Source organism: Telopea speciosissima, chromosome 4 (assembly GCF_018873765.1).
Source record: "Telopea speciosissima isolate NSW1024214 ecotype Mountain lineage chromosome 4, Tspe_v1, whole genome shotgun sequence".
Classification (NCBI taxonomy): domain Eukaryota; kingdom Viridiplantae; phylum Streptophyta; class Magnoliopsida; order Proteales; family Proteaceae; genus Telopea; species Telopea speciosissima.
In genome coordinates, this window is record NC_057919.1 from 21,005,757 (window position 1) to 21,077,344 (window position 71,588).

The 71,588-nt window shown below is 41.1% G+C and overlaps 5 protein-coding genes, 1 long non-coding RNA gene and 1 other non-coding gene across 7 annotated transcripts; 3 read left to right on the forward strand and 4 right to left on the reverse strand.

The window, feature by feature from the left end:
* The first annotated feature begins 4,052 nt into the window (after positions 1-4,052).
* LOC122660305 (lecithin-cholesterol acyltransferase-like 1) lies at positions 4,053-7,573 on the forward strand. Its single transcript, XM_043855550.1, has 2 exons — positions 4,053-4,426; positions 6,634-7,573. Exons 1-2 carry the CDS (start codon positions 4,053-4,055, stop codon positions 7,544-7,546), a joined length of 1,287 nt encoding a protein of 428 aa, XP_043711485.1. The 3' UTR covers positions 7,547-7,573.
* An 11,104-nt stretch (positions 7,574-18,677) lies between these two features.
* LOC122658264 (aspartyl protease AED3) lies at positions 18,678-20,071 on the forward strand. The gene has a single exon (XM_043853184.1). The coding sequence runs from the start codon at positions 18,744-18,746 to the stop codon at positions 20,067-20,069; it is 1,326 nt and encodes a 441-aa protein (XP_043709119.1). The 5' UTR covers positions 18,678-18,743; the 3' UTR covers positions 20,070-20,071.
* Positions 20,072-20,134: 63 nt separating this feature from the next.
* TRNAE-UUC lies at positions 20,135-20,206 on the reverse strand. The gene has a single exon. It is a non-coding gene; the product is annotated as a tRNA-Glu (tRNA).
* Positions 20,207-24,957: 4,751 nt separating this feature from the next.
* Positions 24,958-26,286, reverse strand: LOC122658266. Its single transcript, XM_043853185.1, has one exon. The coding sequence runs from the start codon at positions 26,245-26,247 to the stop codon at positions 25,024-25,026; it is 1,224 nt and encodes a 407-aa protein (XP_043709120.1). The 5' UTR covers positions 26,248-26,286; the 3' UTR covers positions 24,958-25,023.
* A 5,418-nt stretch (positions 26,287-31,704) lies between these two features.
* On the forward strand, positions 31,705-46,439 carry LOC122658267 (peptidyl-prolyl cis-trans isomerase FKBP12-like). The gene is made up of 5 exons (XM_043853186.1): positions 31,705-31,883; positions 32,398-32,431; positions 32,534-32,595; positions 36,530-36,582; positions 46,174-46,439. Exons 1-5 carry the CDS (start codon positions 31,796-31,798, stop codon positions 46,273-46,275), a joined length of 339 nt encoding a protein of 112 aa, XP_043709121.1. The 5' UTR covers positions 31,705-31,795; the 3' UTR covers positions 46,276-46,439.
* A 2,205-nt stretch (positions 46,440-48,644) lies between these two features.
* Positions 48,645-49,454, reverse strand: LOC122657869 (protein PELPK1-like). Its single transcript, XM_043852662.1, has one exon. The coding sequence runs from the start codon at positions 49,392-49,394 to the stop codon at positions 48,933-48,935; it is 462 nt and encodes a 153-aa protein (XP_043708597.1). The 5' UTR covers positions 49,395-49,454; the 3' UTR covers positions 48,645-48,932.
* A 78-nt stretch (positions 49,455-49,532) lies between these two features.
* On the reverse strand, positions 49,533-58,215 carry LOC122657870. Its single transcript, XR_006332380.1, has 3 exons — positions 58,110-58,215; positions 57,832-57,998; positions 49,533-49,544 (listed from the first exon to the last, which is right to left on the reverse strand). It is a non-coding gene; the product is annotated as an uncharacterized LOC122657870 (long non-coding RNA).
* Between the last annotated feature and the right edge of the window lie 13,373 nt (positions 58,216-71,588).

Here is a 71,588-nt window from a genome sequence, read left to right on the forward strand (position 1 = left end):
AAATTAAATATACTAAAAAATAAGCAGCCACCTAGAAGTAGAACCCCTTTAAAACAAGCTTAAAGAGGGAAATGGGAGGCCCCGCATCAACAAAAGTGCCAAAAATAAGAAAGTTACAACTGATAGTAGATACAAAAATCAGGATCCCCTTTAACCAAATTACAAAGTTCCTTTGAAAAGTCAACCGGTTGGAGAATAGTCTCCACATCACATGTAGGTAAGAAGGTAATATAATTTACTGGTTGATTCACCTCCCTCCACACATGCTTATATTCCACCGAAGAAAGAGAGGCACTCAAATGGTGGATTTTGCTCTTCAACCATTGTAATGCCCAATGACCTTTAATCTTTCCATTTAACATGTCCATAGCTAATTTGGAATCTGACCGAATGTACACTTCCTAGAAATCTTTTTCAATACATAAAGTCATACCCCAAAAAATAGCGTACAACTCCATAGAAAAACTGATCTATCTACACCCACACCTGCAAAAGCAATAATGGGGGAACCCATAGCATCATGAATCAAACCATCATAAGTTGCCTTTTCTTGGGAAAGAAAACCATCGCAGTACAAAGCAAACATAGACTGAGGAGATCGAAACCATGAACATGCCTTTGGAACAATAGAAATCTCTAATATACATTAATTCTCCAAATGTCAACAAAAAACTAATTCTCCATACTCTTATACTAGTGCGTCAGGTAGGCAGCCGGCACTATATTCTATACAGCCAATCCCTTTTGCATGGATCCCATTATCTTTTAATTATCCCTTATCTTGTTTTATATCATGTCTTCAAGTACTAATCATGTTCATAAGCGTAGGATTAGATTTGCATCCTGGAACATCAGATCTTTGACGGGTAAGAGTATGGAGTTGATTGATGCTATGCGAAGAAGAAGAATTAATGTGGCATGCATTCAAGAAACTAGATGGAAGGGTCACAAAGCGAAGGCATTAGATGATTTCAAACTATGGTACTTAGGAGATGAAAGTGGGAGAGGTAGAGTGGGCATAGTTGTGGACAAAGACCTTAAGAACGAAGTAGTGGATGTTAAAAGATTAGGGGATAGGATCATATCTATCAAGCTGGTGCTAGACAACGAGGTTATCAACATTGCTAGCGCATACGCACCCCAAGCAGGTTTGGATGAGAGTGTTAAAATACAATTCTGGGAGCACATGGATGGATTAGTACAGGGTTTTGGTTCGGGAGAGAAAATTATTATTGGAGGGGATCTTAACGGACATGTGGGCAGGGATCGTAGAGGCTTTGAAGAGGTTCACGGAGGATACGGAGTTGGAAAGAGGAATGAAGAGGGGATATCAGTGTTAGACTTTGCGATAGCGTTTGACCTGTGCATTGCAAATACCTTTTTTAAAAAGAGAGATGAACATTTAATTACCTACAAGAGTGGGCACCATGCAAGCCAAATAGATTTTTTCCTAACAAGAAGGTCTGACAGACCTTGATGTAGGGACTGTAAAATTATACCAGGAGAGAGCTTAACCGCCCAACATAGACTGATGGTCTTAGATATGTACCTCAGTACGGGACAACGTAAGAAGGCAAAACAAGTTTGCCCTAAGATAAGATGGGGGCGACTCCAAGGAGTTCTCTTAGAGTTATTTTTCGATAAAGTAGCTCTACAAGGAAAGTGGGATTCTGAAGGAAATACCAATGAGATGTGGACTGAGATGAAGACTTGTATTAAGAAGGTGGCTAAAGAACTCCTAAGGATTTCAAAAGGTATGTGTGTGGCCCCTAAAGAGACTTGGTGGTGGGATGACGAAGTTCAAGTAGCCATTAAGACTAAGAAAGCTCATTTTAAGACTTGGCAAAGGACTAACGAGGCAGATGATAAGATGAGATATTATGCAGCCAAAAAAGAAGCTCGAAAACTGTGGGGGAAGCAAGAGCGAAAAAACATGATGACCTCTATAAAAAACTTAATACAAAGGAAGGGAAAAATATAAGTTATCGGATAGCCAAAGTAAGAGAAAGGAAGAGCAGAGATTTGGATCATGTTAGATGGATTAAGAGTGAGGAAGGTCGAGTATTAATACGAGATGAGGACATTATGGAGAGATGGGGTGAATATTTTTACAACCTACTTAATGGAGCTATCTTGACCTATAGGATGGATTTAGAAGTGGAGAGGAATAGTCTTGAAGCCAACACACATCATGAACATTTACAACGAGTTGGTGAGGCTGAAGTTAAAGAGGCCCTGCGGAAGATAAAGGTTGAAAAATCACCGGGACCGGATGAGATCCCAATTGAAGTGTGGAAGAGCTTAGGAGCACGGGGGATATCTTGGCTAACCAAGTTGTTTAACAAGATTTTGAGTACAAAGAAAATGCCAGATGAGTGGAGGAGAAGCATTGTAGTCCCAATTTATAAAAATAAAGGTGATATCCATAACTGCAATAACTATAGGGGCATAAAACTAATGAGTCATACCATGAAACTTTGGGAAAAAATCATTAAAGTTCACTTAAGAAGAGAAACTGTTATATCGGAGAACCAATTTGGTTTTATGCCAGGGAGATCCACGACAGAAGCTATTTACCTTTTAAGGAGACTTATGGAAATATTTAGAGCTTACAAAAGGAACCTCCATATGATCTTTATTGACTTAGAAAAGGCCTATGATAGAGTCCCTAGAGAGCTCATTTGGCATGTCCTAGAGAAGAGAAGGAGCTCAAGTAACTATGTGGACATAATCAAGGACATGTATGAGGGCGTGGTGACGAGTGTCAAAACTGCAGAGGGCCAAAGTAGTGAATTCCGTATAACAATTGGGTTACATCAAGGATCAGCTCTAAGCCCCTATTTGTTTGCACTCATAATGGATGATTTAACCAAGCACATTCAAGATGAGGTCCCTAGGTGTATGATTTTTGCTGATGATATTGTTTTGATGGATAAGACAGTGGAAGGGATTAATGTAAAGCTAGAGTTATGGAGATCAAACTTGGAATCGCGAGGCTTTAAGTTAAGCAGAACAAAGACAGAGTATTTGATGTGTAACTTCAGTCAAATCAGGAGAGGTGATGAAGTGGTGAAACTTGAGGAGCAAGCGCTACCACAAAGTGAATGCTTTAGATACTTGGGGTCAACCATTAACAAAGAGGGTGATATAGAAGATGATGTTTCCCACAGAATTAAAGTAAGATGGATGAAGTGGAGAGGTGCATCGGGAGTGTTATGTGACAAACGTATGCCTATTAAGCTTAAAGGAAAATTCTATAGGACAGTTATAAGACCAGCCATGACTTATGGAGCGGAATGTTGGGCAGTTAGGAAGAGTAATATAGATAAGATGAGTGTAGCAGAGATGAGGATGTTGAGGAGGATGTGTAGCAAGAACAGGAGAGATAGAGTAATGAATGATTGTATTAGAAACAAATTGGGAGTTGCACCAATCCAGGACAAGCTTCTTGAGAGCTGCTTGAGGTGGTATGGTCATGTCCAACGGAGACCTATGGATGCACCCGGTAAGGAAGAGTGACCAGATTCAGTTTGACGGAGCTAAAAGAGGTAGGGGCAGGCCTAAGATGACTATTGGAGAAGTGGTAAGAAAGGATATGCATGCGGTAGGGCTCAATCCTAGTATGACCGTAGATAGAGTTGTTTGGAGGACTAGGACCCGTGTGGCCGACCCCTAGTAGGGGAATGTTCCTGGGATGTTGTTTTGACCTTTTTTTTTTTTTTTTTTTTCTTGTACTTCTGTTTACTTCTCTTATTTCTTTTACTATCATAGCCTCTTCGGATCCATGTAGCCAACCCCATTTAGTTGGGATAAGGTTATTGTCGTTGTTTAGGTGTAAGTCCAGTAAAAGAAATGGAGAGATAGACACATCGGAGTTCTTAAGTTTATTGACACGTGTGAAAACACTGGTTTGGAGTTTGGACTATTCAAGGCCAAAGCCCAGCCCACAGCCCACACAGTCCACAAGTTGTTATCCAAAGGAAAGTTGAAAACCTATCACAAATGTCAATTGGTGGAAGAGAAGAAGCTCAAGGAAAACAAAGGAAGTGGAAATGAAAGGAATGGTGGTGGTGGGGTTTGTTTTGATGGCTTTGGTTATGTTCTCTTCTTGTAGTAAACTCCATCCAATAATTCTGGTTCCTGGGAGCGGAGGGAACCAGCTAGAAGCAAGGTTAAACGAGGCTTACAAACCCTCGAGCTTGGTCTGCAACCGTTGGTTACCGATTCCAAAAGAAGAAGGAGGATGGTTTAGACTATGGTTCGACCCTTCCGTCCTCTTATCTCCCTTCACCAAATGCTTCGCTCAACGAATGATTCTCTATTACGATCTCCACAAAGATGACTACTTTAACTGTCCCGGTGTTGAAACCAGAGTCCCTGACTTCGGCTCTACTCAGTCGCTTCTCTGCCTCGATCCCAAACTCAAGTATTCTCTCTCTCTCTCTCTCTCTATATATATAGATATATCTGCTAAACCTAATTTCCGTATGAAATTTTGGGAATTTGTTCAAAATTTTATGATCTTTTTTGTATTGTTGTGAAATTTCTTGCTTCCTGAATCTCGATAAAATGCAAACCTAGAAAACCCAAAACGAAAATCAAATTTGCAATCTCTCTCTCACACACACACACACACATATGGAGAAGACTCCTAAGAGTGGTTTGTATGTTGCCACGTGAGCAAAGTTTTAGTAATCGATAATCGGGAATCGGATTGGGATTAGTATCGGCGATACCATGGATCGGATGGATTTGCCTCTGCTTTTTAATAAAAAAACGATTTTTTAAAAAAAATTATTTTTTACCCTTGGGTTGCACCAGTGGATCGGTATCAGATTGGCCAAGAATTGGGATCGCTCTCAGCCGATACGGATACAATCCGGGCGATTCGGATTGTGGTGGTTGTTGTTAAAGAGAGGTGTCTCTTACTTATGCTATTGCTTGAATTAATTAGGGCATTTTTGTAATATTAAGTCACTTGGTTTATCCATTTTGGGCTAAAGTTTTACCAAGGAGATGGGCATGGTCCTTTTGCACATGGACATACCAATAAACATCATGAATTAAAGCAAATGAAGTTTTGTTTTTCCTACTTGCCAGCCCAAGAGGCCAAGACCAGTTATTTTTATGGGCCTGAATTTCCTAACCCAACTAGATCTAACTGTGCCATTACGATTCTTACATTACAACTTTTGGATTTATATGTATGCCAAACCCAATTTAAAGTGTTTAAATGGTTTTTTTTTACATTTTATTTTATAGGTGATAGAATGTCCTAAGGTTAGACCTTAAATTGTTCGCAAATAAGCATTGAATTGGATTTTTTGCTCATAAGGTTGTAACATTGTATGTTTTAGGAATGTGATTCCAAAATATAAACGTGAGTATTCATATTGTTTTTTTTTTTTTTTTCTGGTGCAATTCAAGGGCCCACCGGCCATCAACCTCAACAGGACCCCACATGGAGGCAATGAGGGGACCCACAAGGGGTCAAATATGGTACCCAAAGGCTCCACTTCTTGGAAAGCAATTAAATGTGGACTAGGTGTCGCTAAGGAGACTTGAACCACCGATCAAGCACCTGACGTAGTTCTCCCAAGGGAGTAGCGAACCACCAGGGCAAGCCCTGGAGCGACAGTATTCATATTGTGAGTGTATTGAATTAGATCATTTGAGAGCCTAGTATGGATTGTCGTTAGTTGTTTAAGAAACAAGACTACTTGTTATAGTTATTTTGTTCCCCAGACATGAGAGTCTTTACCTTTGCAGTTGGACTTTGTGCATTTTCATATGCTAAAGTTTGATGTTTCCACTGGCTATATATTAGTGCAATGGATTCACAATGTGAAATTGTGAATGGAAAAGATGTTCAACGTGAAATCTACTTTTCGAATATGAATATTTTGAGAGAAATATCCAATTGTGAATAGATGAAATTTCGAGCTCGGTGGTAGTAACATTTAAAATATAATTATTAATTTAATAATTATATTTTAGAAGTGTTTTCCAAAAATTTTATGTCTAATCAGTGGTTGAAATTCTCTAATTAAACTGTTTAGACGGAGTAGTATTGTGATGGTAACGTATTCTATGCCTACAAACTCGTTATGTGATATTGTCAAGTAAAGAGACTAAAATGTAATTAATTACATCACTTTAGGGGTTAATTAGTTATATTCAACCTAGAGTGCACTTACGAGTTAATAGTTTTGTTTACTATTAGACTCATTTGTAAATAATTCTATTTCCAGTAGGATCCCACCACTTGGCTTGTAGAATGCTATAAGGAGAGAGAGTCCAATGATTTGGACTGTCTCCTTCTCTCCTCTACTGATTGTGTGTTGGAGATTTTGAACCTTAGAAGAGCATAAAGGGATAGTTCTCTGCTATTCTTCTCATGCAATCGTTGTTCGAGGAATACTCGTGTCTTCCCTGTGTACATCTCAAGTTTAAGCGATGTATTCCTTTAGAGGTACCGCGCTTATAGTACAAAGAGTTAACACTGATATGTTACCCAGAGTCAGTCTTGCTCAATTAATATGTTTTTACTGTTTTTCTTTTCCATCTGTATTTATTTATGTTACTTAGATGATCATGAACTCATGAATCTTGCTCCATTTCTAATTTCCTTAGGCACATCACAACATATATGGCAGACTTGGTGGACTCTCTTGAACAAGAAGGCTACAAGGAAGGAGAAACACTCTTTGGAGCACCATATGACTTCCGATATGGTCTAGCAGCTGCTGGTCACCCATCTTCTACAGGTTCCAAATTCCTTGAAGACCTTAAAGGATTGATAGAGATGGCAAGCACATCCAATGAAGGAAACCCAGTAATAATCCTTTCCCACAGCTTAGGCGGTCTCTTCGCCCTTCACCTTCTCAATAGAAATCACTTATCTTGGCGTCGCAAGTATGTTAAACACTTCATCTCCTTATCAGCTCCATGGGGTGGTACTGTTCAAGAGATGATCACATTTGCTTCTGGTTACTCCTTAGGTGTTCCCTTAGTTGATCCATTACTTGTAAGAGAAGAGCAAAGGAGCTCAGAAAGCAACCTTTGGCTATTACCCTCTCCTAAACTATTCCCGTCAAACAAACCTCTTGTAATTACAGAAAACAGAAACTACTCTGCCAGTGAAATCCCACAGTTTCTTGAGGACATAGGCTTTTCCCAAGGTGTACATCCTTATAGAACAAGAATTTTGCCACTAATTAACAAGTTTACTGCACCAGAGGTTCCTGTGACTTGCATTGTTGGGAGTGAGGTTAAGACACCTGAGACTTTGTTTTATGGGAGAGATGGAGGGTTTGATGAACAGCCTGAGGTTCTGTATGGGGATGGAGATGGGACTGTGAACATGATGAGTTTGTTAGCACTTGAATCAGAGTGGGCTGGGATGGAAGCCAAACAGACTCTTAAGGTAACAAGAATTCCTCATGTCTCTCATACTTCCATTCTAAAGGACAGTGTCTCTGTTGCAGAAATAGTAAGAGAAATTTCTACTATAAATTCAGTACAAGTTCTGAGATCAGTTGTGTAGGAAACTGAAATCTAAATTAGAGGTTTTAAATTTTAGTTCTTCAATTGTTGGATTTATATGTCCATCAAACCCAATTTAAACAGTTTAAAAATATATTAATTTGCTTTGATTTAATTGGACTATTGGTTATCTAATATTAGACTTTAAAATGCTCGTAACTAGGGATAGAACTGGGCATTGTGTTCATATGGTTATCACATTTATGTATTTTAGTGTTGTGATTCCAAAGTACAATGTAAGCATTCATATTGTGTGTATTGAACAAGATCAATTGAGAATCTTTAATGGATTACTGTCAAATGTCTGAAAAACAAGATCCTTTGTAGTGTTACGTTTTGCTCCTCAAACCGGAGAGGTTCTTACCATTGTAGTGAAATAGTGTGCATTTTGGTGTAACAATGGCTAATGTCTCCTTGGCTATGTATCAGTGCATTGGATTTATAATGTTTGTCAATGGATGAGATGCTCAATAAGGAATCCACGACTCGAATAGGAATAATTATTTGAGAGATGTCCGATTATGGCCAAACAGAAATTCTAAGCTCGGTAGTATGTTTAATGATATTTTAGAAGGTTTTTTTTTTTTTTTTTTAATTGGATATTTCTCCAATCACTAATCAAGATTCTCTAAATAAGCTGTTTTGATGGGCTAGGGTGGAGACAATAATTAATTACATACCCATAGGTTTGTTATGCGAGATTGTTGAGTGAAAGGGCTAAAACAAAATTATATTATTACTTTGAAGGTTTATATGTTATATCCAACTTAAGGTGTATTTATGAGTAAATATTTATATTTACTAGATAGAGTTTGACTCCCAGCAAAATGTCTTAGACGGTCACCCAGTAGAATCTTACCACTTGAGATGAAGATTGTTATAGAGATTAGGTTCACTAGTTCTATAAATATGCAATAAAAGACAAAGAGGTCTAGTCGTCGGTTTTTAGCACAAGAAGACCCCTCTCTTCCTTCATGCAGTTTCTTCTACCCCCATCATATCTCTCCTCCATTCAACAATATCTCTTTCTCCTGCTTCTTTCCTTGGTTTAAGTGCTAGGGTTTTGAATTCTAGAGAGAGAAAGAGTGTTCCTACTACAATAATCTTGTTCAAGCATTGATCCAGGGGATACCTTTTGAATCTTTCTGAGGAATCTCCTATTCAAGTGTATATTTCATTTCGAGGTACTACTCTTGTGGTATAAAAGGCAACCTAAATAACCTTCCCTAATGACTTTGAATCCCCTAACGTGCATGAGTAACGATCTAAATTTAAAATTTTGATTTTTGGCACCTTTCCCACCAACAAAATTGTACTCATAAAAGCTCCACTTTCATTCATGAAGGAATCAGCTCTGCAAAACTTCTTTTAAGCCAACAATCTAGAAAAATTCTAGAGTTATTTCTTGTGTTCGCCTTCAAGAGCTTATCACACCAACGGTTTTAGGAATCAATATCAGATCAGCTATATTGGCTGATTCATATTGGTCATATTGATACCTGACTGATACGGATCGGCTGTTACGGTATGGACATGTTTTTTTTTAGGAAAAAAAATGGTGTTTTGAACTGGACTGGGCTGATATGGCTGATATGTATCGGTATCAGCAGTGACTGATACCATCCCCAATACCATGAGCTAAATCCATGATCACAACCTCCCCAATACTTTTGAAGATTGGAAGAGCCCATTACTGTAGTAGGAGACTATACTTAACATATAAATGGTTTATATTTTGGTTTATTTTGCAAGACATTAATGGGATTTGGTTCTTCATGGGTTTAGACCTAAAAGTTGTTCACAACTAAGGACACATTGGATATTAAGTAACAAGGTTCTCTAGAATAGTTGATGGTCCCAATATATGAGAGGTCCTTACCGTTGCAGTTGCACATTGTGCATTTTGGTCTACCAAAGGTTGATGTCTATACTGACAATAAATCGATGCGTTGGATTCACAATGTTTATCTGTGAATGGAAGAGATACTCAACAGAGGATCCACTTCCCAAATATGGTGAATATCCTAAGAGAATTATATGATTGTGATTGGATTGAAATTCCGAGCTTGGTAGCAATTCTGTAAAGAGTTTACAAATGTATTTAAATTATTATTATTTATTTAATAATTATATTTTGAAAGTATTCCAATAGTTTTATGTCGAATCAATGGTTGCTAGGGTCAGTGTTTATATTCCATCTTGTAAACCCATTACATGATATTGTTAAATTGATGGACTTTAACGTAATTATTTCTATCACTTTAATGGGGTTTTGGTTATTACCATTTAAGGCTTTATTTATTGGTAAATAATTTCATAATTACTTAAAGGTGAGACTCTTAGGTAATTATTTTTACTTACATGTATTGAGTTTGACTCATATAAGGAAACCTTAATTAGGTAATTACGTTTATTTATATATATTGAGTTTGACTCATATAAGGAAATCTTAATTGTTCACCTTATAGGATCTTGCTATTTGGCATATGATCCCTCTATAAGATTAGGGTTCCCATTCTATAAATAGAGAGCTTGGGTAAGCGGAAAGTTATGCTTGTATTAGCCGCTCTCTCTATCTGTCTGTCTCCCATCCTAAACTTTGACTTCTTTATGAGATTAAGGTTTTGAACTCTACTATTTGAGGATCAATTCTACTACTTGAGTTCTCTCTCAATTGTTAAATGTGCTACAAAAAGGTAACCCTAAAACCCTAGTAGTTGTTTATGTTTGACTTCCCTAATGTTGTGAATAATAATGATAATGACTTACGAGAGAATAAAAACTTATCTGTTTTGCCTTCCAAATAATCACTCCAAAGCTTTGTCGTAAATACAAATTTGGTGGTGCTACAAGGATGTGAGTTGAGTCACGTTACTTGATGTTGTCCTAAAGACCACAGACACCCACATTGATGCAATCGGGAGAAATGCCAATTGAGCTTTCAAGATAAAACAGTCATTGGCTTCTGCGAGTAGAAGTGCACTTTCCTACTATGCTCTTTCAAGTTCTACAAGGTTGTGGTCAGACTCAAAGAAGACTTTCAAAGAATAGCCAGTAAAATAGAGGAAAAACAAAGGTGTGATCTATGAACAACACTTAGACTGATGCTGTAAAGTGTTAGGGACATCCTCTATTTATATGGGAGATGTCTATTGGAAATACATTTCCAAAAGAACCCAAAGGATGTGTCTCTTTAAGAGATAAGACAGAGAAAACTAGTTGCTGACGACATTCAAAGCATTTTGAACGACATGCAACGCAAGATCGTTGATGCGTCGGACAACGCTCATCCAACTTCAGGAAGACCTCGTTCAACGACGGACGAAGAATGCAATATATTGGTATGGTCTTGATAAATCCCGAATCAGAATGTATTCTGTCCAATATCCAACAAAAAAAATTTGACGTCGGAAAAATGACGATCAACATTGAAAAAACCTTTTCCAACACTGACAAAAGGAAATCTAGAAACAAATCCGGTCTGGTTGCTAACAAAAAAAACACACACACACAAAAGGTCTTAGCTTGGCTCACGTATGAAAATAACCCTACCCCAAACCCCCAAAGACAAGAGAGCAATTTACCACAAAAAAAAAAGGACAAGAGAGCATAGTAAACCTTTCTTTCATGGAACATTACCCTTCAGTTCCCATTTATCTCTTTCATTTCCAATGTGGGACTAAAGTTCTCCTACACAAATGTTTTGCTTAAAATCAACTTCGTATAAGTCATGGGTTCAAATCATATAGGAGACACGACGGCCAAAACCTTTTTTCAAAGAGGAAAAGAGAGGTATTTTTTTTTTGTTGCTAAAGAAATTGTTGGTTCACTTTGGATGAAGAAAACAGTGTCATGTATTTTAACCTCTCAAACTACAGATCATGGTTCGTAATCTCGGGATTGGATCAGTTGATTACCTTGGATCAGATTGGTATGGAGCATGACCGATCCTGAGATGAACATTCCTTGAATGAATCGCTGGATCTAACACTAGATCGGAGGATCAGTCGGATCGCTCAATCTGATCCAATAAGCGTACAAGGGTTAAACTTTTTTTTTTAAAGGTTTTTTTTTACTTATTTCTTTTTGAAAAACATTCTCATTTATATTCATGATTTGTGTTTCGATTTAGGGATCCCAAAGTTTCAGACAAAGATGTTGTTGAGTATGTGGCTTGATTGACTCCAAGGTGACTCAAGTCTCGATTGAGCAGTCATTTTTCATAATCAAGGTTCCGGCTAAAATATGTGTCTATTTTAACTTTAGACTAATTGTATAATAAATTCATTTTTTTTTTTACCACTTTTGACTGATATGATCGATTTTGACCAATCCGAATCAGTATTGGATCGATATCGGCCTCAATCGATCCCAAGATTACAAACCATGATTCAGATACACTGGATGGTCCTTAGATTATTTTTGTTTAGGGATTAAAAGAATATAGGATCCAACTCTCTATGAATTAGGAGAAATGTCTCTTTCCGAGTTTGTAGAAACATCTATATAATTGTTCTGATGGGAACTTGTTGATGGGAAAAGGATTATTCGTCCTTGGCTAGCTTGTCCAGTTCTCCAGTCAATAATTGCCAATGAAAGAATTGTATAATTTGTTGTTATCTCGATGATATTATCAATCAAAGGAACTGTTAATTGGAGGGTGGGGTCCATTACTTGTTAGCTACCTTTAGAATAGCCAGATATTCTTTATACACAGTTGAGAATCTAATAAATTAATGAAAGAGGTTTTTTTTCACATTTTTCTCTTTTCGAAGGTCACATGACTCGACTCCATGGGGGACCCCAATCAATGCCCCACCGAGTTCAGCAAGTGGAGTGAACAGTGTTCCCGTGACCCGAATGAGATGTCTTTGGCTACTTGTCCAACAAACTTTGGTTCCCTCCCACAAATCATATGCCCTGTCACGAGGCATACATCTGTGTGTGTGTGTGTGTGTGTGTGTGTGTGTGTGTGTGTGAGAGAGAGAGAGAGAGAGAGAGAGAGTGTGGATGCACAAAATTCGGTTCCCACCTACAAACCATCGGTGCTGTCACAAGTCATGGAACGCATCGTGGATGAAGTTTCTTCCACGGGTCGAGCTCTCAAGACCGCACTGCAGTGCACTGTCAAATGCCCACACTGTAGAGGATTTTAAATGTGAATGTGTGAGAAAGAGAGATACTACCATTCCAATTGGCAAACTTTGGATCCATCCATGTCATAGAGTATTCCAAACTCACTTCATAGTGAAGTTTCACCTCAAAATTTACTTAAAAATTGAATTTAGGAAAGAGAACACTATCTAGTCGCATCCAGTGCACGACCCCTATTCCCCAAACACAGGGTTGTACGAAAGGATAGTCGCACCTCTAAGGATTTCCGCCTTTCCATGGGGGTGCGGTACTCATTTGCATGGCTCTGTGTTTGGGCACTGGGGCCACACACCGCACACGACTAGATAGCATTTTTTCTCCCTTACACAAATTACATGTGAGAAAGAGAATTTTGCTTGGTCACGTGGCTCCTACATCAACATGAGGACCAATGGGACAACGCGCCCAAGAATCAAACATGGGATGAGGTGGTATTTCGCAACCCCTGTTCTTTTTCCCATTACAGGAAAAGGAACGTTGCTTGGTCACGTGACTCCTACACCTAGACACAGGAACGTACATGAATTATCGTCCAGCCCTTAGTGAAATAAAAAAAAAAAAAATTCACATCTGTATTGATGTCCCTATGCACTTTCATTAGCCCCTACATTAATGCAAGGGCTATGCGACCTCACAATGATCTCTGACCTTAATTTTATAATATTTTAAAACTATAACCCATATGTGTTTAATCGAAATATAAGTTTTTTTTTTCAGGGTAAAAATCCAAACTTATATTAAATATATGGGAGAAAGAAAGCCACCTGGTCGTCCAGCGCACGCCACACGTGTGCCCTAGCATAGGGGTGTGCAAAATACCACGACACGCACCCCCTATGTTAGAACGTAAGAGTGGCGTATGTGACACGACCGGGTGGCGTTGTTCCTCCCTAAATTCATATTTGCAACCTAGTTGAGTCAAAGAGGATGACGAAATAGTTGAGTCACTTGATTAAGCAAAAAAACCACTTGATTAATCACTAAAATAAGATCGATAAATTGGAATTTAGATCGCATGTGGAGAGTTCAAGCACGGTTCTTATCCAATTCCAATCTCTGAAATAGGAAGAATCGGCCATAAATTATTAAGAATTGAGAAAAAAGAGAAAAACTACCTGATTTGAAATCTGAATAACCAAAAATGGTGTTACAAAACAAAAAACACCAAAAAATGGGGATCCACTGCGACCGATGACCATGATTGCAACTTGCAAGTGGGATCTGAATTCTGAAAGGCTTCGTAAGCCCGTCAGCCCGTGACCGACCACAGCTCGTGCTCACGAAGCGGACAAATTTTAGCGACAACACGTCCCTCTCCCACGGGTTCACGAGCGTATTGTAGCATTAACCCATTTAATCCCGTGTTTGACAATTATACCCTTAGGATGTATAGTTTTTTCTAATGTGACACCGTCGTTTGCTCTAAACTATCCAAGTAGTCGAAAAAAATCCTCTATAATCATCTATTTAATGGTGGGGATGATTTGGACACGTATCCAACAGTGGGTAGGACTTGAAAAGAATCCGGATCCTAAGTAATTAAACCGAGTACATTCAACTCATTTTACCATGTTGTACCAATAAACTTATGATAACTTCTAGTCCAAAGAAATAGGTTAACTTCCTAAGCTTAAACATGTTTTATGGAATTGTTGTTCAAATACCTTAACCATTACATTGTTACTTGTAAATCAGTGTGTTGCATCTGATGCTTCTTGTCCTCTTTGTGTTTCTTTAAAGAAAACTGTTTTGCATGCCTTATTTCATTGTTCTTTTATTTCTTGTTATTGGCTTGTTTTATCTTATAGGATTGTTATCCAAAGTTTGCTAGGTAATATTTGGAGGTGTTTTTTCTGTTTTCGAATCAATCTTCAATTTTTCTTGGCAAATCTGATGCAATTATTCAATGGGTTTCTTAGTTTGACAAATTTGAAAATCTAGGAATTTGTTTCTATTTTAACAGTCTAACCTTTCCTTTATTGGCACTATTCTTCTCATTTTAATATCTATACAGATGGAACTTGGAAGGCTGAATCATTCCTTGGTGGCAAGGGAGTCATTATTCGAAACCACAATGGGTCTTTCATTGTAGCTAAATATTATAAGCACGGTCAGAGTCATTCTGCCGTAACGATGGGAGCAGAAGTAGAAGCAGTTAGGGATGGGCCGCTATTAGTATCAAGTTAGATTGAGTAAAAAAAAAATTTCTTGATTGTAAGCCATTAGTGGCCTTTCTGAATAGTTCTTTTGTTTTTTTAGATTGGATTGCATCTATGGCGGCATTTGATATATGTTGTCCCTCAGGCAATTCTTATCTTTTGTTGTATTTTTGTTTATTCCTAGGTTGTTGAACAAGGAAGCCCATATTATGTCTAAGGGGACCTCTTTGTTGAAGTTGTCCTCTGTGTGGTGGCTCAATCCACCAAGTTTCATTGTAAACCCTGTTATTCTTAAGAGCAGGAACTTCTCTTCTTTGTTTCAATAAATTTGGGTCGAAAGGCTTTTTTCTTACTAAAAAAATCAAATTCAATGAGTAACGGGATATGTTGTAGTATCTGTCCTTTGTCTTATTTCCAAAAGTTATTTACTGTATAGATAAAATAAAATTTTAAAATAATTTAAATGTGATTTATTATTATCATTATTAAAACTTGAACATTTATTATAAAAAAGTGTAAAAAGTAATGTTTCAACTTTTTTCACCAGCCTTGGTTTACAACAAGATTTTTTCTTAAATCTTTGAGTAGGATTACTTACTCTTTTTATTCCTTAACAATCATTGGCTATGGGGGTGGCTATTTTCACCTCTAATTTTGCTAGCTTGAAGCTTGAGATGACATTTCATTAGATGAACTATTTAATTTGTAAGTGGGATATATCGTTGGAATTAACACCAAATAAATGAAAGTATAGAACTTATCTCAGCGACTTATCACTTGAAACAAAACAACCACATACTCGAGAGGAGCTTTAATCAGAAACAATAACTACGTCTCTTGGTGGATCTGAATCTTGCCACTAGTCACTTTTTTTTCAAGATCATAGTTGCATCCAATGGTGCAATTCGGGTTCTTGCAAATCGACCTCCGAGATGAAACAACCCCTTAGGCCTACCAATAGTTGTTGTACTCACTTACTAGGTTACGTTGGGACATACTTAGGATGTGCTCAATCAACCAAAAGAATGAAATTTAGAAAATTTTCAAAACAATCAATAAACAACAACAACACACACACACACATAGATGAGTATCAGAGATAGAATAGAAGTGTCCACGACGTCCTCTATTTATAAAGGAGAGATACCCTTTGGAAACACTTGTTTAAGAAGGCCCATAAAATGTGTACCTCAAAGAGAGAAGACACAGAAAACTATCCATTGTCGATGTCCAACACATTTTGGATGACATACAATAAAACATCGTTGACGTTGGTGAGGCATCGGACGACTCTCATCTGATGGCGGAGAAATCTCATTGCATGTCTATCGGAATTTAAAATACGTTGGAAAGGTCCTGACAAACCCCAACGCATAATATGCTTGTCTTATGTGTAACAAGCAAAAACTGGCATCTAGAGGAAGAAATCTGACATCAGAAAAACCATATATATGTCGGCAAAAAGGAAATTTGGATACAAGTCCAGTTTGGCTGCCAACAAAAAAAAAATCATACACATATAAATCCTCACGTCACCATGCCATGCCACGATCTGACCAAACACAACTTGACTCAGCTTAGTGCGCAAGTGAAAATAAACCCCAAACCCCCTCAGGACAAGAGAGCATAGTGAGTCTTTCTTCCAATGAATCTTACTCTCGTAGTTCTTATTATAGAATTTGAATCACACTCTAGTTTCTTCCATAAGCAATGTAGGATAAAAGATTTTTCTTTACTTTGTTTTATAAAAAGCAACATCAAGGAGATCTTGGGTTCTTGTGGGAGACCCAAAAAACAAAAAAACAAAACACGAAAAACTAAAAGAGATATTTTTAAACTTCTTTTTTCCTTTTGTAAATTAATTTAGAGAGAGGGATGGGTATGCTAGCACCCCATGTGTCTATCTCTCTCTTCCCCACTTTGAAATGAGTCACTAACCCCTCAAAGGGAGGAAGAGAGAGATAGACGAATAGGGTGCTAGCCTATGGTATACCGTTACCATACCCAGTCTTTTTTCATTAATTTAATACAACAATTCGTCTCACAAGTTAAAAATTTTGGTTAAACAAAACAAAGTAATTGAGTACATAAAAACACTAGGACACCTCGTTTTAGATGTCTTTTGAACTTGAATCTACACTAGGTTTAAAAAGGCATCCTACAGAGTTGTTTGACTCTTTTTTGGTCGCTTGAACAATCGGTCAACCGTGAAAAATGATGTATAATAAAGAGCGCAGGCGTGTTAGAGTATGAATGACTCAATCTTTAACGAAGATTGTGCTTCTAACTTCTATCAAGAGATGTGAGTCCTCCTCTTGCCTCGATTGCTCCAAGGATTTTAGATTATAAAGACCAAATTGCAATGTGTAAAGAAAAGAACAATCGCAAGACCAAATGATAGGCTTGAAGGAAAACCAAAGATTTCTATTGATTTCAACACAAGTACATAAAAAGAACATACTATTGAAAGAGAATCAAAAGAAGAACTTGATAGATAGAATTACCGTGATAGTCAAAGAGAAAATTATACTATGAAAATAAAATACGCGCTAAAGAAAAAAAAAAGTTAAATAAAATAACAGGTTTTTGTTTGATCGAGAGATCCCTCTCGTTCATTGATTCTGATTTTTATACTTGTGATGCAGTATATCTATTGGGAATTCCTTAACCGCCCCTCTTTGGCAGTTACAAAACTGCTTAATCCCATGTATCCCTTGATTAATTCCTACTCCAGTGGTAGTGTTAGTGTTGGGTTCTTCGCAATTACAAACCGTTTTGACCCCACTAACTTTCCTCGTGGGAAATTTGCTTGTTGACCGATCTTTTTGCAACTTGAATTCAATCGATCTATTATTATTGATTAATCAGTAATTTTAGGGTGTAAACAAGAGTATGTGTGAAGTTATACTTCTTATTTTGAGAAAAAAAAAATATACATCTTGAATTTCTCTTCATTAGTGTAAATTAGATTTTCTTTCTAATTTTCTTGGGAAAAAGGTTCCGCACACAGAGTATATGCAAAACCAAATTGCAGGACATCACTCAAAATTATTGTTTTCCTTAAACAATGAATTGACTTAAATAGTCCCCTATTTACCTTGATACGCCTGAATTAGTACTTGGGCATAGGAGGGAACCCTCTCCCTTCTTATTTGATTTCTTCGAAACATGTATAGTCTTTGACCATAAGACTATCACTCTCACACAAACACACACACAAAGGTGACTAAACCTCTCACTATCAGCTCCTTTTAATATTTTTTTGACTGCATCCACTTTTCTGGAATGTCATTTTCCTTTTGTCCGTTCCTGATTTACCATTTGGGAGAAAATTCTCTATCAGGGAGTGTGGCCTATGCCAGTACTTCCCGACTCTATCTCTCTCCTCCCATTTGATATCTCTACCCCAGAAGAACAATAGACACATAAGCCACACTCCCAGACAGAAAACTACTTCTCTTTTACATTTTTAACCTGATCCTTATATTTAAAAGGGTCTAAAGTCACTGACTTCCGGTTGCAGTATAGGACGACCATACGAAGCTATAGAAACCCTTGATCATCGAAGTGGCATTTTCATCGTTCACTTAGAAAGGCAGGGATAAAAACGTACATTCAGCTTCTGGCTTCCCGCAGTTGTTCACAAGAAAAAACCAAGAAGGAAGAAAGAAGAAACGCATCTCCAGCTTTTTCTGTATTTGTCTTATTCTTCTTATTATTCCATTTCACTCCCTCGCTCTCCACCATTCTTGAGGTGTTTGTGGTCATTTCATCCATCCAAAGTTCCTTATATAAACACTGATTTCATCCATCAAGTTATCCCATAACACATAACTCTTATCGACTCGGGCCTGTCCGAGTTACACCCAACTCCTCCCCCGAGTGATGGCTTTATATACTACTGCTACTACTACTGCATTCCTCCTCCTTTCTCTCCTTATCTCAACAGCCCAAGCTGATGGCCCTTGTCCACTCACCTCCTCCGGCGACTCTGAGCTTCCTCTCCTCCACATCTACGGCAAATGCTCCCCCTTCCATCCACCCAAGACCGAGTCATGGACTGACACAGTCATTCACATGGCCGCCAAGGACTCAGCTAGACTCACCTACCTATCCAGCCTTGTCGCCAAGAAACCAACCTCAGTCCCCATCGCATCGGGCCAACAAGCATTGAACATCGGCAACTACGTCGTCCGAGTCAAACTCGGTACCCCGGGTCAACTCATGTTCATGGTCTTAGACACCAGCAACGACGAAGCCTGGGTTCCTTGCAGTGGCTGCTCCGGTTGCTCTTCCACCGTCTTCTCACCCAACGTGTCTTCCACTTATGCATCCTTGGACTGCAGCATGGCTGAATGCGGCCAAATTCGCGGCCTCTCCTGCCCAGCCACAGGAACGAGTCCGTGTCTCTTCAACCAGTCCTACGGCGGCGATTCCTCCTTCTCCGCCACCTTATCTCATGACTCACTGAGTTTAGCCCCTGATGTTCTATCAAATTTCGCTTTTGGTTGCATCAATTCCATCTCCGGTGGATCTGTCCCACCTCAGGGCTTACTGGGCCTGGGCCGAGGGCCCATGTCCTTGATCTCTCAATCTGGTTCACTCTACAATGGTGTGTTCTCCTACTGCTTACCTAGCTTCAAATCTTACTACTTTTCCGGGTCAATGAAACTCGGACTCACGGGTCAACCCAAGAACATCAGGACTACTCCTCTCCTACGTAACCCTCACCGGCCGTCGTTGTACTATGTGAACCTCACCGGTATCAGCGTCGGTCGTGTTCTGGTCCCTATAGCACCGGAGCTTCTCGCATTCAATCCAAACACCGGTGCAGGGACCATAATTGATTCGGGTACGGTGATAACCCGGTTTGTGCAACTAGTGTACACCGGGATCCGAGATGAATTCCGGAAGCAGATCGGAGGGTCCATATCTTCATTGGGTGCATTTGATACCTGTTTTACGGCCACGAATGACGCTTCGGCACCGGCAGTGACCCTACACTTTACCGGCATGGATTTAAGGTTGCCAATGGAGAACACATTGATACATAGTAGCTCAGGTTCAGTAGCATGTTTGGCAATGGCTGCAGCTCCAAGTAATGTGAATTCAGTGTTGAACGTCATAGCTAATCTGCAACAACAGAACCTCAGGATACTCTTTGATCTCCCTAATTCTCGTTTAGGAATTGCTCGTGAACTCTGTAACTAATCGTAGCCGTTGATTAGGTGGAGTGAAGTTAAAAGATCATCTATATAAAATTTTAAAAACCAAAATTCCGTTGCCGGGAATCGAACCCGGGTCTCCTGGGTGAAAGCCAGATATCCTAACCGCTGGACGACAACGGATTTGTTATTTAATAAATGTATTATTTTGATTAAGTAATTATGATAGTTTCTCTAAATTTCCATCATTCTTGCCTTGATTTTGATAACCCGTGGAAGATGCAAGGATTTCCATGGATCTGTGATTGTTTGGTTATTTGTTTCAAAAGTCTTGTACCTCTTGCTGCAAGAGATAAGTTTCATTGGTTTCTTATCACTTTAGTGACTAAAAGATGGGAGATGGGAGATGAGAGACATAAAAAATGAATATCTAAGTGCATTTATGGCCGATTCAAAAGAAAAGTTTGAAAATCAAGCATATTAGAATTTGATGATTCAGATCTAATTCTTTAAACCATGATTACAAGTGTTCTCCGTTGAGGTAAAGTTTCAAGAGAATTAATCCCTTCGTTTACTTTGTAATGATGTGGCTCCATTGCACATCTGTATAATCAGCGACAAATACATATCCTTTTGCTTCCAAAAATACCCTTTTTGTGTTCTAAATTGTAGTGAATGAGACATATCCATTGCGAAGCTACGTGCAATGAGCACTTACGTGTGTTATCAAAAACCAAAAAATGAGCACTTACGAGACTCCCCCAAGCCCAAACACTGAAGACCTTGGATTTTTTTTTTAAATTAAATTTGATGGTTTTGCTGGATTACATTATGGTGCCAAACTACCAGTTGTCCTTGAAAACCAAGATCTGAGCCCCTAATCTATTTAACATTGCAGCTTTACAAATTTTGGTCTTTCTTATGGTAAAATGAGACCACAATTGAGCTAAAAGAAAGTTTTCAGCCACAAACCTTAGGTTGATTAACATTTGATTAAGACAATCTATTTTTTTTGGTAAACAAAAAAAAAATCATTACCATTTAATGATGCAGCTGTAATCATTAACTAAAGCAAGAAAAATAAAGGGAAAAGTATAACTTTTCTTGTTTACCCTTTTAATATGACATTAAAAAGAAAAAAAAAAAAAAACGTAGATAAATTCTCTCATTTCACACAAAAACTGTGTTAACTAATTTTTAATTTTTAAAAATCTATTTTTTTACTTTTGCATTAAATAATTTTTGTGAATAAGACAAGGAACAATTAAAAGAAAGTTACAACTTTTTCATTCACCACTTTGGTGACAATAAATTGTTCTCTTAAATAAAACAACAAATCAAATCAATTAATAAACTTTTCAAAAATTGCAAGACCAATAAAGGGAAAATTACAAGATTACACAAAATTAGAGTGAGATACCATTCAACCATGTTGTAGTTTTCTTCTTCTTTGTGGGGAGAGGGTGGGTATGCTAGCGGTATACCGTATGCTCTCTCTCTCTCTCTCTCTCTCCCTCTCTTAATGACTCTCTTATTAACATACAAACATGATAGAAAAGAAGATACCTAGAAAAATTCAGCAGTCAACAAGAAAATCCTTGTCGTAATCAAGCAGAGCTATCTGTTCATGATCTCATATATCAAACAAATGGAAAATGCAAATCGAAGTAAAGCCAAAAAAAACCTAAAATTAGAACAATCATAAAAAAAGATAAATTACACGACACCCCCTAAAAATTGAATGATACTCAACTCACCCCCTATTTTTTTGAAAATACTCACCCATCCCCTTGTATTAGAACCCTATATTATAATTTAGTCCCTATCATTAATTTTATGCGTAACTTATGAAGTCAACAAGTTAAATATATTTAAATTTCTAAACTACCCTTGACCAGTGTAGAGTTACTATTTTACCCTTGAATCTAAAATCTCCAAAATCAATCCCCTTCCTCGCTTGACCTGCAACTCAATCTTAAGCAAAAGAGTCCCCTCCGGAGAGAAGAAAGAGAAGAAATACAAAGAAAAACAGCAATAGAAATATGGTTAACCTACAACATGTGCTTGGGTATGAAGATGATACAAATGCGAGACAAGAGGTCGACGGAGCCTACAACATGTGCTTGGGCAAGAAGGTGATACAAATGACAAAGAAATCAAAACACATTTGTTTTCTGTTGGATTAAAACAGCAGCGACCTTTTGATTGTTGAAATCTGCGAAAAGCCTGAAGTAAGATTCTTGATGATTTACCAGTCTATTAGATGAACGAAAAAATTCTGATTGGATTTATATTTCTCCATGTTTTGTAGATGGATTTTGTCCTGAACAAGCTTGAAATCGGAAGCCATGGGAGGGATATTATCCCACATATGAAGGGGAAGTAGGTCCCATGCCAAACCAGGTCCAGATATCTCACGTTCTCCATCGGATTGCTTTGGTGCCGTCTCGCTTTCCATGATCAAACCTAGAAAGACTCAAATAAAGTTTTCATAACCCAGATGAGATTTCTTTCACAAGCCGTGAAGCAAAGACGCAGACGCTCAGAGAGTAAATCCATGTTAGGCAAACTACGAGCTTGGAGCTTCTTCAAATCGAGGTCGCCATTGAAGCAGAGATAGCAATGTCTCCGCTTAAACCGGTTCTGACTTCGTTGGATCAAAACCTGCAATTTTTTTGCAGCTCATGAGTTGGGGTTTCGGTTCGTGTTCTTTGTGCCTTTATGGGCAGCGGTGGGTGCTTAACATCATTTCTGGTTTTCTTTGTTTCTCTTGTCGTCCCTGGTCTCCCTCTCTCTTGGTCTTGGTTGTACGCCTCAACTCTGGAATTTTGAATTGTATGAAACCATGGTCTCAATGAGTACGGTCATGTCCTTCTTTTTGCAAGTCGTCCTGTCTCAGTCTCGTGGGTGGTGGTGGCTGCGGCAATGAAGGTTGTAGCGGTGGTGGTGATTTGGGATATAATTGAAAATATGATATCCTAAATATAATTTGCAAGTTTTGGATATCTAAAATACATTTTCTACACATGGGCCTGCCTTTTAAGGGATAGGGCGATTATTTCATTTATCCCATGTGTCTGAGTACAACTTGCACCCCTAACACAAAAAACATTTGATTGTAACTTTTTTTAATTTTTCTAATAATAAATTAAGAGGGATGGACTAAAAGAATAAAAGAAGAAACACCATATAACAATCAAGTAGCTACACCCACATTCCAAATAGAAAGAATGAAGAAAAAATTACACAATGACCTCCTAAGGTTTGTCTTAAATACAGTGCGATTTCTTGTATTTTTAAAATATACATCCGATAAATGAACGATGTTAAATATAAAATTTAAATGACAATTTTGCCTTTCAATTAAAATAATTTTATTCTATTTTTTTATTTTTCTAACATTAAAAAATAGGATCAACTACTATTTCTTTTTCTTCTTCTTCAACCACCGCTCCAACTTTGTTGAGCAAAATAGTCGCATCTCAGGGGATGCAATAGTATCTCTAGGTCCTTGGGGAAAGAACTAAACAAGCGAAGAAGGCAAAGAGCTGAAAAAAGGGAAATCTCAAGACAAGAAAAATAAACAAGAGACAAATGGTGCAGATCCGCCCACATCTGAAAATGAAGTTGTGAAATAAAATAATGGAAAGGATGATGCGATGGGGATAAACTAAACTAAAAAACGGGAATCTGACAGTCAAAAGGAGAACATGCTGCCGATTTCAGTTTCTTCATGGGATTAAAATAAAAAAAGAAGATAAAGGTTGGAGAAATGAAATATGAGATGGGCGGTGCAAGTAGAGTTGTTGCAGAGATGAGAATAACAGAAGCTGCGCAGAGATCACGCAAGATGAAGAATAAATTTTTTTTTAGTCAAAAGCGGAGTGCCTTGGTTTGAGCAGAGACTTGGGTCTGCAATGCCGTTGTACATCGCTCACTGGAATACCGTCAAATCCTGAAAGCATCAGGTAAATTGCAGGCCGGAGTTAATCACCAAGTTTCAGTGGAGGGTCGAACGCAAGTTGAAGATGGCACTCAGTATTGCCCTAAATCTATAGAATTTTGCTCAAATCTCTGTGATTTGCCATCGCCCACCCCTTCTCTCTCTCCCCTGCTATCTCCCACTCTCCTTCCAACCTGTTCGCGGTTCGGTAACTCCGAAGCAGTCAAAGGTTGAAACTGGGTTACATCTATACTCCATTATATCATTAGAAGATTAAGCAACCTTATATAAATAGCCCTTGTGGTGGGGCGGTGGTTGAAGAAGAAGAAGAGGTGGTCGGAGGTTGCAGACCGTCTTTGGGCTGAAATCTTGAAGGGTATATTTGTCATTTTAAGGCATCATTGCATCACATGTCAGCAATTAACGGGAATGTTTTAACGAGTGGGGCTGAGTGTAATAAGTATTCTAAATTTAGGAGGTTAGGATATATATTTTAAAAATATAGGGGGTTGTATTATATTTATGGCAAACCTTAGGGGTCACCGTGTAATTTTCCCAATGAAGAATCTCATTTATATATTAGAATTTACAAGAAAAAAGTTACAAGGAAACTGAAGACATCTGAAACACAATTCTTTGGGAGGAGAACAAGAAGTAACAAAATATAAATTAATTAAGTGACCCAATGTCAGATTAACAACAAACAACAAAAGAGAAAACAAAGGAAAGGGAAGGAGGAAACCTTTCTGTTTGGTTTTTTTGGGGGGTGGGAAGAAAGAAACCATTTAACAAAAAAAAAAAAAAAATTTTAAGAAAAAAAAAAAAAACAAACTTGAAAGAATATGGTAAACGCTTCACGCACCCCTCCGTGTCACACTCTCGCTCACATTCTGTGTAGGCTACTGCAACCGGCAACCCACACAACCCTCTGAGAAAAGAAAACAAAAAGATAGCTTTCGGCTTTCTTCCCTCTTTTTTCTCTCTCTTTCCCTCACTCTCTCTCTCACTCTTTTTCTCTCGCTCTCTTTCTCTCTCTCTCTCAAAGTTGAAATCTTTTTCAACCCCACCATTGATGCACTGCAACTCCTTCGTCCCTCAACCTTCCATAGAGAGCCAAACACTCCCAATACGCCCTCTTGCTCTTGTTCTTCCTCCCTCCCAGCCCCTGGTGTTTGCATTCCATAAACAACTCATCCACCAAATAGATTGCTCTGTTCTTCACCATCTCTTCCACTATCTCTGCTTCTGCCTTCATCACCACATACTCCTCTTCCTTCACATTCTTGGTCAACCAATCTGACATGCTCATCTGTGGACCTGACTCCCTTGATACACCTTCGTTCACAGTCTCTATCTTATACATCTCGAAATCTCGATTCCTTGTTGGGTAGTTCTGTGCGAACCATCTTGGGCTGCCATTGTCGTCTTTGTCTGGTAAGCCAACATCGATGAAGACACGACGAGGGTACTCTTCTAGAGAATCACCTATGAGATCAGGAAGGTATTTGGTCCTTTTCAAGTATTTCTTGATCTTCTTCACTGAAGAAGCTCGTGGTGGTTCGAGCAGCACGTCTTCCAGGCCTTTCAATGCTGCTTTCTTGGCTTCCGATGACAATCCGAAGAGTCTCCTCTTTATCGGTGAATTGGTCTGAGCAGGGCTGATCTTCTTCATCGCCAAGACCGTGGATTCGAACTCTCTGAGATATACGATTTTGTAGTTCGAGGGCCTGTGGAAAGCATTCGAGGCGTCGTTGCTCATTTGAATGGCAACGATTCCGCCGGTTTTGAGGATTCGGTCGATGAATTCGGTAGCACCGAATTCAGACGCGAAAACGAAATCAAATGTGCCAGCAGAGATCGAGCTCTGCTGCTCTGCATCGGATTCAGAGATGAGATCCATCTCGTGATGGGAATTCAGGATCTGTGCCTCATCGACATCGCCTCGGCGACTCAGAAAGAGGGCTTTGTCGCCCGATTTGAAGAGGCCCTCGTTGGTTAAGTCCCGAAGGATCACAGGCAACAATGGTTCACCATGAATACGGGCCTCAGAGGTAGCAGCAGTGTAAGAGAAGGACGGATCACCAATGACAAGAGATCCAAGCCAGGGGGTAAAGATAATGACCAACGCCAGAAGCACCGATCGAGCGATAATATTGAGAACCCTTAAATTGGGTAGCTTAATTATGAGCTGCTTATCGAGAATAACAGTGATTCCCTCTCTGTGCAGTTGTTTGAACCTGCTCTGGTTCTTGGGGGATCGAAATCCTGGAGCCAACCCCATTTCTTCTTCTTCTTCTTTGAATTTCTACTTCAAATGTGGAGGATTTGAGGGAGGGAAGAACAAAAATGTCACAGGCTTGCTAAGTATATGGATTATTGGTTTTTTTACAACACACACGATAATCACAGAGAAAGAAAGAAAGAAAAGGGAGAGATGATACAGACGAGAGGAGAGGGAGGGGAAACCAGCGAGTGCAAAACCTGGCAGCGGTAAGAGGAGAAGGAGGGGAAACTAGCGAGTGCAAAACCTGGCAGCGGTATGGTTTCCACCCACGAGGGCTACACGGGTGCTTCGGATTCTTGACCAGAGGAGCATTAACTGCCTAAGCCTCTGCACCTCCATGGTTCCTCACTAAACGGCCCCAGATCGACTGGATTTTTCTAAACACCCATCTAGTTTTTCTTCCTTTTTCTTTAGCGGATCATTGGAAACCCGTGTGTGGCTTCGATCTGTGAATAGGAAGAAGAACCATGCGAGGCCGATGGGAAGAGAGAACGATGAAGGGGGTCAATTTTATAGCCTTTCTTCTTCTCTTTTTGTTGTGAAAAGGTTTGGGACGAGGGGTGATGTGAGAGAGAGGGGGAGAATTATTGATTGCTGAACTAAAATTCAGTTGGAATGAGAGGAGAAATGTGAGCTGTTTGGGTTTGGTGTTTTGGGGACGAGCGAAGGAGAGGCACTGCTTCATTAACGGTTCCACGAGCAATAAGTTTCACCTTTGATTGGGTTTCTTTAGTGGTTACAGCTTCCTACACCACAGAAAGAGAGAGAGAGAGAGAGGTGTGAATCTTGAGCGGAAGCCAATGATTTGGGCTGTGTTTGACATGCATTGTAGGTCGATTTTAGATAATAAAAATAACTATTTTTATCATTCGCAATGTGAATATTCTCCAACAATAAAACAATTATTTTTATCATTCAAGGATGCGAAATCAACTTGGAATACATAACAAACACTATTTTGATCTATCCAACAGCCAGGTAAAACTAGAAATGAGGAGAAGATCTCACAATGACCATTGTATATAAGATCTGTGCAAAGGTTATGGTTTTTCTGCCACATTGCAATACAATATTTCGGATACCTACTGTGTAGGAGCAACTATTTCGGTATTTCCACTTCTAATTTAGCTAGTTTGCCCAGTCTTACCAAATTGGTAGAAATCAAAACCAAATCAAACCGATCGAATCCACCAATTGAACCTACAAAAATTTGGGCCTGGACCCATAGTAACCCAATAAGAAATTGAAACCTCCAAAAAATTAGAATTTTCTCATTGATTTCCTTATTTATACATGTCAAAGTGAAATTGGACCAGATCAAACCTGATAGTAGCCCGATAACAAAAATCGATAAGAAACTGAACCAAAACAAAATCGATTGAAACCAAAACTTCTTAATGGTTTTGATTTTTATTAAGATGCCAAGTTGACAACAACCTTCACTTTACTTTTAATGTTTAATTAGGTTTTCTCTTGATTCAATTCTTCTTTGATACATGACTATCTACCTGAATACTTGGGATTGTACAAATTCTTTTAAAATCATAAATATATTAGTAATCCACAGACATCATCTCAATGTTAATCTCATCAGTAAACCTAATATAGAATAGTTAGACACTCATACATCAACAAAGTTATGGTAAAGTGTATATCCACCATTCTACGGTCCTAAAAGTCGTTTAACCTTTTGGGATTGGTGTGTGGTTTGTGTGATTACACTTTCATCAAAAAAAAAATAAAAAAGAAGTTATGGTAAGATTAATCACATGTCATATTTCAAAATCAAGATCAGTCATTTTACACTCTTTGATTCTGCATGCAACCATTGACCCTCTTTATAGTTCATATTATCTTAATGTGAATCCATTTAACAATCTTAAAATTTCAATGCTTTATTTACCACCTAATTAATATTTAGGAGTAACTCCAATATATGATAAATTGTAAGAAATCGTTTGATGTGACATGAACATATGCAACAAGGCATTTGAAAGCTATGATATGAAAGAATGATTAGATTTAGATTGAAATGACTAAAATAGCCACACCCAAAATGGTCTATGGTGAAGAAAGAGATGAATAACTTATGATTTTAATGTTTTCCATGTAGGTTCTTTTTGTCTTAAAATTTTGAGGCCCTGCAACATACTGCATGGGAGATATTTTGCGCCTCCAACTAAATCTCTATACTTGGGTCCCTTCCTCTGGAATCTGGACTTTTAAAGCATAAGAAAACAAAACGGTTGAAATGACCCTTTTGGTAAAAACAATTGGGAGTTGGGACCGTTGAGTAAATGATTGAATTATGCAGCTCTAAAATTGACATTTTCTTAAAATGGCCAAATCAGCAACCTTCATGGCAAATTAAACCATCCCCCATGTTTAAAGCTTTAATAATGGTTTGAGGTATGGGTATCAAATTGCCCGATAAGATTGATATTGTACGGTTTTGAAGGTGACCGATATTGATATATGAACGTTAATGTATCGATAAAAGGATACCGACAAGGGTTGAAATAATAATAAAAAAACTAATTTTTTAAGAAAAACCAAGTGTAAATTTGTTCGATACAACCAATCTATGCCGATATTGTATTGATATTGTATTAGTTTGGAAGGTGACTAATTTAAGATAGATTACAAAGAAAATTACTAGGAATCGGTCGATTTGGGTCCGATTCTGATTCAATTAACAACGATTAGGAACATGAAAATCAGGATCGGTGAGCCGTGTCCGATCTAAATCGGTCGACTCACCGATCCGATTCCCGATTTTAAAACAATCAATACACACGTGTATTTACAATGCAGATGTCTTTTCTCCAGTGAAATATTCTAATTCCATGACATGATCTATAAAGCCAATCCCACATCTCCATCAATCAATCAATCTCTTCAAATATAATAAGCCAATTTGAACACTGTAGAGTTGTAAACGGCACTCTATAATTGAGTGGGCCGCCAGGCCCACACTGTTTTCGGGTGTTTGGGCTTTCTCAATGCGCCTAATTTGGCCTCTCTACTCTGAACAGACACGTGGGTCTCATACTTTCTGGAAGGATTTTCCGTTTCTTTTGTTTTATTTTGTTTTTGGTTTTGTGGGGTGGGGTGGGGTGGGGGTTTGAAAACAAAATATCATAAAGTAGATTCGTTTTTCTACTTGTGCTAACCATTTTTGGATTGCATTCTAGGTTGATTTCACATTCTCAAGTTATAAAAAACAATAATTATTATTATTTAAAAATGGAAAATTGATCTATAATACATTCCAAGAATGCATTTCAAACACAACTCTAGTTAATTTACAAGCTATTGAGTACTCGATAACATTTCTTTATCATTTTTAATAAAAAATTATTATTTTAAAAGTCTTGAAGAACTGATATATATTATACAAATGACTAGAAAGATCCCAATGCCAATACTGTCGCCCACGCTCCTTAAACCAAGATATTTAAAACCTCACAATCAAACCAAACCTCTACTTCTTCCCACCCTTGCCCTTTAGGACTTTGAAGTACTTGGTAAAGACCTCGATCTAGCTTCCAACTCTTGTTTGCATTTTGCAATACCATGCTCTATAGAAGCTGCAAAGAAACATGAATTATGAAATAACAAGGAGGTCCATCCTGCATCTCCTGTGCGTGGGTCCAAACTACCATCACAAATTAATACCGGCTTTTCCCTTGTTTAAAGTTCTTAATATTCAAATAGAGTCAAACCTCTCTCCTCCATTGAAGGAGAGATCGTCTACGGTAAAGAGCATAATCATAAAACTAACAAAAAATTCTAAACATAAAAACATAGGGATCATGTTTAGAACCAGAGAACAGAAGTCTATCTTGGTGCATCCACACAAAGTAAGAAGTAATAGCCAAGATGGAAAAGACCATCTTACACTCAAATTTGGAAAAGGTTAAAATTGGAGATTAACAATTGAAATAGAGGGAGCCTGAAAGGAACCATCGGTGGCCTTGGCTATATATTAAAGACCTAATGTATATAAGTGATAGGTCTCTAGATATTATCTTCACTACTTTTAAAGATAACTTATGCTTAGCTGTAGCTCTTAACCTTGCGTCTTATGCGCAAAACAAACACTATGTATTCTACCAAAGTTTTCAAGTAACTTTCCTTTATGTTTTCATCAAACAAAACAATTGAAATCGAGGGAGCCTGAAATTGTTCGGTCATCAACCCCAATGGTTCTGCAACATAGAAATGTTTGGTAAAGTCACACGAAAGAAACAAGTGCCAATTTGTTTCAATTCATTTTTACAAAACATATAGACTAAAATCATCTTGCAAATCTCGTGGTAACTTCATTTTAGTAGGAATACCTCCAGCAAGCAACCTCCCTAAGAAAGAAAAAAAAATAATAAAATTGGGATGAATATTAGAAGACCACATCATCCTCCAGGCACAATTAAACTCAAAGTTACCCCATGGAGAAACAAACTTTTTGATAAAACATATTTACACCAACTTTAGTTGAAAATTTCTCATTTTTTTTTTGTAAAGATGCAAACCTAGAAATCAAAGATAGAGTTTGTACACAACTCTCTTGTTTGATGATCTGAGATGGCAATAGGACGATTGGAGTTTCATATGGTGTAAGCTTTGATGTTATCAACTGCAAGAGCGTAGGACTACATATAGAGAATTGTGTTCCACAATATTACAGAAGGGTGTGGTATACTCTTTTTTTCCCAAATCTTATATTTATACATTGTTTTGTCACCATCAATCCTACTGAAGTACCAAAGGTGCGTTCTGCCTGGGAAGCATCACAAGCGAAGTACTCTTGTAAAGAGAAAGAAAACAGCTAGTATATAAAACTAAAAGCCAGGCGTACAGGCGGATCGAATCATCAAATTCCTATTGAATCAGTTGGACGATCCCGTGATATGTGAACTGACTTTCACCAAAACTCATTGAACATGCTACTATGTTGGAGGAAGTGATCGAAGAGTAGACTACTGCATAACTTAGAGGCAGATAGCAAACTTCAGTGAAAAGGTTTCATTGTCAGGATCATGCCTCCCTGCCCCGGGATCCGACTCCTCTATTTTCGCTTGCCGGGACTATCATGCACTCCCACACACAAGCATGACAAAAAATACCACCTTACCCCCACCTAAGCGGGGGTAAGGTGGTATATTCCATCTTACTTGTGTGTGAAGTGCACACGACAATAAGAGCAAGCGAAAGTAGAGGAATCGAATTGCCCCGCCATCCGCTTTTAAGTGATAGGGTTTCAAACCTTAAAGTCAAATGTTGTTCGCAATCTAGATTTAAAACTTCAAGACCGATACGGGACGCTGATCGGTATCCGATACCGATTCCTAAAACCCTGCCTCGGCAGCTCCACCCGTGAAGATTATAGCCAAATATATAAATACGGGGATTAGGGACACAGCGCGAGACAAGAGAAAGATTTGGTGGCTGGATCTGTTTCTTCTGAGAATTCTGATATCGAAGGTCGCGGGGAAGGGAGCGAAAATACAGTATCAACTATTAAAAGCTGCAGGGAGCCGAGGCTATGGGAGTGGAGAAGCAACTGTTGAGGGCTGGAACTGGTCCCAAACCTGTTCCTGGTCAGAACGTCACAGTCCACTGCACGGGATTTGGTTCGCATACCTCTCTCCCCGCCTTTGCATATTCTTCCCTTTTTTCCAGTCGATTTCAATTTCCAATTTCGTATTTGTTGTCGCTGTTTAATAGTTTTCTTTCATAAGAAGCTCATTAAATATCCAATTTTTTTTGGGGTACGAACAGTCGGACATTACTGCACAACTTAGTTCTTTATCTCTGTAGATCTTTCTTGTTAGAATGGGTAAAATCAGAGGCAGACCACCCATCATTGAATCGGGTTTGGGATTGGGAATACAGGGGATGAGTTGATAGTGTTCATAAGATGACGGTGAAGTAAAATAATGAAAACTTTCTTCATCGTTTCTCAGAAGATCACTGGCTGGAGATACCTAACCAGCCAAATAAGACAACTTCATGTCACCTGGCTTTAGATCGTTTAATATTGTGTTCCTTACGACTTAATTTGTTACTAATGGGTCTCATTTCAACCTGTTCTGGGCTATGCATCCTCATCGGCTGATTTTCTTTAGCTTTTTTTGCTCAATGTAGGTAAAAACGGTGATCTCTCGCAGAAGTTTTGGAGGTTAGGAGTTTCTCGTCGTCTTCTCATCCAAAAAACAAATTACTTGCTTTCCCTATTCCCTTGGGTTTGTTTCTTATCTTTTTTTTTATTTTTGTATCTTAGCACAAAAGATCCTGGGCAGAAGCCTTTCTCGTTTAAAATTGGCCAAGGGTCGGTTATCAAAGGTAACTATAAGAACTCTCTTTCTCCCCTGTGAGTGCCAATCAAAAAATTTGATAATCAAAATTTGGTTTTTAGTTATTTTTTATGGGAGTTATGGAATTTTTAGATTTGAGAAAAATCCCAACATTAGAAAGTTGAAAATTTTACATACCGCTGAAAATTTGTTCTTGAATGGGAGGGAGGTTGACTCTTTGTCCTTTTGGAATTTGATTTTCTAACTGTTTTTATTGGATTTAAATTTAGATTTGCTTATTTGTAAATAAAATAGCTTAAGTAAATGAAATAACAAATACAAATACATTTACTTAAATAATATTTGTTATAAATAAGGTGGTTAAAAAAAGGCATCTTACACACCAAAAAAAAAAAGGTTTAGGTTGAAACTCCCATGTTTCGTCAAGTTTCGATTGGGATAAGTGAATTTATATAAGTGGTTCAAGTTGAAACTTGCGAAATTACCGAAAGATGACCGAAACATGTTGAAACTAGGTACAAAGTGGTATCACATTAATGTTTCTTCTCGGTTTCTTGCGAAACCGAGATTTAGAACCATGCTCAGGGGACATCTGATTTTTGGTCAGATGTAGGGTACTTTGGCTGTTAGAAGACACAACTGTTTGATCTTGTTGTAAGACCAAATCACCAACCAAACCTCTCAGGCATAAAGCTTGTTTTACTGCTTTTGTTGTCGCCATGTACTTAGCTTCTGTGGTAGACAAGGCAACCGTAAACTGTAATGTTACATTCTAGCTAATGGCGCAAGTAGAGAGTGTGAAAACATAGCCCGTCTACACTAAGTAACAAGGAAGCTTGACTGAGCAAAGAAGTCAAGAAACGAAGCTGCTTCTCTAATAGCCCCGCTGAATAGGAGGGCAAAGGCTTTTTTGCTTTGTAAATCAATATATTAAAAAAAATGGGAGACAGAATGCTAACTGGTCGCGTTTGTTGCACAGATTCCATGCAACGTTGTTGCTAACCGTTGGATTGGAAATATCTATTACGGACTGTTGATATAATTAATTAAAGAAACAAATCCAAATTGTAATTAATACGTATTCTAACCGTATGTGGAGAACTGTTTTAAAGGTAACAAATATCCTAAATTCTCTCTCTAAGACATCATCTTTTCGTATTTATCTCTCATTATCTCTCTCTTTCTCTCCATTAATTATCTTCTTTTTCTGAAAAAACCTTTGATGCATTAATTCTCTCTCTCTCTCTCTTGATTCTGTTGAGTTTTTTTCTGCAAAACAAAACTGTTTGTGTTCCATAACCTGAGAAGGATTGAACATCATTTTTATTCTTCCCTTTTCTTTTTTTGAAGGAAAAGGAATGTGGATCAGTTGGAACTGTTGCCAAATTGTTTAAACCATCCAGCTAAATTTAAACATGGAACACCTCAATACTGAAAAAGCCAATACAAACCAGAAACTTGAATAGAGTTCACCGACATTGACCATCTTAGAGCAATCCTTAAAGATCTTCCAAAACCATCAGAATTTGAAGCTTTATTTCCCAAAAATTTACTAAACTTGTATCTTGCCAACTGCATCCTCATGTGACCATGTCATAGTCTCTGTTTCAGTTGCCACTGAAACACCAATGCTTGCAGTAGACCTTTCCTTCTTTCCTTACTTTACTCTAAATCACTCTCTTTGAAGCATGTAAAATAAATAAACCTCAGTTACCTACCTAAGTAATTCTGTTATGATTCCTGTGGAAAACTTAAATAAAACTTGCTTTCATTTTTTACTTAACTAAATTTATTCCTCATTTGAGTTGGAGTTAATTGTAGCCTTGTGGGTGTTTGACATTCTTTGTACCTCCTCTTTTTCTTGTTCAGTTTTAGTTGGGTTTAAACAGTCCGGTAGGAGGCCCTTCACCAGATTTTGCAGAAAAAAACTCAACAGGTCTCCACATACGGTTAGAATACACATTGATTGCAATTGGGATTTGTTTCTTTATTTAATTATATCAATGGTATGTAATAGATATTTCCAATCCAACGGTTAGCAGCTATGCTGCGTGGAATCCGTGCAACAAACGTGACCGGTTAGCGTTCTTTCTCCCAAAAAATATTTAGAGAGAGGGGGCTTCAAGTTCTTAGGAAGAGCCGTACGAGGCAGCTCACGTATGGTTCGGGAGCCAAACCCCAGCACAGGGGCTTAGGTCAACACTTCATAATAGCCAGTCATCAATTGGAAGAGGGCAAGATGGTGATGAATTGCGATTGGTCCAAACCTTCGACCAGTGGCTTCTTGTGGTCCAAATCAACAGCATAATTGGAATTAATGAAACCAACAACAGTTCCCAAACTAAGGAGTCAATTACAACCAGTTGGTTGATGTTGTAGCTGCCTCAGTGCAACAGTCAAACAAAATTACAAGAAAAAAGAGGGGAAAAAGTACAGAAAATGGCAGAAGTCTGTATATAAATCGTTGCTTGCATGGAGCATGACAAAAAGGTAGAGTGCTTACTGATTTCAAGATGGATGTGTTATATTCTTCATTGTTTTTTGTGCCCCTAGTGCCAGAATTGTTTGCCATAGTTGGAATTAAATGATTGGAGTACCACAGTTGCTGATATTGTTGTAACGTTGTTGTTTCTGTTGCTTCAAGAATTCACGAAGATTTATATGTACGTGCTGATACAGCATATGGCATACATAGATAGGTGTTCTTGTTGATTTTGTAAGGTAACACATCAGAGGGTTGAAGCGGATTGACTAATTCAGCCTTTTTTCTGGATTTTACTGTGGTTTAGTTTTTATGATTTTTTGGTTACTCTTTTTTATCCCCTCATCTTTCGCTGCAGTTGGTCACTTTTACACTAGTGCAGTAGGTTGCATGGATTCCTTTGAAGTGTAAGCAGGACGTCTGAAAAATACACCCAGAGGGTGCTAGTTTTACAGTTATTTGGGAGATTTAGTAATATTTTAATCCATTGGTGCATAGAAATTCTATCTACAAAGTTGTTTTGAAAAGACAATATATCTTAAACACTGTTATCCCTTGGCTCTCTGGGGTGCTTGAGTTCCTTACCAAGTGGAAAAGAGGTAGAGAGGTGGGGGATATGGAAGATAACTTGAAAACCAAATTCTTACCTATGTACTCTTTGTTCTCTTCTCATTATATTGATTTTGGGGTTTAGTATTAACAAGGAAAAGAGAAGATATCAAAATGCACAAAGGTAGTGTTCCAGTTTTCTCGCACTCTACCCACCTTGAAGGCTCATAACACAAGTGAGCCACCCATCGATGCCATAGATTGGTCAACCATGTTAATGGGTGTTGCTATCTCCATACCTCTCTTCTTGAACTGAATGATCAGGATGGCATGGATCAGTGCTTCATTGAGGTCTTTGATTCACCATAGCCGGAAGGCTGGTCCTATCAATTTCATACAATTTAAAATGGGCTGAGTTTCATGGATTTGTCCAAAGGTGATCTCTGAATTTTTTTTTTAAAGAAATGAAAAATTGTACACCTGGAGTTTGATGTGGTGGTACTAACTGTACCACTTCCCCGTCTATTTTCCATTTTTTCTTGGACAGTATTTCTGTAGATTTACTTCTTTCCGGTTTTTCCTTTTCCCCCTTTTTTTGGTAAACATCGAAAATTCATGTCTGCATCACTAGCGTTGTATGTGGTGTGAGTAAGAACTCAGTGATGGTGTTTTAATTGTTTTTTTTGAGGCATATGCATAACATTATTGTAGTGCAAGTGAAGTCATCACATCATTTCAAGCTATCCACATCTCTTCTCTTTCCGAATAAATGTGCTGCGGTAGACTCTTGTTTGAATAGGGTGATACATTCCATGTAATTAGGACCTGGCAAATTGGCAGTGGTTTCTTTTGCTAGTATTTGAAGGAAGGTCCTGTAGGCGTTAAAGCCTTTCCATTTGTTATTAATTCAATCTGTTCTGCCATATTTTAGGATGGGATGAAGGTGTGTTGGGGATGCAAGTAGGAGAAAATGCTCGTCTTCAGGTAACATTCATTTCTCTTGATTGGTATTTTTTGGTATTTAACTTATGGGAGGGGATCTACACGCCGCTTACATGTGATAGCATATCCCATGCCAAGCCAGTAGGCACATGGGAGGGGGTGCCTCACGATTTGATTACGAGGGTCCCACATGGTCAGGGTGGAGGGATTGTGAGAGAGCGATGTACTCTCTGCAGCGTGTAGATCCTTTTCCCATTACTTATTGAAACATTAATTTTTTGGTTTGTAAGTTTGTTATTTGAGAATTTTAATCACGTTCCATAACAGATTTGGCTTTGGAAAATTATGTCAAATAATGCGAATGTTGATTTGGGTATAAGTGTTATGGCTGAAATATGCTCAGGATTTCAGTAGTGGGGAGTAAATACTTTCAGAAATGAAGCAGAATCTATGCGCACTTATTTATTCGTGTGCAATTTTACTTTTATTGAGGTTCTCTCTTGTTCTTCTTATACGCCCTCTTACACTTTGATTGGTAAGTCACAATCTCTGTGCGTTGGGGAAAAGGGACTGCCCGGGGGGGGGGGGGGTTATCAACATGATGGATTGCTGATTATTTTTTGTAGCAGCTCAATTGGAAGCAAGACACTTGGTCACTATGACACTTTTCTGCAACTCCCCAAAGACCACCCAAACTCAGGGCTGGGTAGGATGGGGTTGGGATGGGTGAGTAAATAATAGAAGCAGACATGATTGTGAGCTGTTGGTTGTAATTGCTTGACTTATGAACTACAGTCACTATAAAACTCTGAAATGTACTTGTTGCAAGGCAGATTCAAATCTTGTAGGTAATGGCCCAAAATTTACTATGGTTCATAAGGGTGAAAACTAGGGTTGGGTTTGAGGGTGTCAAAAGGGAATCGGAACCGACTGTGTACAGATGAACTGAATGGAACCGAATCCTAACAGTTCAGGTGTGGTTATAACAAATAAGTTATAGTTCGGTTCGGTTCGGTTAAGAACCGGAAAGTCTGTGGTTTTAAACCGTTACAAAACCAAATTGCCGAATGTAACCGGAACCGAATAAACCGAATCTAAACCAAACCCTAAACCTTGGTTGGACCATTCAATAATCCAAAACAGCTAAACCCTAACTCATTTCGATCTTCCATTTCCAGAACAGCAAATCCCTGCTCTTCATCTCTTACTCTTCCACTCTTTGTCAGTTTGTCTCTTCAGCTCCGTCAGTCTGCCCTCTTCCTGATGCTTATCTTTGCTTTCTTCTCTTGCTACGTCTAAAGAATTCCACAAGCCAAGAAGAGATTGAAGCCCTAACATCGTTCAAACTTAATCTCCGCGAAACTCTTGGCGCGTTAAACGGCTAGGATTCACCCACTCCTTCTCATGGAAACAAATCTAGGTCAAAACTGCGGGTTTCGACCAAGACAACTTGGTTTCACAGCTAACTGGGACGAAACCTTAGGGGAGTTTTAAAAATACCAAGTTTCGACTGGTTTCGACAATATTTCGGAAATTTCGAAGTTTCGACAAAAAAATATCAAGTTTCGACCAATTTTAACCAATTTCAACTAACCCAGTTTCGACCACCCCATCACATGTCGAGTTTGACCAAAAAAATACCAGATTTTGACCAAATTTCGGTGTCTGGCTGGTTGAAACCTAGGTCGGCACCTAATTCTTTATCCTTGGCTTCTACCCCAGTTGCAACTAGAGAATACCTTTGTCCACTTGCCGTTGAAGTCCATGATCTGAAATTGAGAGTGCTCACAGTTCCAAGTAGATCTCTTTCCTTTTTTAGCCTAAGGTTAGGACAAAAGTTATCTGAATTGCGGAACGGACTCCCGTGGATCTCAGAGCTCATTTTAGGGGTCAGACAAGGAGAGTTTGGAAACTGAAGGAAAAAAGGGTTTCTGCTGTTGTGTGTTGAATGTTGTTTGAGAACTTCCCTGAGGTTAGTTTCTTTCAATGCTTCTTTTTTCTCTCTAGTGTTTAGAATTTTCTGGATAGGGAGAGCTTTATTTTCTTATAATTGCTTTTATTGGGACTTTATTTATTGTCATGACATTTTTTGAATTTCATTAATCATTCCTTCATTGTGTTGTGCTCGAATGGGAGTGTTTTCTTGAGTGGAGTAATATTTTTCTTTTGAGTTTCACATACAACACATGAACATGGTTGAGAATGTGACATTGCTCTTCTTGTTGATTTACCATCCTTATTGGGGTTCTTCCAAGTTGATCTACTGTGCACATTCCCCCTACATGTGGTGCAATGAACTTTAGTTCCTGCCCGGGCTTTTAAGAGTGATGTATTTCTAGATTGGTAGGAGACCAACTAGAAGCCAATAACCAGGACTTGCTATGAACAGGGTAGTTCGGGTAGGTCAAAAATAGGTGTTTTGGTCAATTTAGGGTCAGGGTTTAATGAAACCTAGGGTTTGATGGTAGGGTTATGCTAAGTTGATGTAGGGAAGTCCTCCGGTAAAGGTGATGTTAAGTTTTAATGGAGGGAAGTGTGCTGGAATGAATTGGCAGCTAGGTGCAGGTTAGGGTTTCGGGATTTTGGAAAAGAAGAAAGATATATTTTTTAGAGTTTATGATGGTCAGATGAGGGAATCACTTGGATCGAGTTTTCCTTCGTGTGAGAGGGGGATTCGATCAAAGCTTGGTGTGATTTGGCTGGCTGGTTTGGTCTGGGCAGAATTTAGGTGTTGGGAAAAATTGAAAACAAAGGGAGAATTTTAGGGTTTGAGGCTGTAAGAAGATTAGAAGAAGAATTGTTAGGGATGGGGATGATTCAAACTCTCACTGTTGTTGTAGAAATTCCTTGGCAGAAGCTTGCTTGATTGTAAAGCTTAAATAAAAATCAAAACTTGAACTAGAACTTGAATGAGAGCTTCAAAGAACAACCCGGGCTTCACACTGTAAAGTGTCGATTGAATCAAACTCCAATCCCACCAGCCTTGATCAAACACAGAATAAATCTTCAATGGAAGAGAGCAGCAGAAAGCTTTTTCATTATCAAAATTCGTGTTCAGTACTTGCCCCCCTTACAACGTTATAAAAGACTCAAAAATAGACTCCTACACTAAAAAGGAAAGGCCTAACCCAATCCTTAACCTATTAGGTAACTTAAACTGACTAGGAAACTGAAATAGACTCAAATAGGAGTCCTAATCCAGCCCCACTAAACACTTAAAAGGAAAATTACTAAAATCACTTAAATTGAACCATTGGTTGAACCGGTTCAATTTATAAACAAAAACACCAAAATAAAACCAAGTATAGAACTAAAACAACTAATCCCGTATGCAACCTATTTACCCGTATTTTAGGTCTATAAAGTGGCCTATTACATAGAAACCCATGGGATCAAAGGCCCACCATGTATATAACCCAATCCTAGACTTATTCCTAAGCAAAGAAGCTCAGTTTGGTGATAAATCTGCATTAAAGAGAGTTAAGAAATGTGAAAGGTTGGTGCAACATTTTGCTCTAGTTATTTTGCTTTTTGGTCCTAATTTAGTTGCCCATCTTGCTGAATGGATTTAGATTTTAGATGTTCATATCTTCTGAATTTTGTATTTTTCTTAAGGGAAAAAGAACATGGGAGTGTTGGCATAGGCCATACTACCGGACAGAGAACTACATCCCCTTTTCTTAATTTGTGTAATCAATAAATTGGGATAATTTGACTGTTATTTATTATTCAACCATTTAAAGGACTAGTAAATTCTATTTCCACAGGTTGGATTCATTGTTGGTAGTTTATACCTTTCTTTCCTATCTATACAAGTTCATTGTAGCTGAAACAAATAATTTTGAGGGTGCATCAATATAAGTTTTGTTGATGCATCAATGCAATCTTAAGCTTGCTTTAATATGTTTCATTATGTTGTATTTGTAGGTGTTTTAGATATATACTGATAAAATGGAATGGTCTAAAATTGAGATGAAAGAGTCGAATGATGGTACTTTGGTACTACAACCCCGTTTGTTAGTTTAACGTTAGAGGGTGAAAGTTGCAATGCTACCCATCTTGAGAAAAAGCCTATGGCTAGGGTAGTAGCTTGTTGGACAATTAACTGGTTCAAATCAACAGATCCGACAGATTGTGCGGATAGAAAGCCTCAAGCTCAATATGCCAAGTGTGGATAGTTGTTCATGGCTGACCCCATAAAAAATGGGACCTCCAACTTGAGCAATTATAAAAAAAGGTGTCCTAAGCATGAGAACAAGGGCATAGGCTAAGTGTTTATGCAACCATCTATTGGGAAGTTGGCTTTAAAGGATTTGAAGATTAACACCAATGTTGTTTGTGAGATGTTTTTGACTTTAATTGTAAAAAACGAACTCCCTTTAAAATTTGTGGAGTACGAAGATTTTAAGAAGTTGATGCTATATGTGTATGCTGATTACATCTCATTAGCAGAAACACACTTTTGAGTGTTGTTCAAAAAGTATTCAAGAAGTAGAACACTATCAGAGAGGCAGTCAAAAGTTCACTGGGAGTGTTTTAGCAACCATTAATTTCTGGACCTTCATCTCTAATGATGGATATATGACACTCACAACCCACTATATTGATAGGCCATGGGTTTTACACAGGAAATTGATAAAATTTACTGTCGGACTCCTCCACACTCGAGTGCATATATTTGTGAGATAGTTGACAAGATATTGATTGAGTGAGGGATTGAAGGGAGATTGTTTTTTTGTAGCAGTAGACAATGCAAGTGCAAATGATGCATTTGTTCTTTATTTCAAAACAGATCGGAATGCGAAGAACGCATTGGTGTGTAAGGGGGGGATTCTTTCATGTTCATTGTTGTGCACATGTCTTGAACCCCATAGTGCAAGATGATCAAATTGATTAATAAATCAGTTTAGAAGGTTTGAGATAGTGTCAAATTCGTCAAAAGTTCTCAAACTAGGAAGTTGAGGTTTGCAAAAAGTTGTAAGCACATGGGAATGACCACTAAGAGAGGCTTGCATGGAGATGTGAGCATGAGGTGGAATTTCACCTATCAAATGCTTGATGATGCGTTGTTTTATCGGCAAGCTTTTGACAACTTAGAGAAGTTAGACACGAACTACACAGATTGCCTAACTTCTGATGAATGGGCAAAAATTTTAAAAATTGTAAAGTTTTTGAGACCTTTTGATGAGATCACGAAGGTGTTGTCTGGTTTTAAGAATCTAACATTTAACTTGCATTTCCGAAGTGATATACAACTTTAAATGATGGATCTTTGGTTGTGGATGATTTTATAATAAAAATCATGAAATAGTTTTGGCTACAAGTTTTGACTGCTGGTTTTAAGACCCAAATGACCAAATTAGGTCTCGAACCTTCTAGGAAACCTTATTTTAGATCCTCTAAACATAGTGAAACCCTTAGATTGTAAAGAACATACCCAAAATTGTAGTTTGGTTTCAGGCCCTAGGTTGATAGTATATACTATACAACTAAGTATTTATTTATTTATTTATTTTTTTTTCGCAAAACTTCATTCCCTGGGGAAGATGATATACCTTCAACTTTCAATCTTGCAAAAAACCTTCACAAATGCAGCAAATCGTCGTTCTAGATGCGTTCCAATACAGCCCAATATCTTGTTTAACAAAGATATGATGGTATTTGGCAAAAAATCACAAAAATTGAGGTTTTCTTGGATCTTTCCATTTTTAGAGTCAAAACTAGTGAAATAGATCGAAATTTCGACCCATTTCGATTGAAATCGTGCATTTTATACAAAGGGAATGTATTGTTTCATCCAAAACGATACCAAAACTCGAAACATGGTCGAATTTTTGACCGAAACTTGGTAATACTCAGGTATCACACTTGTTTTGTTTCGACCTTTGTCAAAACTGAAAGATTTTGCGAAATTACAGCCAGAAGTGCTTGGGATTATAGAATTGGTCCTCTACAATATAAAAGAAAACCCAAAAATACTTAGCTCATGGCCATACAACCCATTGGGCACTGAAAATTAAGCTAGAATATTCGTTAATTCTTGGTTGAGTTTGACCCAACCAATAGCATGGCTTGCTACCTGCCTTCTTGTTTTTCTGAACTGCATCAACCAAAGCCTCAACATTCTTTAGGAGCAATTTATTTTGGCATTAATCAATCACCCTACCCCCAGTACTGAATGCTGACTCAGATGCAACCATGAACATAGGAATCACCAATATATCACCAGCTAGCCAAGATAAATAAGGAAATTGGGCCTGACCTTCCAATATGTTAGAACATATTACTTGGCATCCTTGGTCCACAATTTTCTTGGCTCTTTAAGATACTGGTCCAATTCAGGCTTGTCACCGGTGTTGGTCATCTTCTTTTTGCCCAATTAGCGAATGGATTTGAACCCTCTTCAACAACACTAGTCAAAGATGGTATACACTTGTATTCCCATAAAGTCAGCCTAAAGCTGGTCTCACATGGTCAACAATCTCATCAGTTAGTAAGAGCTATTAATTGTGTAGCTGTTTATATGCTTACTGAAGAATTTCCAACCTGTAGCGAGTATAAAACACTGCAAATGATAAAACCAATTAATGTTTTCCCCCATATTTATTGAACTTTTCTCTTATGGCACATACCATCTCCATCATAAATCACCTCCAAGCAAGGATCCATCGTTTAAAGTTGAATGAATAAGCACCACATTCAGAAATACAAGTTGGATGTTGGATACTTGGAACCAAATAACACTTTCATTATTTCATCAAAGTCTCAAACTTTATAATTTTTTCTAATCTTTGCCCATTCAATAGGGGTAGGGCAATCTGTGTAGTTCTTGTCTAAGCCGATAGAACAAAGCATCATCAAGTATTTGGTAGGTGGAATTCCACCTTACTCACATTTCCATGCAAGCCCCTCTTAGTGGTCATTCCCATATGCTCACTACTTTCTGCAAACCTCACCTTTCTAGCTTGAAAACTTTTGACAAACTTGACACTGTGTCGAACCTTTATCAATCAATTTGATACTATCTTACACTATGATGTTCATGACATGTACACAAAAACGATGATGAAAGAATTCCTCTTACACACTAATGCATTCTTCGCTTTAGGTTTGTTCTCAAATAAATAAAAAATACATCATTCGTACTTGCATTGTCTAATGTTACAGAAAACAATCTCTATTCAATCCCCCACTCGGTCACTATCTTGTCAACCGTCTCACAAATATGTGCATCCGAGTGTGGAGGAGTCAAAACAATAAGTTTATCGATTTTTTTGTGTAAAACCCATAATCTGTCAGTATAGTGGATTGTGAATATCATTTATCCATTATTGTAAATTTGTAGATTGAGGTCCACAAATTAGGGTTTGCTAAAACACTACCAACATAATTTTTAACTACCTCTCTGATAGTGTTGTCCTTAAATACTTTTAGAAAAAAAAAAGGGGCATACCCAGTGCACAAGGCTGTTGCCACTGTGGGGTCTGGGGAGGGTCTTAATGTACACAGCCTTACCCCTGCTTTCGCAGAGAGGCTGTTTCCAGTCTTAAATACTTTTGAATATCACTCTTGTTTCTGCTAATAAGTTGTAATTAGAACACACATATAACATCAATTTCCTAAAATCTTTGTATTCCACACATTTAAAAGGAGTTTATTTTTTACAACTAAAGTCCAAACTATCTCACGAACAACATTGAGGTCAATCTTCGAATCCTTTAAAGTCAACTTCCCACTAGATGGTTGCATAAACATATGACTATGTCGTTGTTGTCATGCTTACACACCTTTTCATGTGATTGTTCAAGCAAGAAGGTCCCAGGGTCAACCATGTACAATTATCCACGCTTAGTACATTGAGCCCTAGGCTTTCTATCCGCATAGTCTTTCAGATCTGCTGTTTTTAACCAGTTAATTGTCCAGCAGACTATATTGCCTTAGCCTTGGGCTTTTTCTTAGGATGGATACCAGTGTCACTTTCACCCTCAAACATTAGGGGTTGTGGAACCAAAATACACCATTATTTGACTCTGTTAAACCATTCCATCTTACCGGTATAGTAGAATATAGAATATCTAAAATACTTACTATATAATATGATGAAACATATTAAAGCAAGCTCAAGATTGTACTGATGCACCCTCAAAATTACAACAAACTTGTATAGATAGGAAAGAAAGTATGAAGTACTAACAAGAATCCAACCTGTGGAAATAAAGAGTTTATTAGTTCTTAAATAGTCGAATACTATATAGCAACCAAATGCTCCCAATTTATTGATTCTATAGATAAAGAAATATAGAATATTTGGAAAAGATATGACTAACTAAAATTTAAATTCATTCAACAAGATGGACAACTAAATTAGGACGAAAGAGCTAAATTAAATGCAGCAAGATGTTCACATTTCTTAACACTCTTAAAAGCCAGGGAGGGAACTAAAGCCTGTTACACATTTATGAGGAATACGCACAGGTGATCAACTTGGGAGAACCCCCAATAAGGATGGTAAATTAGCAAGTTGAGCTATGTCACATTTTCAACTATGTTCATATGTTGTATGTAAAATTCAAAGCAAAAGATTCCTCCACTCCACAAAACTCTTCCATTATAGTGAAGGAATGATTAAAATTCCATGACAGTAAACGAAGTCCCAACTGAAGCAATCAGATGAGAATAAAGCACTCCAGATCCAGAAACGTCTAAACACTAGAGAGAAACCAAAAACATTGAAAGAAACTAATCTTAGAGAAGCTATCAAACAACATTCAACAAATCCACGTGAGTAGAACCTAAGCAGAAACCCTCTTTTCCTTTGGTTTCCAAACTCTCACCATCTCTCCCATAAAATGAGCTCCGAGATCCAAGAGAGTCCATTGAAATAACTTTTGTCCAAACTTTCTGCTACAAGGTTTTGCTGTTTTGGATTGGTGATTGGTCTAAGTGCCTAACCAAGGTTTAGGGTTTGGTTTAGATTCGGTGATTTGGTTTTGCAAACAGTTTAGAACCACCTGTTTTCTGGTTTTTAACCGAACTGTACCAACCAAAACTGAACTGTTTGGTTGGTTTGGCTGTAAACAGTCGGTTCCGGTTCTGGTTTCCTTTTTGCACCATTACCATTCCCTTGAGTTAAACTTTGATTGCAGTGGCCTAGGGAACATGCGGGGCTGGGTGGTCACAGATAGAGTCTTTAGGTACAGTCTGCGAGATGTGGCTGAGATCAAGCCTGTAATTTATGCATTGAATCTCTCATCTACTAGCAGTGAATCCAAATGCCTGCAGAGGGTGACTTGGCATTAGTTATAGGTTGGTTAGCTTTACAAGGCAGTGCTCATGGGCTTAAGTAATAAATTTGTCATAAAACAGTCAATTAAATTTCAACTTCTAAATTTCTCACCACATAATAGAAAGGGCAAGCAAATCCATGTGTTTCCCATTGAACCGACTTAGGTATGGAGAACCCGATGGATTTATTCTCTTTTTTGGTTGTACAGCTGGATTCCCGTACATCATTACTAGGGATCAAGCATGAGTTTGTATGCTCTTGTGTGCTTACTGTGTTGAATGCATCTCCTCTTAGCATTGAACCAAAGCATTTTTGATGTATCTAATCATCTTCGGTTGCTTTTGCAGTGCTCTCCTGACTATGCGTATGGTCCTAATGGATTTCCAGCATGGGGAATACTGCCCAATTCGGTTTTGGTTTTTGAAATTGAAGTCCTTAGCGTGGAGTGACCACCCTTTTTTTTTTAAGAGTTGGTAACAACCTGGGAAATCATTTGACTACCCTTTACATGTTTTCATGGACCAGCTGCTCAGTTTCCTGTTCTTTGAACACCTTTGAGTTCTTGATTTAGTGGAATCGATTCTCTGAATTTCATATTTACATCAGTTATGACCTACACTTTTTTTTTTTTGTTTTTTGATGGGCATACTACTCTTTCTTCCTATTACTGAAGCATATGATGCTTTAAAAACCCTTATGAATGTAATTCTCTTCACCTGCCGCAGTCCTTTATAGTTAAATGTTGGGCTTGGCCATGCAGGTGTGTCATTAAGCCATATTTTTATTAATTTGTAACATCCAACCTTTGGGTTGAACTATGACCTCACAATATTCATATATTAAAGTATGCTGGGCAATAGTGTTAGATCTGATCCTAGTGCCCAATGTGTGAAACCTTCATAACTTATTACTCACTCTTTGAAGAACACTATTTATTTAATAGGGCTAGGGGAAAGTTGGAGATGATGGTTTTTGGAACAGATTTTGAGCAAGCCCCATTGTCAGACTCTTCCATTTAATTTTGGAAATAAGGTGAAGATTCCCCCTCCCTCTCCCTCCATCTCTCATCCAGCACAGCTAAGGAAGGTATGGAAAATGAGAACTATCTTTCACAAGCCTACTGCTGTTCCTCTTTCCCCCGACAGTTTTGCTTTTCATATTTTGCAGGTTTTGGTTCTTGGAATCCTCCTTTGGTTTTCTTAATTATTTTTGTTCGGTCTGGGATTGAAAATTGTCTTTTCTAAGTAGGCTTTGAAAGGATAATTATCAGTAAACAGGGTGTAAAAATGGAGTTTGGTTGAACATTTTCTTTTCACAAACACCTGTTAAAGCAGAGTCCCTACAGGAAAGTGCTCGTTATGCTGAGGGTGGGCCTGTAGGATTTGCTGAAGTCGCTGGTAAATATGTGCAGAGTTGAAATAAATCAGTTACGACTTATGAATAGTCACTCATGCTTCATTGGGGAAATGTTTAATCGTTAATACAAGATTAAACACCAACAGTACTGGAAGTTATACACTGACGTGCATTGGATGATGATGATGCACAGTGGGGGAATGGGTGGTGCCTGCTGTGCAGTGGCCACAGGTAATACAGAGGTGGGCACTGATAAAGATAATGGATGATGTGTATTTGTACAGGATAGTAGTTGCTGGTGGGGGGAAGAGAGAAGGGATTATGGTAGGGATGGAAGGAATTTAAGGGTTGGTCATTTGAATCGTGGGCAAAGGACTAACGGAGGCAGAACTACCTTTGGAATTGGGGGGGCGAGGTAGGCATTATGGGCAAGGAGGGCTTAGGCAGAGAAGGCATTTGGTTGCTGGTCAAGGGTGGCAATGTCGTAGGCTTTGGGAGGATGAAGATAGTTGAAAGAAGAACTGGGCTGTTGGCATTTGTGGTACTTCTGGCAATGGAGTCAGCGTAGCCGGAATTGTTGGTGGTGGCAGCACAGGAGGTGGAGAGCTGCTGCTGTGTACAGAAGATGGTAAGTAAGGGATCCTACAGATTGTGCAAACGATGAGGTTAGGGAATACGTCTTGATAGTTCCCACTCTGAGTTGCCCGCCGAAGTTAACTTAATGTCACCCTCACGATTTTGAAAGGCCTAACGAGGGAGTGAGGACTCCAATCCTTGTAAGGATCATCCATGGTCTTTCCATCACTCATCGATTGCCACTTTGAGGCTTGTTTTTACCCACAACAAAGTCAATGCTTACACGGCAGATTTTGGCTAACTGAGTCTTTTCAGTCTGATCGCCCATGCGTCACAATCTATAACTGAAGATGGATTACATATGATATGTCGCCACCTGTTTAGACATCCTTTTTCAATGAAGAGGATAGGTGTGTTCGGCTCCTTTGGGTTTCCATGAACAGTTCTTACACTTGAAAAGCTCCAAAGCATGCCATTTCTTTTTGCATTTTTTGCCTTATCTTTGGGATAAATTCAGAAATTGAAAAAATGAAAAAGAAGAAGAAAATGTGATGGGAAAAACCGGTGTTTAAAACACAGTTTAACGATGGTCTAGATCAGTATGTTTTGAACTTCAAACCCAAATATAATTCTCTACTTCCAATTTCTCAGCATTTTCCTCTGTTTTTATATAGTCCATTTTTTTGTGAACATTTGTGATTAGGCAAAATTTGAAGTATGAAAAGGGGTCCTACCTGTCTACAAACTTTGGACCTCATATAACCTGTGATTAGGCAAATACTTCAAAATAATTGGAGCTTGCAGGTTCAGAAATTTTATTCTGATACAAGATATAACGTTCAAACCAATTCAAACTTGGAATGCAGTCGCGCAAGAGAATTGAATTTTCATAAGAATACACAAATAGATACTATATTAATGAAATCATGGGAATCAAGCTCAGATTCCTAAAAATATGGAAACTATTACAAGCCACACAAACTAGAAACTGAAACAAATTTGAGCCACCTAAGGTGCCAAGAAACCAGCAAAAACAGGTTCGAGCAACCTCAATAATGAAGTAAAAACTCCAGCAAGAAATATCCAAATGTATTGATATTTCCCCTTTTTAAATATGGATTCTAGTACATCCCCAATACTATAAAGGGAAATAAATGGATAGTATAGTGGGTTTTTAAGGGCTAGTAGTTGCAGGTGGTGGGGAGAGAAAAGGGATTGTGGTAGGGATGGAAGGAATTGTTGTTGGGATAGTGGGCAATGGAGGCAGAGCAACCTTTGGAATTGTGGGCATGGTGGGCAGTGTAGGCATTGGTGGCAATGTTAGCTTAGGCAAAGAAGAAGGTATCTGGGTACTTGGCAGAGGAGGCATTGTGGTGGGTATTGGCATATTGGGAATAGTAGGCAAAGGAGGCACCTGGGTTGTCGGCATTGGTGGCAATGTTGCCTGAGGCAACGACGGCATTGCCGGCAATGGAGGCATTGTTGCCTGAGGCAAGGTTGGGATGGTGGGGAGAGGCAGCACAGGGGGCGGAGCTGCTGTATCCAATAGACGGCGTGCCGCTGTGCTCGTACTGATGCTTGACAATGACAGAGCCACGATCAAATACAGAAGGAAGCAGTGTTTGGAAGCAGCCATGGCAGGAAGATGAGAGTTGCAAATTAAAACCAAGCAAGAAGACTAGTATAGAAGATTTGATGATTTTTCTGTGCGATGAGAAGAATGATAACAGGTAATGGGGTTTTTATAGATAACCATAAACATTGAAGGAACCATTGTCCACTCTCACTCCTCATTGACCATGTAATCCCTTATTAACGAAACTGTTTCCCATGTCATGATTGATGTGATGTGGGAGATTCCTCGCATATTGCCGGCATGGGGGAATCCTCTCCCTTCATATATATTGCATCATCGATAGTTATTGGTGTTGGGTGCCAAAACTTTGGGGCAGCAGGGACTCTGATTTGCCTTCTTGTTCCCGGATGTTTATTTAGGGATGCAATACTCTATGCCTTTCTTTTTCTATTGAGACAAGTTTAAGTATTAAAACAATTTGAACTTGCAAGCTCAAAAAGCTTGAGTTTTGATACAGGATAAAACCATTCAAATTCAATCCAAACTTTAGAATGCAGTCACACATGAAAAGGGAATTTTCAAAGTAATACACAAATAGATGCTACATTAATGAAAATACGGGATTGAAGCTCAAACCTAATACAAACCACACAAACTGAAAACTCAATCAAATTTGAGCCACCTAAGGTGCCAAGAAACAAACAAAAATAGGTCGTTCCAGCAACCTCAATAATGAAGTAAAAACTCCAGCAAGAAATATCCATTTATACCAATCCCATGCAATCTTCTCTTTTAAAATATGGATTCTACCAAATCCCCAATACAATAAATGGAGGGTTTCTAAGGGCTAGTGGTTGCAGGTGGTGGGGAGAGAAAAGGGATTGTGGTAGGAGGGATGGAAGGAATTGTTGTTGGGATAGTGGACAATGGAGGCAGAGCAACCTTTGGAATTGTGGGGATGGTGGGCAGTGTAGGCATTGGTGGCAATGTGGGCATAGAAGAAGGCATCTGGGTACTTGGCAGGGGTGGCATTGTGGTGGGTATTGGTATGTTGGGAATAGTAGGCAAAGGAGGCACCTGGGTCGTCGGCATTGGTGGTAATGCTGCCTGAGGCAATGATGGCATTGCCGGCAATGGAGGCAGTGTGGCCTGAGGCAAGGTTGGGATGGTGGGGAGAGGCAGCACAGGGGGTGGAGCTGCTGTATCCAATAGACGGCGAGCCGCTGTGCTTGTACTAATGCTTGACAATGACAGGGCCACCACGATCAAATACAGAAGGAAGGAGTGCCTTGAAGCAGCCATGGTTGGAAGATGAGAGATGCAAATTAAAACCAAGCAAGAAGACTGATATAGAAGATTTGATGATTTTCTATGAGATGAAGAATGATAACAGGTGATTGGGTTTTTATAGAGGGCTATAAACATTGAAGGAACCAATGGGAAGTGGAAGAAACAAGAATGACTTGAGTTTGTTGAGATGTGGTTGAGAGCAGTGGAGAGAAGTACTTGTTAGTTCACCTTCTCTCTTTACCAAAAAAAAGTTCACCTTCTCTCATACACAGTTTTGGAAAAACAAATGTCAAATACAAACGTTCGGAGTTGGAAAGCTAACTCTAAACTCAAAAGAGTCGAGAAGTTTAACATACGCACGCTATGGCTTCAACCTACAGCTACGTGGTTAATTGGATGGAAAGTAGTCAATCCTGTAGATTTGTCTTTTGTATCATGTTTTTCGAATTAGATCTGTGGCCCACGTGTATTATTAATCTATTATTTTTTTCCATTAACAAGACTGCTAGAGAGCTACAATTGGGTGGGTGAAACTTGATACCTTGTGTCCTGATCTATATCATGTCGCCGACTTGCTATTTGTAATTTGGTATGAGATGAGGTTTTTTTTTTTTTTTTTTTGATAAGATGAGATGGACCTTTATCTCCTGAGGTTTGTTGACTGATACGGTTGTGCAGTTCCTTTCATAAGGGGGGGCTGAAATGACCATTCCACATCTTAACCAAACATACTGCCCGAGTGAGGTCCACTCCCTTTTATTAGAGGCACTATGAAACCGTACCGGACAGGAGAACCGCAGATGATAAAAATTCAAATGAGATGGGCGGTGGAAGGTTTAGAGGCTAGACAATTTTTGGGGGGGTTGGGGTTGGGGTTGGGGTTTGGGGGAGGGGGAGGGGGAGGGGGGGGGATGAAATAGAAAGAAAACTTTTACTGTTATTTAACGATGGCAAGGGCTTGCATCCATATCTTACCCGTATTTGGGATGCTAAATCAGGGGAGGGGGGAGGGATCTCAATATCAAAGATCAAAAATTCGGGTTTCGACCTGGTTGAAACCGAGTTTTGGTTGAAACCAGTCAAAACCAGAGAATCTTTTCCATTGATGGGGAAACCTTGGTTGGAGGGGTTTTTGTCGAAACATGGTTGAAACTGTCGAAATGAGGTATTATGTAGGCCTGGTTCAAGGTGGTTCAACCATGTTTCGATTGAAACATGATCGAAACCCTACTTTTTTTAAAATCACCTTTCAACTTGTCTTAAAAACCTGCAAAATCGAATTAACTCGATGGTTTCAATATGTTTCGATCAAGTTCTTCTTCCATGCTCAATATCATGTTGTTAAGAGACCATGGCTGAAGAGCTACAAGCTCTTCTTGAAAAAAATAAATCATACCTAGGAGTTTTTATTTTGGTTCCTTTACACGAAGGGTATGCGTTGGTAATCAAAATCTATCTTGATCGGATCTATTGAACGAATCAGGCCACCCATTAGCCTTGAAAGAATTCACAAGTGCCAACCATGACAGTCCTTTCTCTGACACAAAGTTGAACCATTTTCTTATCAATCAAAACGACATGATAATTCATTTTTACTTGAAAGGATATCTCAACTTAGGGTTCGCATGGTATAAAGTGAAAATTAGGGGGAGGGGGAGGAGGAGGAGTAGGGCTTGTAGCGGCAGAACAACTGTAAGGGTCGCTTTTCGACTTACAGATAGCCGGCAAACCTACAAAATCCATAGGAAAAGCACCAGAGATGATCGGAGCGGACTCCGGGGGACTTGCCGATGCCTAAGTCAGTTTTTAGTAGCAGTAAAGAATTGTAGGTACATATTTGGGTTTGCTGCCCTCTTTGTGAAGCTAGGGAAGCAGGCATATGCCGAAGTCTTCATTCATCTTTTTGCCCTCAAGAATCGTAACTCTGGTTAGGGGTGGTTTTATTTCTCTGGTCAGAATGGGTTAAAGGTGAAAATTTTGATGAACTTACTGACCTCCAACCATAATTGGAAGAGTAGTTTCTTCTTCACCAAGACCGGCCAATTTTTCCTTCTAAGCTGGTGTGGTCGGAACCAGATACTCGTATTGCCAATGAGAAACCTTATCTGGGCTCTTAGGGCGTGAAATCTATTGAGATGGCCTTGTCAGCCGAGCCATTTAACTTGAGGGATCTTGGTGAGGAGTTGGTTCTCGTAGGTCTTTGGCTGAACCAAGGAGCCGAGTCTGGGTGAGTCTTAGCAACCTTTGTTTCCTTTATTTTCTTTCTTTTACAATATTATTGTTCTTTGACCTATGTGTTCTCTCCTTCAGTGAAGTAGGGATTCGAACAAACAGAAGGCTAGGATGAAGAAGAACAACGAGGTCAAAAGCCGACCTCCGCTCCTTGAAGTCAAGACAGTTCCTTAGGGGACTGACAAAGAAGGCCTGAATAAGAAGTGGATGTTTTTTCCCGAGGCAGGTCCCGGCTCATTGTGTGATTACTCTTTCGTCAAAAAAATAATTATACTACATTATTTCAACTTAAATCCCAGAAATATTTTGGTTTTACATCATGGAAATCGAGTTCAAAATTGGAATTGAATTTTATTTAGAAGAAATTTGGAGTACTGTGAGGATACTAGACCTATACACAGATTTGGGGTGCCAATGACATTCTACTTCACGTCTAAATCTGAAAACTAAAGCCCTAATCAAGTAATCAAGAGTGTAAGGGATCTGTTGTTGGATTTGAATGTTCTCAATTTGCCCCCTCAAATGGAGCTTGCTGCTCTACAAGGTCCCTCTCACAAATCTCTTCAGGCTACACCAAACTCTGCCTGTAGGATTTTTTTCATGTAGTTGTTGATGCATCTTTTCTTCCAAGGAAGAACTTGGCAACAGTATCAACTGTGATTTTAAAATATGATCTAAGCTTCGTTTATGCAGAAGGAAGGAGAGTGCAAGCTGAGTCAGGTACCATGGAGTGGCTTAAGGATTAGCTATCTGGCATGGTTTACTCACGCCAAGTTTGAGGATGTTCTGTAATATTATTTTCATAAGTGAATGTACTGAATTGGTTCATGCAATCTCAGGGAAGACAGATCCGTTTAGAGCATCTCTGCTTTGGTTCTGTTTCTTTCCATGTAGAAAGTTGAAAATAGAAAGTTTTTCTGTAAAATAGGATTTTCATTGTCCGTTTTAAAATAAAAATTAAAAAATAAAAAAAAAAAAACATGGAAGAAACTTTAAATATAAAATATGAGAAAAAGGACATGGTTTCTGCGTCTAGACACAAGATTGGGTACAACGACCGCCCCACCCCTCATGAGAGGAAGAAATCTCGCCCCCGTTGATGCTTCAGCACATGCTCCCATTGGCCCCCATACTGGCTCAGGGCAACACTACTAGATAGAAAACTCCTCCCCATAAAATATGCCGAAGTCTTCGTTCATATATTGTGCATCTTCGACAGTTAATGGTGTTGAGTGCCAAAACTTCGGATGGCAGGGACTCTGATTTGCCTTCTGGTTCCCGGATTTTTATTTAGGGATGCAATATTCTATTCCTTTCTCTTTCTATTGAGACAAGTTTAAGTATTAAAACAATTCGAGCTTGCAAGCACAAAAAGCTTGAGTTTTGATACAAGATATAATCATTCAAATTCATCCAAACTTTAGAATGCAGTCACACATGAAAATGGAATTTTCATAGTAATACAAAAATAGATGCTACATTAATGAAAATACGGAATTGAAGCTCAAACCTAATACAAACCACACAAACTGGAAACTCAAACAAATTTGAGCCATCGAAGGGTCCAAGAAACAAAAAAAAAAAAAAAGAAAAAAAAAGAAAAAAAAAGAAGAAGGTCGTTCCAGCAACCTCAATAATGAAGTAAGAACTCCAGCAAGAAATATCCATATATACCAATCCCATGATATCTTCTCTTTTAAAATATGGATTCTATCAAGTCCCCCAATACAATAAATGGAGGGTTTCTAAGGGCTAGTGGTTGCAGGTGGTGGGGAGAGAAAAGGGATTGTGGTAGGGATGGAAGGAATTGTTGTTGGGATAGTGGGTAATGGAGGCAGAGCAACCTTTGGAATTGTGGGGATGATGGGCAATGTAGGCATTGGTGGTAATGTGGGTTTAGGCAAAGAAGAAGGCATCTGAGTACTTGGCAGGGGTGGCATTGTGGTGGGTATTGGCATGTTGGGGATAGACGGCAATGGAGGCACCTGGGTTGTCGGCATTGGTGGCAATGTTGCCTGAGGCAACGACGGCAATGGAGGCATTGTAGCCTGAGGCAAGGTTGGTATGGTGGGGAGAGGCAGCACAGGAGGCGGAGCTGCTGTATCCAGTAGACGGCGAGCCGCTGTGCTCGTACTGATGGTTGACAATGAGAGAGCCACCATCAAATATAGAAGGAAGGGGTGTCTTGAAGAAGCAGCCATGGTCGGAAGATGAGAGATGCGGCAAATTAAAACCAAGCAAGAAGACTAGTATAGAAGATTTGATGATTTTTGTGTGAGATGAGAAGAATGATAAACAGGTGATTGGGTTTTTATAGAGGACTATAAACATTGAAGAACCAATGGGTAGTGGAAGAAACAAAGGATGAGTTGATGAGTTTGTTGAGATGTAGTTGAGAGAGGAATGGATCAGAGAAGTAGTTGTTAGTTTACCTTCTCTCATACATGTACAGCTTTAACAAAAATGTCAAATACAGATGTCCGGAGTTGGAAATTAAGCTAACTCAAAACTCAGAAGAGCCAAGAAATTCAAACTAGCTATGGCCTATGGTTTCAACAACCAACAGCTACGTGGTTGTATGCCAAATGTAATTCTACAAATTAACTGATTGGAAATTAATTAGTTTATCGTAGAGGGCAGTAGGCAATACTATAGAAATTTTTTGTATCGTGTCCTAAAAATGCAAATGCCCATTTGTCCAAATGCCTCCTTACAATTTTTTTAATTGCAAACTCTCTCTCTTACTTTCAAAAAATTGTAGCACTTTGGTCCCTGTCGTTAATTCGGGACGTTAGATGTTAGTTTTAACTTTTAAGGAATCTAATGACCAAAATTCTCTTCTGATAATAACTTACCAAAATTAAAAAATAAAATGACCAAAATACCCTCATCTTCCCCAAATCAATTAGGGTTGAAACTGAAATTTTTTTTCCAAAATTGATTAAGGGTTGAACCCATCTGGAAAGCAAGAGATCAGAGAAATCTATTCTATATCGATAACTACACAGCCCTTGAGACAATTTACCGATTAAACGTTGGTGGACAGGAAATTCTACCAGAAGATGATACAAACGAATTTTTATGCTCTCCTATTACTGCACGATGCAGTACTGCATCATGCGGCGCTATAGAGGCCATGTGGCACAGCGGGCCCCACATGGTGCACATGGCCTCTGCACTAGTCGCACGATGCATTACTGCACCGTGCAGTAACGGGAGAGGATAACGATTCGGATACAAACAACATGTTTCGAACCTAGTCTTGAGATGACGATTACATATTTAGAGCTGCGTTTGGTGTGGTGTATTCGAACTCGACGATCGAGATTCGTTACCCATCAAAAGCTAGTACCCAATTATACTAGAGATTGTCTACCGGAGCTACCGATCAATGGGTCCAACCCCTGCAATCAATGCCAGTTACAAATTTTTTTTTTAAATAAAATTTATTGAAGATGAAAAAGGAGGCAAACAAACCTAGAGATAAACTAAAGACAAAGAAAGCTAAAGCTAAAAGAATTTGACTTGGGAGTTCAGTGTCGATTCTGGCTTCTTTTATCTTAGGCTCCATTTCTGCGAGATCAGTTATTGGATCACAAGGGTTAATGAAAGGGTTTTCTCGATCTTTATTGGAAATATAACTGCCGAAGAGGAAATGGATGTCTTCCAGTTTAGTGGTGGCAATGGTGTGCCTTTGTGTGAGGATTACATTGTGATGGTTGTAGCAGATGGAAGCTCAAGTGGAAAGCAAGATCTATGGCTGGAGCAGGGGCCATTGATGAAAAACCATATTACTACGATACACGTTATTAAACGGGCTTGAAATCTTCAAATTGAGCGCCGGCGGCAATCTTCATTTGATCTCTTGCTTTCCAGATGGGTTGAAGCCCTAACCAATTTAGGGAATTTTTTTTCAGTTTCAACCCTAATCGATTTGGGGAAGATTAGGGCATTTTGGGTATTTTATTCTTTAATTTGGGTGGGTTATTATCAGAAGGGCATTTTGGCGGATTTTTTCCTCTCAGGTTCCTTCACCATAACGTTCGTGAGGTTTCCCTTAGAGATGCTTGACATGTGTCAAAGCTGCATCCAACGGTTGGCATCATTTGCAGATAACCAGTGACTTTCTCTCTCCTCTCTCCACTCTTTCCTCAAAACTACTCTCTTCTCTCTCCTCTCTCCTCTCTCCACGTTCCCAATGAAACAGCAAAGGGCACACCTCTCTCTCTCGTCTCTCTCCTCTCTCTATACTATTTCCAAAGAAAAAACGAAGAGCCTTGGAGAAATTCCGGTGGTCACCTCTGCAAACTTCGACGGTTTGCGACGAAGGCATTGCAACCTCACTCTCGGCCCTCCATAGACCGATCTTCACTCTTTCAGTTCTCCACTCCGACGAAGGCGTTGCAACCTCGTGAGCCAGGCGTCTGCAACCGTTCACTCTCGGCCCATAGATACGCTAGAAGACCTGGTGATGAACTGTTTTGGGGCTTTATTTGGATCCAAACTTATAGATTGCTTGGCAACTCCATGAACTACTTAGTTTGCGCAAATTTGATTAACTTAACACTTAGTTTGTAGATTTAATTAACTTGAAACTTAGTTCGCAGATAGATTTTCTTATTTAAGTAGGCTGTTATCTCCTCTTTGTTGCTTTAAAGAGAAGATTATCCCAATCTCTTGCCTTAGTAATGGGTAATCTGAAGCTAAAGCTTCTTTAATTAATTGTTAAAGAGTATTCTCAAATGCTTGTTGGATATTAGAACCTTAAAATAACTAAGATTAACAGCTAAAACAGGACGCTTTGTAGGTTCCATCAGGAGCAGGTAAGGACTTTCTTTATTACAAACGCTACTAAAAAAAGCTAAGGCAGAGCATGAAATTTACATAAATGAAAGCAACCCTAAGATAAGAACACAGATCAAGTGATTAATACACATTATATACCCATTTCATTGCAGAGAAAAAGAGTTGTTACTCCTCCATATTTACAATCCTAAACAGCAACCAGAGCCCTCTCTGCAGTTTGCAATCACAACCTTGCGAGAAAGTAACTTTCCAATGGATAAAGAAGCAGGTTGTGAGGAGCAATTGAGAAGAGAAGACTCTCTACTTCATGGCTACAATAACTGTTGGGCCTTCCACCTGAGTTATACACGATGATACACAAAGCAGGGGATGAAAACATGGTCCAAAAAAAAAAAAAAAAAAAAATCATCCTAAATCTACAAGTTAAAATGTTAAATGTTACAGTACCATGTATTTGACTCCCCATATCTCCTCGTCGGCGGCAGGAACGGTAGTGATTTTGTTCTTATGGTGCTTGTAGCTTCTTAGCCCACTGGCTGCGGTGGAGAAGAAACACCCTGTAATTGAAACGACAAGAATAAAATAGAGATTAAAGAAAGGTAAGGGCGATAATGCCGGGGGTTGATCCTTTCTTGGGAGGTTTATGGAGGGCCGAGAGTGAACGGTTGCAGGCGCCTGGCTCACGAGGTTGCAACGCCTTCGTCGGAGTGGAGAACTGAAAGAGTGAAGATCGGTTTATGGAAGGCCGAGAGTGAAGGTTGCAACGCCTTCGTTGCAAACCGCTGGAGTTTGCAGAGGTGACCACCGGAGTTTCTCCAAGATTCTTCGTTTTTTCTTTGGAAATAGTATAGAGAGAGGAGAGAGACGAGAGAGAGAAGACGTGACGGAGGAGACGTTTACGCACTTTGCTGTTTCATTGGGAAGGTGGAGAGAGGAGAGAGGAGAGAGACAAGGCTGGTTTTGAGGATAGAGTGAAGAGAGGAGAGATAAGAGAGTGGTTTTGAGGAAAGAGTGGAGAGAGAAGAGAGAGAGTCACTGGTTATCTGCAAATGAAGCCAACCGTTGGCTGTAGCTTTGACACGTGTCGAGCATCCCTAAAGAGAACCTCACGAACCGTATGGTGAGGGAACCTTAGAGGGAAAAAAATCCGGCCTTTTGATCATTAGATTCCTTAAAACTAACATCTAACATCCCAAATTAACAGCAGAGACCAAAGTGCTACAATGTTTTGAAAGTAGGAGGGAGTTTGCAATTAAAAAAAGTTGTACGGGGGGTATTTGGACAAATGGGCATTTTTAAGGGGCATTTGTCAAAAACCCTTTTCTTTTTTAATGATAAAAGTAATTTATTAACGGTGGAACAAAGTTCCATTAAGTTCTGGATACAACTTAATTTTGTTACATTGAGGGGAATCAAGCCAAAAGAGATTGTCTTAAGAGATTGTCTTGTGTTTCTGCTCCCAAAGAGTCGAGACAATCTGCTACTGAATTGACTTCCCTAAAAGTATATTTGAAATGGATTTGTTCAAACAAAGGTGTTAATTGGAAACCATCTCTGATGATCAGAGCAATCCTCCAAGGAGTGGTATGAGTTTTGCCTCTTAGGATTTGCACAAGAAGTAAGTTATCACTTTCGATGATCAATTTCTTGAAATTGAGCGTGAGAGCAGTTAGAAGTGCTCGACACGTGGCCACAACATCAGCTACAAGAGCATAGTTCCAGAAGATGAAAGAAGAGTTGAAATTGCGGCAAGCACCTTCGATACCTGCCTTACCCAGGTTGCCTTGATTTACACCATCCACATTGAATTTGACGAAGGGATGTATTGGAGATTCCATTTGACAAGTCGAATCCTCCTACGCTGATTGAAATGGAAGTGAGAAATCAAGTCCCTAGCTCTAAAGATAGCTCTTAAAATGATCTATCATGGGTTGAAACTTTGTTGTCTAAATATGAGATCCCAATAACCAATCTAGATGTTCCAGATGACACTGCAACATAGAGTTGTCTTGAGAATGTTGTCCCTGCTTGAGTTATTCTGGTTGTTGATTAGATTGATGATAGTTGTGGAGATGGGCTGATCCTTATACTGTGTAAGCAATCCCGCTTGGTCATAGTCACTGAATCAGAGTGCAACCCAGAAACAAGTGGTTGGCCGATTGATTTTGATGTTGGCAAAAAGGAGAGATTGAATTCAAATTGAAGCCCCTTTCGGTTAAGTAAATCTGGGAGAGGTACCTTTCAATGAAGGATTTTCCAAATAAGATGTTGTGTCTTAGGAATTGTTGGGAGATGTCAAACCTTAAATGTATGAGTAAAACCATTGATTGCAATACTGTAAGCAGAGGCCACTGTAAAAAACTGAAGAAGTACAAGCTCTTCAAAGAAAGAAATCATCTTGGGAGTTGATTTGGTTCCTTTACAACAAGGGTAATCATTGGTGCGCGAAAACCACCTTTATTGGATTTACTGAACAAATCAGGTTGCCCCTTGCCTTTAAAGAATTCACACGTGGTGACAAGGTTGGATGAGGTTATTGTACGAGAACCATTCTTGTATGCCAAGAGGCGCACAAATGTAATCCAAAAGAGTAAGTGGATTCCATCTGTGCACCTCTTAGTGTACGAGAACCTGAACCGTTCTCACCATGATGGTCCTTTCTTAGATATAAAGTTGAAACCTTTTCACTTCAAGCTAAACAATGACAAATCATCACGATAATTCATTTTTTACAGAAAAACTGTCTCAACTTGGGACAACATGGCATAAAGTGAAGATTGGGGGGATTGGAGTTGAATCCCATTGTGGGGTATTCCATATTGGGGAAAAAAATTAGCTGCTACCAGGTGGCAGGAATGTTCCTTCTACTCAACAACCAGAATAATTCACTTCTCCTTTGGGTTCACAAATACCCTTCTAGGTTTTAGAATTTTCCAAAATATCCTTTTAGATTATGTTTCTTTGGTTGTGAACCGGGTAGCAAAAACATTCCTGCAACTTGGATAGTAGCAAAATTTCGTCCTCATTTTAGAACGTGTAACCAAGGGGCAAAAAGGATTAAAATTTTGTCCCCATCTTAGATTATGTTTATTTAGTTGTGAACCAGGCAGCAAAATTTCGTCCCCATATCAGAACATGTAACCTAGGCAAAAAGGGTTAACATCTGTGTAACTAGGCAAAAGGGTTAAAATTTCGTCCCCATTTTGGGATGGGTGGCAACTGTACGTAGTTGAGGTGGTGGTGCAGGGCAGATTTGCAGGGAGGAAGAAGGGGCAACACGTTGCAGGGAGGGGGAGGAGGAGTGCAGAGGTATTCCTTCGTCAGAGGAGGAAGAAAAGAAAAAGAAGGAAGAAGGAGACAGAAGGATGTTGGGGGTATTTTAGGTTATTATTTTAGCTATTTTTAATCAAATGGTGATTGGGTAAATCTTTTTAACATTATAACTTGTGATGGCAATTAAAACACAATTTATACCTACTATTTTTGTAATTCATTTTACAATCTAGTAGATCTATGCAAATCTTCCTAATTTATATCAAAGCTCACATATCCTTACTGTATGGACCCTACGGCCCGCACGATCACTACTCTCCCTTTTCACTGACTATATGGGAGTATGGGACCACTTTTGACAATGCACAATTATTTAGTGTGATGTGGGAGATTCCTCCTATATTGGCAGTGTGGGGAATCCTCTCTTTATATAATGTGCATTATTCGATAGTTACTGTTGTTGGGTGTTGATGAGGCATAAAACACCCCACCTATCAGAGGATGCCACGTGGCCGACCCGACCTCAGTCTGAGAACCGAGTTGGGCCGAGCAGGAAATTGGGCCGACCCCATATCCGATAAGTCACCTGACAAAGCCTGGTTTGAGCGAGCTGGCCGGTAGCGGAGGCCGAGATTATACGGATCAGCCATAGACTCCTAGCCGACCTCATGGCCGAGATCGACCTCCTCCAGGGCCGACCTCCATTGCCGAGCCCACCGGCCGACCTCGTAGGCCGAGCCCTCCTCCATGGAGGCTCTCATAGCACCCCACCGGGGATCTCCGGGCCACGTCAGCACATCCCGAGAATCACGGGATAAGGACCGAGCCACGATCCCAGCGCAACACGGAATCACACTCTACATGGACTCTTACCTTAATAAGAGTCCGACCCCGAAAATAACTCTCCACTCCGCTCTACGCGAGAGAACCTTCCGAAAGAAGGACTCCTACCATACTAGGACTCTCCCTACCGTCTCATCTCCTCCTTACTCTATAAATACCCAGGTATGGAGCTCTATTCGACATCTTGCTTTTTACTACGCAGTTACGCTGTCGCGTTGAAGACCTGACTTGAGCATCGGAGAGTCCTAGGCCGGAGCCACACCGGCCCTCCTGCGCTCATTGCTTGGTTTTTGCAGGTTCATCCACGGGCGAACCAACTACCGGAGGTTTTCATACGCAACAGATTTGGCGCCGTCTGTGGGAACGACATCAGCAAGCATCGTCGTTTCTGCCAATTCCTAGAACAATAATAATGGTGCATACGAGGTCAGGGCAGCATGGTTCTACTTCCCGTACGGAGGAGCCGCAACCCGTTGTGCCGACGAGACGATCACCGCCCCCCGAAGCCTCTCGACAGGGGATAAACAGAAGACCCCCTAGGACAGGTGGTGCGCAGCCCATCACGGGCACCATTCCACCTCCGGAGAGCGGGAATGGAGGAGGTGCGCTAACCATGGCCGCGGCTAGCCGGGTACAGGCCAAGCCAAGTTTGGACGGGAATGTCCTACCTGCATCGCCACCCTTGCCGGAGAGTTTGGACCCAGAAGCCCCGACAAATAATCGACAGGTTATGGATTTGCAGCTGCAGATGCTCCACACCAACGAGATGCTGCGCGCCTTCATGAACCAGATGGCCCGAGGCGGGCTGATGGGTCAGCCGCCGGCCGCGCTCCCTCCAGCTCCGGCCCGCGCTGAAAGAAGCTTGCAGCAAAATGGTGGCCGGCGTAGGGCCGAGCCGAGTCGGGCTGCGTCCTCGCACCCGTCTCGTCAGAAGACTCCACCTCCGCGCCCCAGTAGAGGCGCTCGACGGGGTGAACAAGAACATCGCCAAAGCCCGCGAACAGGGCAGGAAATTGAACCAGCCGGCTCTGTAGCAAGGAGGTCGGTATTTTCTGGACGGATCGGAGAGGACGAACCGCCGAGGATATTCCGAGAACAAAGGAAAGACCCGGTTGAAGGGCGCGCGCCGAGACACGGACAAGGATCGCGTCATACTCCCCGGCGTCAGAGCTCACCTCCCCGAGAAGAACAACAGGGGAGCCCTCGAGGGTCCAACTTCCAAGAAGAAAAAAGAACAAGGAAGGATGGTGAGGACCGAGCTGACCAGAATGGCCGACTACAGCTGGACGACCGACCATATCAACCCCGGGCCGAGGAGCCGGTTGGCCGAGCACCTGAAACCGAGCTGGAGAAGCGGCTACGAGATTTGGCCGAGCAAGTGGAGGGGTTGAAGAAACAAGCGACCCCGGATGCCTACTCTTTGGTCGGACGTCACCCTTATCCTCCCGAGATCATGACCGCGCCGCTACCACACGGTTTCAAACCTCCCCCGTTCGACAGGTATGACGGGACGACCGACCCGACAGATCACATCAACTACTTTAATGCGATGATGACCATGTACGGGGGAACCGAGATCGTTTCTTGCAGAGCCTTCCCTGCATCCCTCAAGGGCGCGGCGACCTCATGGTTTTCCTGGTTGCCGCCGAATTCCATAAAAAGCTTCGCTCAACTCTGTCGAGCCTTTGTTACGCGCTTCCAGAGTAGTATGAAACATAAGAAGACCACGGTCAACCTCCTCAGCGTGAAGCAAAGGCCCGACGAGTCGATCCGAGCATTCGTCTCCCGCTTCAACAAGGAATCCTTAGATATCAAGGATTTGGATGAGGCCACGGCCCATACGGCTATGAGCAACGGATTGGCCGACATGGACCTTATCAAGGACTTGGCCCGGAAGCCGACAAGAAACCTGGTCGAGCTCTTGGAGAGGTGCAACGAGTTCGTAAATATGGCCGAGGTCCTTCAAGCCCGGAAGGGCAACGAAGGTCGTACCGACAAGAAAAGGCCGACAACAGACCACCGAAGAGAAGACAAAAGGCCAAGGACGGATCGTCGAGCTGACAGGTCGGATCGAGCTCGGAGCCCCGACTACACGCCATTGAATGCATCTCGCAAGGAGATCCTGATGCAAATACAAGATGGGGGGTACATCCGCCGACCCCGACCGATGCAAGCGGGGTCATCTCAGAATCCCAACAAATATTGCCAATTCCACAAGGACATCGGTCACGACACCGAAGATTGTTATCAGCTGAAAAGAGAAATCGAAGAGCTGATAAAAGCAGGCCACTTGAAGCAATATGTCAAAGGAGGCCGAGAAGATCGTGGAGGTCGGCGGCCTGATGACCGAGATCAAAGAAGAGCCGAGCCTAAGGCCGAAAACAGGCGAGTTGAAAGAGATGATGACAAGGTCCGAGCCGAGAAGAAGGAGGACAGATCCGGGCCGAGCAATGACAAGGGAGCCCCCATATACACCATCCTCGGAGGGCCCGGGCAAGAGAGTACTCGAAAGGCTAAGGCAAACGCTCGCTTCATCGGAGTAGCCGAGATGCCCGCCAAGAAACTCAGGCCGGCGGTGACGACCTCCTTCACGGAAGCCGACCTCGAAGGTATAAGTTTACCTCATGACGATGCTTTAGTGGTGCAGGTAGAAATTGCGAACCAGACCGTACACCGTGTATTAATCGACACCGGCGCATCCGTGGACCTTATGTCACCGGAAGCGCATCGACAATTTGGCTTCGGTGACGAAGCGCTTAAGCCTGAAGGAACCTCGCTTCACGGGTTCTCGGGAGCGGCCGCGACCATCAAGGGCTCGATCGATCTACTAGTCACAATTGGGCAAGCTCCATGCCAGGCGACGATCCAAGTCAAATTCATGGTGGTACGGTCGGTAGTGGCTTTCAACACCATACTCGGCCGTCCTTCATTGACCGCCCTCCAAGCCATCATCTCCCCGACTCACTTGAAGATGAAGTTCCCCACCGAGAACGGTGTCGGCGAGGTCCGAGGCGACCAAAAGAAGGCACGAGAGTGCTACGCTACTTTCGTCAAGCAAAATAAGGGTAATGTTCGAGGAATGGCCATGTGCGTCGTACATCTCCCCGAAGATCAGCGGGATGAGCTTATCGAGAGACGAGGGTGACCCGTGGAAGACCTGACCCCACTTCATCTCAGCGAAGATGACCCAGCCAAGGTGGTCCAGCTCGGATCACTACTAAGTGAAGATCAAAGGAGGCGGCTCGGAGTTTTCTTAAAAATGAACGCCGATGTCTTCTCCTGGTCGGCCGCGGACATGTCGGGCATACCCAGACATATAGCTGAGCACCGACTTCATGTGGATCCGGGTCGAAAACCAATCCGACAGAAAAGAAGGAACTACGCACTTGATCGATAAACTGCAATCAAAGAAGAGGTGGAGAAGCTTCGCCGATCAGGATTCATCCGAGAAGAGAAATTCCCGACCTGGTTGGCTAATGTCGTCATGGTCCCTAAACCGAACGGAAAGTGGAGAATGTGCGTCGACTACACCGACCTCAACAAGGCCTGCCCAAAAGATGAGTACCCCCTACCTCGGATCGACCTCTTGATCGACGCCACGGTAGGTCACGAGATGCTGAGTTTCATGGACGCGTACTCCGGCTACAACCAAATCATGATGCATGAGGAGGACGAGTCGTACACGGCCTTCCGAACTGACCAAGAGAATTTCTGCTACAAGGTTATGCCATTCGGATTGAAGAACGCCGGAGCGACATACCAGCGCCTCGTGAACTGTATATTCCACAAGCAGATCGAAAAGAACATGGAAGTCTACGTGGACGACATGTTGGTGAAAAGTTTGAAGGCCGAACACCACTTGGCTGACCTGGAAGAAGCGTTCGGTGTATTGAGGAAGAACCAGATGAAGCTGAATCCAGCCAAGTGTGCATTCGGCGTAACCTCGGGAAAGTTCCTCGGCTTCATGGTCTCTATCAGAGGCATCGAAGCCAATCCGGCAAAAATCAGAGCCATCCAAGAGATGAGTCCTCCAAGGACGATCCGAGAAGTACAAAGGCTAAACGGACGTGTGGCGGCGTTGGCGCGATTCATGTCGAGATCGGGCGACAAGTGCCTACCGTTCTTTAAGGCCCTAAAGAATATCCGGAACCCAAAAGATTTTATCTGGTCATCCGAATGCCAAGAAGCTTTTGAAGAGCTGAAGAAATATTTGGAGAACCCGCCTCTTCTCAGCCGACCTGAACCAAAAGAGGAGCTTCAAGTCTACTTAGCCGCCACTCCCGTAGCGGTCAGTGCGGTGCTGGTCAGGGAAGAGAGTCAAACTCAAAGGCCGATATACTATATCAGCCACGTTCTTGTTGATGCCGAGACAAGGTACTCCGGGTTCGAGAAAGTAGCATTCGCTCTAATCACAGCTGCAACGAAACTAAGGCCGTACTTCCAAGCTCACCCGATCGTGGTACTGACCGACCAGCCACTCAAAAAGATATTACACAAACCCGACGTTTCGGGACGGCTGATTTCCTGGGCAGGTGAGCTAAGTGAATACGACATAAGCTATCGACCGAGGACGGCGATAAAAGGACAAGCCCTGGCCGACTTCATCGCCGAATGCACGGGGCCCGAGCATGAGGTTGGAGAAGAAAAGACAGTCGAGGAGGTCGGGGCTACGGCCGACTCGATTTGGACCATGAATGTTGACGGCTCAAGCAATTCCGGAGGAAGCGGGGCTGGCCTAATACTTGTAAGCCCCGAAGGCTTTCTGGTCCAATATGCCCTAAGGTTCAAGTTTCCCGCCTCAAACAATGAGGTTGAGTATGAAGCCCTTCTAGCTGGACTTCGAGTCAGCAAAGCTATGGGCATAAAACGGTTGAAGGTGCAAGGAGACTCCCAACTCGTGGTCAACCAGGTCAGCGGAGACTACGAGGCAAAAGACGAAAGGATGATAGCATACCTGGGTCGAGCCCTAGATCTGATCTCCGAGCTCGAACACTTTGAGATGACTCGAATACCGAGAAAAGAAAATGCCGCGGCGGACTCCTTATCTAGGTTGGCCGAGGCCGACCTCCAATATTTGAGCCGGTTGGTATACATAGAAATATTGGAGAAGCCATCCTTACAAGAAGAAAGCATAAAGCACATTGAAGAGGATGGGCTGACCTGGTTGGACCCCATTGTCAACTACTTGGAGAATGATCTGCTCCCGGGGAACCGAGACGAAGCAAGGAAGGTCAAGATCCGATCCTCCAAGTACGCGATGATCGACGGAGTACTCTACAAAAGGGCAATCTCTGCCCCTCTTCTCCGATGTTTGGGACCGAAGGGGGCCGAGTATGCATTAGCCGAGGTGCATGAGGGAATATGCGGGAGTCACATGGGCGGCCGAGCTCTTGCATACAAGATACTTCGGCAAGGATTCTATTGGCCAAGAATGCAAGAAGAGGCCATGAAATACGTGAAGACATGTGAGAAGTGCCAACTGTTCGCGCCAATCCCAAGCCGACCAGCAACAAAATTAACCTCAATGCTGAGCCCAATCCCATTCGCTATGTGGGGAATGGACATTCTCGGAGATTTCACCCCGACATCGGGAAACAGAAAATACGTAGTAGTGGCGATCGATTACTTCACCAAGTGGGTCGAGGCCGAGCCCCTTGCCACCATCACTGAGAAGAACATGGAAAAATTTTTCCGAGATAAGGTCATCTACCGGCTCGGGCTACCGAAAGTTCTCATCACTGATAATGGCGCGCAATTCAATAACCCGACCTTCCGAGAATTCTACGAGCACTTCCACATTGACTTCCGACCCATCTCGGTAGCTCACCCACAAGCAAACGGACAAGTAGAAGTGTCCAACCGAACATTACTTGCCGGCATTAAGAGGAGGTTGGATGAGGCCAAGGGGAGATGGGTGGAAGAACTCCCAAGCGTCCTATGGGCATATCGGACGACTGTAAGAACTCCAACCGGGGAGAGCCCATTTCGCCTCGCTTATGGGACCGAAGCCCTCGCACCGGTTGAAGTTATGGCTTCATCATACCGAGTGCTCAACTTTGATGAGAAGACCTATGAAGATGGGCTGAGAGCCAATCTGGACTTCCTCGATGAAGGCCGAGAGAATGCCCTACTCCGAAACGCGGCGTACCAACAGAAGACGGCAAGCTACTATGATTCAAGAGTCAAAGAGCGGCATTTTCGTCAAGGGGAACTTGTTCTCAGAAAACTCAGCGCATCCCAGCCGAGGCAACAAGGAAAATTAGCACCAAATTGGGAAGGCCCGTACATAGTCTCCAAGCAAATTCGCCCTGGCACATATCGCTTGCAGACTCCGGGGGGCAAGAAGGTACCGAGACCTTGGAACTCGGAAAATTTGAAAAAGTTTTTTCAATAATTGAACATGCTTGTATTCGGTTTCAGTTCCGACATTTGATTCAATAAAGTCTTTTCTCCAACACTCAACGTATTGGCAAGCTCCCAAGTCGAAATCGTAAGACCGGTCCTCATAGACCAGGCCGACATCAAAGACCGACCCTCATAGGTCGGCAGCCAAGTCATAAGACCGGTCCTCATAGACCAGGCCGACATCAAAGACCGACCCTCATAGGTCGGCAGCCAAGTCATAAGACCGGTCCTCATAGACCAGGCCGACATCAAAGACCGACCCTCATAGGTCGGCAGCCAAGTCATAGGACCGGTCCTCATAGACCAGGCCGACATCAAAGACCGACCCTCATAGGTCGGCAGCCAAGTCATAAGACCGGTCCTCATAGACCAGGCCGACATCAAAGACCGACCCTCATAGGTCGGCAGCCAAGTCATAAGACCGGTCCTCATAGACCAGGCCGACATCAAAAATCGACCCTCATAGGTCGGCAGCCGAGTCGTAAGACCTGTCCACATAGACATGGCCGACCTCTCAAGGGCCGACATCCCTGTTTGGCCGAGCCTAACGAAGTACAAAACCACGCTAAGGCATTAGGCTCGGCCAAGAAGGATATTCGGCCACGCGTCCGCTTATATGATAGCCTCTCCAATCGGACTGAAGGGAAAGGCGAATTAACCAACCAAAGCGAAGATCGCATTGACCTCGGGCGTGCATGGCCGAAACCGCCGACAACGTTGGGTATGGATAGAAAAGAGACGAGTTCCTAAGCTCGGTTAGTGAAACGACTCGGCAGCTTGGCCACAAATGAAACAGAATACGCAAGGAAAAGAATACTGAGGGCGCCGAGTTCAAATACTTAGACAAATTCTGACAAAAATAAGTTGTTTTATTCATTGTAAGCCGACTGATCGGCACGGTTACAAAAGAGGCAGCTCGGCCCCACACCCACAAAAAAAAAAAAAAAAAAAAAAAAAATTTACATCTCCGTCTCCTCGGCATGGGACTTGGAGGCGCCCTCGGAGGCGTCCACGATATTGGGCTCGGCAGCAGGGTCTTGAGGTCCAGCTCCCAGAGGGAGGACGTCGGCTGGAGCAGGTGCCTCCAGGGGCTGAGCTTGGGTGACCTCGGCTCCCTCCTCATCTCCCATCTCCCCTGCAAAAGTGGTCGCGTCATCGTCAAAGCGGGAGAGATTGAGATCAGGATACGCTGCCTTGATCTCGGCCAAAAGCTCAGCTCGGCCTGCTTCAAAACCTTCGGCGAAGGGAGACTTCCTGATCTCATGGCATATATCGGCGTACTCCTCCGATTGGAGATAGTCGCTGATCGCCGCGCTCCGAGCCGTGGCCAGATCTTCCTTGGCCTTCTCCTTCACCTCGGCGAGCCGAGCCTGCAGAGCCCGGACCTTCTCTCTCTGCCTGGCCACCTCGGCCTGAGAGCTCTCCACTTCGGCCTCAGCAGCGGTGAGCTTCTCTTGGGTCTCCCGACGCCTCTGAACAGCATCCTGGGCGTCCTGATAAGCCTTCTTGCACTGGACGTCCAAGGAATAGTTCTCGGTCAGGAGCCGCTCGAAGTGGAGCATGGTCTCCACGGCTTTGGCGAACCCCTACAAAAAAGCATGAGAACAAAAAATCAGGATAAACTACACATATCAGATCATAGGCAAGAGCCGACAAGGAAACTTACCATATTGAAGTCTTGAAATAGGGTGGAGAGGAGCTCAGGGTCGGACAGCGCCTCGAGCTTCTCCTTGTCGGCTGGGAGCCGGCCTGCATCCAGCCATTCTTTGGCGTGAGCGGCCGACGTCAAGGCCGAGTCCCCAGGGAAGAGGCGCCAGGTCGGCCTCACAGGGACGTTGTTGGCCGAAGCCCTCCCCAGGACGTATCGAGAGATGTTGGTGGGAGAGGCCACGGGCGGAAGGCCGCCACTCGTCAGGTTTACCGAGAGCTTTTGGCGTTTGATGTCTCTCGGCGGGCTCCTCTCGCCTTTTCGGCCTTTCCCCTTCCTCGGAGACCCGGCTTGACCCGTGTTCTTCTCGGCCTCCAGACCGACCACAGCGTCCGATGGTCCCGGCATCACCCCCTTTCCCTTGGAGGCCTTGGAAGACTCACCCCGGGGTCTCTTCTCGGCATTCTTCTTCTTTCTATCCGCGATAATCTCGGCCCTCAGCCGAGCTGTGTCCATTGGGGGAATGTGGCCGACCACTGCAAGAGAAACCGAAAACATAGGAAACGAGTCAGAAAAGGAAAAGAAAACTAAGTTAAGTAAAGGGGTCGGCTCGGATAACTGAGATAAGCTCGGCAAGGGTTCCTACCAGGGGTCATATGCCAACTCTGAAGAAACCCCTCGTCCTGAAGCTGGAGAACATCGAAGGGCGGACGCTGGGGGATCAGGTCGAGCGAGGTCATCTCGTTCTCGGTCAGGGGTAGTACTCTATTTACATAGTTCAGATTCATCTCCTTCCACTCGGTTCGGAGATGGCTATTGGGAATGGAAGCGAAGAAAAAATGGGGCTTCCAGTACTTGTTGAAGGTCGGCGTGCCGACCAGAAACTTGTGACCGCCTAGAGCCGCACTCTTCCCTGATCGGCGGCAGAAATAATACCACCCCTTCTCGGGAGACTTCTTCAGGAAGAAGAGCCGAGAGAAAAGCGCCACGCTCGCACCTCGGCCCATCTCGCAGAACAGGCGTAGAAGCCATACACGGCCAGCCAAGAGTTCAGCACCACGACCAGAGATGTGGAAGTGGTCCAAGATCTGGTCCACCAGCTAAGAACGGGGAGCCGAAACGCATACTTGAAGGGCGTCTCGTACAGAGCCACCTCACCGGGCCTGATGAAGCAGGCCATCTCCCCGGGATTAGGAACTCGGAGCTGAATGTCCTCGGGGATGGCGTAGGTCGTCCTCAGATAGTCGAGGTTGGCCTCCGTGATTGTGCTCGGAACGGTGCCAACACTGCCTTCCTCGGGCTCAGGGGAGTCGGTGGACGAGCTTACCGAGCCAACCCCCATCTCGGACGAATCTCCCTCGCTTGATCCCTCATCGGATGAGGACGACCCGGAGTTCTCGGCCCGGTCTGCGGCTATGGATTGGGCCGCGTGGTCAAACTCCATGGGTAACGGGGGCTCGGCCACCTCGGCCTGACGAAGCTCCACTACATCGGGCTCGTCTGAGGTCGAGCCCAACAGGTCTATGGTGGGAGAGCGGACGGGGAGTTCTCGGCTCAGACTCGCGCCCTCTGCCGCCCTGGCGAGCAGTTCGCCCATAGGACTACTACCAACTGACATACTGGGCGGAGAAGACTTACTGGTTGAAGAAGAGTTGAGCGGGAACGAAACGACGGCCGAGTCGATCACGAACGAAGCTTCAACCGAGTCGATCACGAGCAGGCAAACGACGAGATCTACCGAGTTGACGGTTCCAAAC

What these genes read in the sequence shown, in the direction of transcription:
- LOC122660305 (XM_043855550.1), top strand. Translation starts at nt 4,053, where the DNA reads ATGAAAGGAATGGTGGTGGTGGGGTTTGTTTTGATGGCTTTGGTTATG. An exon ending in TGCCTCGATCCCAAACTCAA is followed by an intron (nt 4,427 to 6,633) that starts GTATTCTCTCTC and finishes TAATTTCCTTAG; the next exon opens with GCACATCACAACATATATGG.
- LOC122658264 (XM_043853184.1), top strand. Translation starts at nt 18,744, where the DNA reads ATGGCTTTATATACTACTGCTACTACTACTGCATTCCTCCTCCTTTCT.
- LOC122658266 (XM_043853185.1), bottom strand. Translation starts at nt 26,247, where the DNA reads ATGGGGTTGGCTCCAGGATTTCGATCCCCCAAGAACCAGAGCAGGTTC.
- LOC122658267 (XM_043853186.1), top strand. Translation starts at nt 31,796, where the DNA reads ATGGGAGTGGAGAAGCAACTGTTGAGGGCTGGAACTGGTCCCAAACCT. An exon ending in CCAAGGGTCGGTTATCAAAG is followed by an intron (nt 32,596 to 36,529) that starts GTAACTATAAGA and finishes GCCATATTTTAG; the next exon opens with GATGGGATGAAGGTGTGTTG. An exon ending in GAGAAAATGCTCGTCTTCAG is followed by an intron (nt 36,583 to 46,173) that starts GTAACATTCATT and finishes TTGCTTTTGCAG; the next exon opens with TGCTCTCCTGACTATGCGTA.
- LOC122657869 (XM_043852662.1), bottom strand. Translation starts at nt 49,394, where the DNA reads ATGGCTGCTTCCAAACACTGCTTCCTTCTGTATTTGATCGTGGCTCTG.